The sequence below is a fragment of the Heteronotia binoei genome, chromosome 1 (assembly GCF_032191835.1).
Source record: "Heteronotia binoei isolate CCM8104 ecotype False Entrance Well chromosome 1, APGP_CSIRO_Hbin_v1, whole genome shotgun sequence".
NCBI classification, from domain to species: Eukaryota; Metazoa; Chordata; class Lepidosauria; order Squamata; family Gekkonidae; genus Heteronotia; species Heteronotia binoei.
In genome coordinates this window covers 265564201-265635097 of record NC_083223.1, presented here as the reverse complement: position 1 = coordinate 265635097, position 70897 = coordinate 265564201, and the positions used below count along the sequence as shown (strand labels likewise).

General features: G+C 49.0%; 1 protein-coding gene and 1 long non-coding RNA gene across 2 annotated transcripts; one reads left to right on the top strand and one right to left on the bottom strand.

Moving 5' to 3' along the window:
- Positions 1-9118: 9118 nt before the first annotated feature.
- Positions 9119-9603, top strand: LOC132588316 (uncharacterized). Its single transcript, XR_009556501.1, has 2 exons — positions 9119-9180; positions 9264-9603. It is a non-coding gene; the product is annotated as an uncharacterized LOC132588316 (long non-coding RNA).
- Positions 9604-14954: 5351 nt separating this feature from the next.
- On the bottom strand, positions 14955-49826 carry MUC1 (mucin 1, cell surface associated). The gene is made up of 11 exons (XM_060253016.1): positions 49599-49826; positions 45955-46063; positions 40307-40812; positions 37458-37531; positions 33492-33631; positions 30514-30881; positions 28645-28718; positions 26491-26630; positions 24601-24719; positions 22030-22176; positions 14955-15091 (listed from the first exon to the last, which is right to left on the bottom strand). Exons 1-11 carry the CDS (start codon positions 49824-49826, stop codon positions 15023-15025), a joined length of 1974 nt encoding a protein of 657 aa, XP_060108999.1. The 3' UTR covers positions 14955-15022.
- Positions 49827-70897: the final 21071 nt, after the last annotated feature.

Genomic DNA, 70897 nt, shown 5'->3' with positions numbered 1-70897 from the left:
AAGGGACGGCACACCTTTTCAATTCCTTCCTTCCATAGGAAATAATGGATAGGGGCACCTTTTGGGGGGCTCATAGAATTGGACCCCCTGGTCCAATCTATTTGAAACTTGGGGGGTATTTTGGGGAGAGGCACTAGATGCTATACTGAAAATTTGGTGCCTCTACCCCAAAAAACAGCCCCCCCAGAGCCCCAGATACCCGCAGATCCATTCTCCATGATTTTCTATGGGACTAAATCTCCATAGGGAATAATAGAGTTCCCAGCAGACATTTCCTCTCCTCCCCCCGCTTTCTGACGACCCTGAAGCGGGGGGAGGGTCTCCAAACCAGGGGATGCCCTGCCCCCACCTGGGGATTGGCAACCCTATTGTCGGGCCAGGTCATGTCAGGCTGGGCCATGTGTGCAACTAATTAAGATTAGGTAGCAGAGATATAAACTTTATAAAGGACACAACAAACACAATACCTTCAGGACCTAGGGTTGCCAAGTCCAATTCAAGAAATATCTGGGGACTTTGGGGGTAGAGCCAGGAGACTTTGGGGGTGGAGCCAGGAGACATTAGGGGTGGAGCCAAGATCAAGGCTGTGACAACCCTGAAGGGGGGGAGGGCCTCCAAACCGGGGGATCCCCTGCCCCCACCTGGGGATTGGCAACCCTACCGGCCAGCAGGGAAGGCGAGGAGGGCCTCTCCCTTCGGCTACCAGCGCAGCGCAGCTCCCCTCCCGCCAGCCTTCCGCATCACCCCCAGCCTTACCCAGTCCTTGGCTCGGAAGGCCAGTGCGCCTCCGCCGCAGCCATGCCGCCTCCTCCTCCTGCCATGGCTCGGCTGCCACCTCCTTCTCCTCCGAGGCCAGCCCAGCATGCCCCTTGCCGCCCGCGCAGCCATAGGCCCAGCAGAGGGGCTGGGCGGAGAAGTGAAGCGCGCCCCCCTTGCCCACGCAGGCCGCCTTCTGCAGGGAGTGGAGGGGCAGGGCGCAAGTCCGGCCTGCTCTCGCTCCTCAAGCGTTGCTGCTCGGGGTCCTAGAAGGACCCAGATTCAGGGCTCACCACGCTTCTCCGTATCTGCTCCTCCGAGATGAGCTCAGGCTGAGCCCATCTCAGAGGAGCAGCTACGGAGAAGAGGCGGCAGCCGCACAGCGGCGTCGCCCGCTCCTTGGCGATGTTTCCCCCCTCCCCCCGCTTCCATTTTTTTGGGGAGCGGGGGAAGAGGCTGGAAAATCTGGGGTCCCCCGCCAGGGTGGGAGGGTTGGGAAGCCTATCAAAACCGTCTCTCCCTGTATGAGCCCTGTAGGTCTTTATGATCAGCAACCCAACAGCTTTTGGTTATACCCGGCCCCAGAGACGTCCATCTGGCCTTGACAAGGGCCAGGGCCTTTTCAGCCCTGGCCCCTGCCTGGTGGAATGAACTCCCCCTAGAGATCTGGGCCCTGTGGGATCTGCTCCAATTCCGCAGGGCCTGTAAAACAGAGCTTTTTCACCGGGCTTTCAGCTAGGGTTGCCAAGTCTAATTCAGAAAATATCTGGGGATTTTGGGGGTGGAATCAGGAGACTTTGGAGCGGAGCCAGACTTTCCCATTTCCAAAATAAATGCATAAAAATACAGCAGTGCAGTTCACCTGAATATTCATCATTTCCTCACCCCCCAATAGCTGCAATTCTAGCAAATGAAAGTGTAAACACACAAAAAACAGCCAAAATGCACAGTTTCCATTTTGTGGTCTCCCTGGGCCTTTACTCACAGGAACTGCTGTTCTTCAGCCTAACACAGGAAAAAAAGAGAGAGAGAGGTGGAGTTTTCCTCTATCCCATAAACAGGCTCCTATACAAAGACTCTGAAAACAATGCAAAACAAGCACAGACACACACTATTACTGCCTCCCCTACAAACACTTCTGAAAAGTACTCTCTCAAACTGGATCCGGTTCCTCCACAATGACATCTGACAATTACAGGGGCTACGCTGCTCTCTCTCTCACACACATGCACACTCTTACTTGCTGTGAAATGAAAGCAAAACAAAACAAATGAAAGCAAAACAAACTGCTTCTGACCCTTCCCCATGAAGTACTTCCTGCTTCCTGCTCACAAGGGGCACACACACAAATAGGCTTCCCAACCCTCCCACCCTGGCGGGGGACCCCAGTTTTTCCAGCCTTTTCCCCTGGTCCCCCCAAAAAACGGAAGCGGGGGGAGGGGGAGGAAAACGGCGCCAAGGAGTGGGCGACACCGCTGCGCAGCTGCCGCCTCTTCTCCGTAGCTGCTCCTCCGAGATGGGCTCAGCCTGAGCCCATCTCGGAGGAGCAGCTAAGGAGAAGCGTGGCGAGCCCCGAATCTGGGTCCTTCTAGGACCCCAAGCAGCAACGCTGGAGGAGCGAGAGCAGGCCGGACTTGCGCCTTGCCCCTCCACTCCCTGCAGAAGGCGGCCTGCGTGGGCAAGGGGGGCGCGCTTCGCTTCTCTGCCCGGCCCCTCTGCTGGGCCTATGGCTGCGCGGGCGGCAAGGGGCATGCTGGGCCGGCCTCGGAGAAGAAGGAGGCGGCGGCGCTGAACTGAGCCGTGGCGGGAGGAGGAGGAGGCGGCATGGCTGCGGCGGAGGTGCGCTGGCCTTCTGAGCCAAGGACTGGGTAAGGCCGGGGGCAATGCGGAAGGCTGGCGGAAGGCAGGAGGGGAGCTGCGCTGGTAGCCAGAGGGAGAGGCCCTCCTCGCCTTCCCTGCTGGCCGGTAGGGTTGCCAAACCCCAGGTGGGGGCAGGGGATCCCCCGGTTTGGAGGCCCTCCCCCCCCTTCAGGGTTGTCACAGCCTTGATCTTGGCTCCACCCCTAATGTCTCCTGGCTCCACCCCCAAAGTCCCCAGATATTTCTTGAATTGGACTTGGCAACCCTACACACAAAGAAGCATTTTAAAATGGGGCCTGTTTGCAGGTTTCTTAACCTGCAAGAGATCTAGAGGTACTGGTGGCTGTGGGGGCGTGGCTTCCCCCACCAGCCAGCTGGCTGGGGTGGGGGAAAGCCTGTAAAACCGGGGGATCCCCCTGGACCTGGGGATTGGGAAGCCTACTTTCAGCTGAGGCAGTGGACGTCACTTGTTACCAGCATCTTCCCTTCATTCCATCCCAATGCTATAAGATCTGCTGGACCTGGACAATAGGCCATGTCTGTGAGGCAGAACCTGCCATTTTTAGTCTCCATTGTCACTCTGGAGTTGTAGATTTTTTATTTTTTAAATTGGTCTTTTATTGTTTTTATTGTTGATTATTTTTATGCTGTAACCCGCCCTGAGCCTGGCCTACAGGAAGGTCAGGCTAAAAATCAAATTAAATAAATAAATATTATATACAATTATATATTATATATATATATAACTTGAAACATGCTTAAAACATTAGCACTTCAAGGTGCTTTCTTTGCATTTCTCCCATGGGATCCAAGGAATTGGGGAAAGGAAGCTCTGGCTCTTTCCTTCCTTCCCTGGGGACTGGGAGGGGGAGGAGCCTCAGCCAATAGAAGGACGAGAGGCTTGGTTTAGTAGCTCTGCTGTGCAGTTGAGAGAGCCTGGCAAAGGAAGAAAAAGAAGAAGAATTGTAGATTTATACCCCGCCCTTCTCCCTGAATCAGACTCAAAGCGGCTTACAATCTCCTATATCTTCTCCCCCCACAACAGACACCCTGTGAGGTGGGTGGGGCTGAGAGGGCTCTCATAGCAGCTGCCGTTTCAAGGACAAGCTCTGCCAGAGCTATGGCTAACCCAAGGCCATTCCAACAGGTGCAAGGGGAGGAGTGGGGAATCAAACCCGGTTCTCCCAGATAAGAGTCCACACACTTAACCACTACACCAAACTGGCTCTCCTTCTCCCCCTTCCTCCCCAAGGAGGAGTCTCAGCCACTGGAGACTGGAGAAAACAGAAGATTTGCTCAGTAGCTCCTGTGCTATTGAGTAAGCCTTGCAAAGCAAGCTGTGATGCAGAAGGAAGCAAGAGAGAAGGAGAAGGAAGCAGATGACAGCCAGTTGCTCAAGGGCTTGATTCGGCCCCTGGGCCACATGTTTGACACCCCTGCCATAGAGGACGTTCATAAATTCCAGGAGTCAGTGGTGCCACTGTCAGGGTACAGGGTTCCCAGCCACTCACTCACAAAGTAGAACGTTCACTCACAAGACTCCACAGCTTAGAGGGAGCATTGGAGGGCAAAGGGGCCTGTGTTGAGAAGTTGGCAACCATAACGAGAGACTGAAGACATCGAAACTTGGAGATGGTTAGGTTTGCCTCTTCCCGGCCCCCGCTTCACCCCCTGCTCTTTCACCAGCTCTTTGGAAGGCAGAAGGGCCCATCACCTCTGTTCCCTTTTCGAAATGTCACCCATTGCTTTTCTTGGACTGTTCAAATATTCAGAATTGTTTCCTTGTCTTGGGTTTAGTGTTTATCCAACACGGCCTGAAGGACTCTGCTGGGAAGAGTGGGGGCAGCTCAGCCCCGCCTCGGCTTCAAGAAAAGAGCTCTTGAGACCACTTGCCAATATATACATAGATGTCTTTGAAGTGTTTTCCCTCAAGATCTCTTTGGCATAGATAAAGTTCCCAACCTAGTCCCGATACCCACCCGTCCACCCCGCCTGCCTCAAACAGAGAGATTTGATCTTCAAAATCAAGCAGGTGAAGAATTTGTGGCAAGCTGCCAAACCGACCTCATCTGCCATTCGCCATCATCTTTTATGGGCGAAAATACCTCAGGGGGAAATTCTCCAGTTAAAAGGACCAGGCAAGTAGATGATGGGGAAGACCTCTTCCTTAGACCCTGGAGAGCCGCTGCAAGTCTGAGGAGACGATACTGATGTTGGTGGACCAAAGGTGGGGAGGGGATGTGGCTCAGTGGTAGAGCATCTGCTTGGTATGCAGAAGGTCCCAGGTTCAAACCCTGGCATGTTTAGTTAAAAAGGACTGGGTAGTTAGGTGTCTGAGGCCCTGGAGAGCTGCTGCCAGTGTGAGTGGACAATACTGACCATGATGAAGTAATGAAGAAGAAAAATTGGATTTATATCCCACCCTCCACGCCGAATCTCAGCGTCTCAGAGCAGTTCACAATCTCTTTTATCTTCCTCCTCCACAACAGACACCCTGTGAGGTGGGTGGGGCTGATCGAGCTCTCCCAGAAGCTGACACTACTGCAGAACGTGTTAGTACTGTAGCTTACTTTTCTGCCACGTGGCTCCTTTCTCTATAGTAGAGGAGATGCAATTCTGAGGGATCCCAAGGTCCCACCTGGAGGCTGGCATCCCTAACATGGGAGATCTGAGATCAGGTCTCTGTCTGACTTTATTCTTGCAGCTTGGGGGGGGTGGGGGTGGAATCACCCAATGCTTTTTTTGGAAATTTAAACCCGGGTCCTGCTGGGCCGTGCTCAATACATTAACTGTGACTCCATCCTGAACTCATTCTGATCTGCTTCCCCACCCTGTTTGCTTTGGGATGGGGGAAGTGGTTGGGGAAGGTTGATACAGGTGTGTGTTCTTAAGAAAGGAAAAGAGGGTGGATTGGAAAGGAATTAAAAGGATGTCTCAGACATACTTGCCGGAAGAGCTTCTAGATGGCAGTACTGTGCAAGAAAAGCCAGTTTCTAAAAATATTTTTTAAAAAAGAGGAGGAAAGACATGTTAAAAGGCAGACAGTGGCAGGACCTATGCTGATAGGGCTGTATACAACACAGAGAGGACTTTTTCTCTCTCTCCCAAAATTCTAGAACTTGAGGGCATCCAGTGAAGATTCAGAATAGAGCAAAAAACATCAGAAGAACCCGGCTGGATAAGCTTTTCTTAATCTTACTGAGATGGACCACAGGTCTCATCCAGCAGGGCTCTTCTGATGTTCTTATGAGGGAAAAGCCTCAGCCTCCATGCCTTGTTCTGGGCCGTCCAGAGGAACTGGTTGAGGCCACTGTGTGAGACACGATGCAGGACCAGATGGACTTTCATTGGTCTGATCCAGCAGGGCTCTTCTGATGTTCTTATGAGGGGAAGGCCTCAGCCTCTCTGCTCTGTTGTTGGCCCTCCAGAGGAACTGGTTGAGGCCACTGTGTGAGGCAGGATGCTGGACTAGACAGACCACTGGTCTGATCCAGCAGGGCTCTTCTGATGTTCTTCTGAGGGGAAGGCCTCAGCCTCTCTGGCCTGTTGTTGGCCCTCTGCCCTGTTGTTGGAACTGATTGGGGCCACTGTGTGAGGCAGGATGCTGGACTAGACGGACCCTCACTGGTCTGACCCAGCAGAGTTGTTCTTATGATCTTAAGCCACAGAAATTCAGCAGGTGTATGTCTGTGTATTAATCATATTTAATGGTGTGTATTTTATTGTAGGAATAAGCTTTTGCTGGCGATAAAGCATGGAAGCGAAACAGGAAAAATAAGATCAATTGATCCTGCCGCTTTCAGTGGCTGCGGAAATGTTCTTTGAAAACAGCCTCAGAAAGAGAACGTATATGGTGGGAATATATAGAAGCTTGAAATATTCCACACTTTTCCCAAGGCTTGTTGTTTTTTGCCTATACAATAAACTAGAATTGCAACGTAAGAGTGGTGAAATTGACTTTATTGAAGGATGCATTGACTATAAGAAGTGTGTGTAAGCTGATTATACATGAAGCCGTTTGGCTTTTTTTCACCAATCCCCAGGTGGGGGCAGGGGATCCCCCAGTCTGGAGGCCCTTTCCTCCCCCCACATCAGGGTCATTAGAAATCAGGAGGGGGAGGAGGGAAATGTTTGCTGGGCACTCCGTTATTCCTTATGGAGACCAATTCCCATAGGGCAGGGGTGGCCAACGGTAGCTCTCCAGATGTTTTTTTGCCTACAACTCCCATCAGCCCCAGTCAGCACGGCCAATGGCTGGGGCTGATGGGAGTTGTGGGCAAAAAGCATCTGGAGAGCTACCATTGGCCACCCCTGCTATAGGGTATAAAGGAGCATTGATCTGTGGGTATCTGGGGCTTGGGGGGGCATGTTTTTTTTAGGTAGAGGTACCAAATTTGCAGCATGGCATCCTGTGCCTCTCTCCAAAATACCCTCCAAGTTTCAAAAAGATTGGACCAGGAGGTCCAATTCTATGAGCCCCCAAACAAGGTGCACCTACCCTTCATTATTTCCAGTGGAGGGAAGGCATTTAAAAGGTGTGCGGTCCCTTTAAATGTGATGGCCAGAACTCCCTTTGGAGTTCAAGTATGCTTGTCACAACCTTGCTCCTGGCTCCACCCCAATGTCTCCTGGCTCCACCCCCAAAGTCCCCAGATATTTCTGGAATTGGACTTGGCTACCCTACCTTTCGTATTTGAAAGAGCAAGAGCTCTGTCTCTCTCATCACGCATCCTGTCGCTCTTGCAGTGTCTAGAGTCACAGAAGAGATGCAAGAGCTGATATTTTAGGGGGGAAGGGTGCTGGAAAGGCCATAATTTTCTTTGTGTTTTCTGGTATGCTCTCCCTGTCCTTTTTAAATATTTGCACAGCAGGCATGAGCCCAACCAATAAAGTTTCCTCCCCAGTTTGTGGTTGAACCAGTGGGATTTCTGTCTGCCACAGTGCTGGGACATGCACGCAGTCAAGTCAGGTTTTTTTCTAGCAAAAAGTCTTCCTCGCCCGTCACCTCTGGAGTCTTACTGACATTCAAGAACAGAATGACCTGCCCAAGCCAGGTTTTTGAACAGAACGTGTTTGGAATTGAGTAAGAAGTTGTATCATTGCATAATCCGGAGCATTATGTTTTAAAGGTAACTAATTGTTTGCTTTGGGCATTGTGTATTAGATCGTTTCCCCTCCTCTCCTGAGAGAGCAATAAGGAGTTGACAGAACTGCTGATGCCCCGGGGCTGCTAATTTTTTTTGGGGGGGGGGGCTGTTATCTAAGGAGGGGGTTCCTCTTCCCACAACAGCTGTGTGACACTAGGGTTGCCAAGTCCAATTTAAGAAATATCTGGGGACTTTGGGGGTGGAGCCAGGAGACATTAGGGGTGGAGCCAAGATCAAGGCTGTGACAAGCATCATGGAACTCCAAAGGGAGTTCTGGCCATCACATTTAAAGGCACAGCACACCTTTTCAGTGCCTTCCTTCCATAGGAAATACTAAAGGATAGGGGCACCTTCTTTTGGGGCTCATAGAATTGGACCCCCTGGTCCAATCCTTTTGAAACCTGGGGTATATTTTGGGGAGAGGTGCTAGATGCTGTACTGAAAATTTGGTGCATCTACCTCAAAAAACAGCCCCCCCCAGACCCCCAGATACCCGCGTATCAATTCTCCATTATTTTCTATGGGAATAAATCTCCATAGGGAATAACAGAGTTCCCAGCAGACATTTCCCTCCCCCCCCCCGCTTTCTGATGACCCTGAAGCGGGGGGGAGGGCCTCCAAACCAAGGGATCCCCTGCCCCCACCTGGGGATTGGCAACCCTATGTGCCACTCAGAAACTCATAAACAAAAACCCAAAACTGTGTGGCCCAAAAATCGAGTAGAACAATTTGAAAAACACTTAGACACTATTCTGTAATTAGGTTCAATAAACAAAGAAGAAGAAATCATATATTTACACGCTTTGCAAGCCCCGCATGGATAATGTCCTTGGGGTTTTGAACCAGCCTGTTCTTTTTATGTCCGCTCTTACTAACTTTTCTCTCAGGTTCCTCGTTTTTCAAATTGTTCTACTCGAGCTACCGTCTATGGTGCTCTCTGCTCTTGCCCCAGGGTGTATGTGGGCTGCTTTATGAGACCTGTTAAAACTAGGGTCTTGGAACGTTTGCCGTCTGAAAAATAACGTGCAGGGTGTTCCGCTCGCTGAACGCTTTGAGAAATTTAGACACGATCCTGAGTCTATCAAATTCTTTGTGCTGCAGAAGGTGGAGACTCTTATGTGTAGTGGAGATGTACAGAGATTACTTTTACAAAAGGAGGCAGAACGGATGTTCAGATTGCGATCCTTAGAACCGAATGGGTTGAATCAACAAAACGACCTTTCTCGTTTTTTATGATATTTTATGGAAAACTTTGGCTTTGTTTGTTTGAGGAATAATATTGCTTTAAGTGTTTTGAGATGTTTATTGATCGCACCTGGACAACGCCGTCTTATGGCGGCGTTCCCCCCACTGGTTGAAGCATTTGCCTGGAATGAAATTTGTGAAGTGCAGTTGAGAGAAAGTCACGGACCATTTTGTAAGTATACCTGGATGTGTTATTGTATTTAAAGATATTTATTTTTTACACTATGATGTTAAATAATAATTTTATTTATTTAGGCTCTTGATAAAAGTGTGAACTGCCTTAGGGCGGTTCTTCGAAACACACAGCAAGTACAGTCAACAGATGCGTTGAGATTGATGTTGGATTTCTCCAGCGTGAGGTGAAGATTTGCTGCTGTTGCCCCGCCTCCCCCTTTGAACGGACTTTCACTTCACCGGTGCTCTTTTGAGCCTTTTCCCTCCTTGTAAGGCTTTGGTCACATTATTTTATCTTCTGTCACAACGGCACTAATTGAACTGAGACATTCTTGCTGGAGCTGGGCTCCATGCATCCTTCTGCACTTTTGATTGTGTTTTGTGAGAGATGTTTGAATACAATTTATTGTGATATAAGCGATTTTGGGGCCACACAGTTTTGTATTTTTGTTTATGACTTATTACTGTGTTTTGCTTTGACGTGTTCTTTGTGTATACGGTCAGAAACTCAACAGGTTCAGCTTTTCTCAGGATCAAAAGTGGAATTTGACATCGGAAGCATCATTGCAACCTGTTTCTTTCTCTCACTCTCTCTGTTCTTTTTTTTTAAGCAAGCTTCCAGTCCTCGTGGAGACATGCTTCAAAAGTACATATGTGATGGTGAATTCTCAGAGAGTGGAGAGAAACAGGTTTTGGAGGGGGCTTTTGTGTCTTATTGTTTCTTGCTTCTGAAGAAGTGAGCAGTGATTCATGAAAGCCCATCCCCTGCCACAGGTTTTGCTAGTCTTTAAGGGGCTCCCCAGGCCAAGCAGAAGTGAAATAAATTGTGCAAATTAAGTAGGCTCTTCTTGTGTAATTTTTCTTTTCCTTCAACACATCATGTTACTGGGTATGTTGTGCTCACCTCTGGTTGGTTTTCCAGACCTCTACAAGTCAAATGCCTACTGCTCTGTTGAGGGCACTGCTTTATCTAATGTAATCTGCCTTCAAAGCCAAGTGAGAAAAACAGACTATAAATAATGTAATGTATAAACAGACAGAAAGACAGACAGACAGACAGATAGATGATAGATAGATAACATAAGAACATAAGAGAAGCCATGTTGGATCAGGCCAATGGCCCATCCAGTCCAACACTCTGTGTCACACAGTGGCCAAAATTTTTTTTATATACACACACACACACTGTGGCTAATAGCCACTGATGGACCTCTGCTCCATATTTTTATCTAAACTCCTCTTGAAGGTGGCCATGCTTGTGGCCGCCACCACCTCCTGTGGCAGTGAATTCCACATGTTAATCACCCTTTGGGTGAAGAAGTACTTCCTTTTATCTGTTTTAACCTGTCTGCTCAGCAATTTCATCAAATGCCCACGAGTTCTTGTATTGTGAGAAAAGGAGAAAAGTACCTCTTTCTCTACTTTCTCCATCCCATGCATTATCTTGTAAACCTCTATCATGTCACCCCGCAGTCGACGTTCCTCCAAGCTAAAGAGTCCCAAGCGTTTCAACCTTTCTTCATAGGGAAAGTGTTCCAGCCCTTTAATCATTCTATTTGCCCTTTTCTGGATTTTCTCCAATGCTATAATAATTCTTTTTGAGGTGCGGCGACCAGAACTGCACACAGTACTCCAAATGAGACCGCACCATTGATTTATATAGGGGTATTATGATACTGGCTGATTTGTTTTCAATTCCCTTCCTAATAATTCCCAGCATGGCGTTGGCCTTTTTTATTGCAAACGCACACTGTCTTGACATTTTCAGTGAGTTATCTACCACGACCCCAAGATCTTTCTCTTAGTCAGTCTCTGCCAGTTCACACCCCAGATAGATAGATAGATAGATAGATAGATAGATAGATAGATAGATAGATAGATAGATAGATAGATAGATAGATAGATAGATAATAGGGAGAGAGATGATAGATGATGGTGATGACGATCAGAGAGAAAGAGAGAGAGAGAGAATGAAAACACTGCTGTGGATAGTCAGATACCCAGCATCATATAATGGTTAGACTAGGATCTGAGAGACCCACATTAAAATCTCTGTTCTGCCCTCTAGAGTTGCCAGCCTCCAGGTAGTGCCTAGAAATCTCCTTAGAACTGATCTCCAGACAGTTAAGATCAGTTCCCCTGGAGAAAATGGCTGATTTGGAGTTTGGATCCTATGGTATTCTACCCCCAAGCCCCCAGGAATTTCTCATTCTGTTGGCAGCTTTACAGGCAGAGATTCATTTTATGTTCTTCCAGTTTGGAGATTCAGTGAAGACAGAGGGAAGCATTCTTAATTGAATCTGTATTCGCCACATAGCTTTGAAAGGCACAAGATGCCCAGAAGCTTTCTGGGAAAAAACATGGTGCTGCCCCAGAGCCTTCTGGGTATTATTGAAAAGTGAGGTTAATTAGTGTTTAAACAGGGTCTTTCGTTCATCTTCTCCGTCTCTCTGTGTCAGGCTGCTGGGCCAGGAAAATTTGCACCCTTAGACAAAGGGGGGCAAGGTCCTGTGTTCAAGATGTCACAACCATCCTCCGTCCTCCCACAAAGCAACGTTGACTCACCTTGATACCAACACAGTTCCCTTTTATTGCGAAAGGGGATAAATACATCGCTTGTCAAGGCAATCGTTATTCTTTCTCCTTATCTTTTCCCACCCTCCAAAAACATGAGCCCAAAAACGTCCTGCTGGTCAATAAATATTAGAACCCTCCATTGTGCAAAACTTCCCCTCATCCCCAAAACATTGGAAAACCACTGGAAGACCCAATCCCAGGAAAAGAGGGAAGGGACAGGACCAATCGTGGTGGGCTGTGGGCAGGATTGCCAGGTAGGCTGAAGAAAAATGCCCATTTCCCATCAAGTAGCAGCCGACTTACGGAGACCCAGTGGGGTTTTCAAGGTGAGAGACACTGAGAGGTGGTTTGCCATTGCCCGGCTATGCATACTTCCTTGGTGGGCTCTCCTCCAAGTACCAACCAGGGCTGACCCTACTTAGCTTCTGAGTTCCGGTTCTATGTGTGGGTAAAGTGCCATCAAGTCACATACTTACCAGGGCTTTTTTTGTAGCAGGAAGCCCTTTGCATATTAGGCCACACCCCAGTGATGTAGCCAATCCTGGAGCTTACAGTAGGCCCTGCACTAAGAGCCCTGTAAGCTCTAGGAGGATTGGCTACATCAGGGGTGTGTGGCCTAATATGCAAAGGGCTTCCTGCTACAAAAAAGCCCTGTGACCCTGTAGGGTTTTCAAGGCAAGAGACTAACAGCAGTGGTTTGCCCATTGGCTTCCTCTGCATAACGACCCTTGGGATTCCTTGGTAGCCTCCCATACAAATACTAACTAGATCTGACCCTGCTTAGCTTCTGAGATCTGATATCAGGCTAGTCTGGGACATCCAGGTCAGGGCAACACCGTCAAGTCATAGCCGATATATGGCAACCCGCAGGGTTTTCAAGGAAAGAGCTGGTTTGCCCTTACCTGCTTCTACATAGCAACCCAAACCTCTCTGGTGGTCTCCCATCCTCATGCTAATCACAGCCGACCCTGCTTAGCTTCTGAGATACAATGACATCGAGCTAGCTTGGGCCATTCAGGTCAAGGCAAGAGATGTTCAGAGGTGGCTTGCCCTTGCCTGCCTCTGCATAGCAACTCTGGACTTCCTTAGTAGTCTCCCATCCACGTGCCAACCAGGGCCAACCCTGCTTAACTTCTATGATATTATGAGATCGAGCTAGCTTGGGCCATCCCGGTCAAGGGAAGAGATGTTAAGAGGTGGTTTGCCGTTGCCTGCCTCTGCATAGCAACCCTGGACTTCCTTGGTGGTCTCTCACCCAAGTAGGAACCAGGACTGACTCTACTTAGCTTCTGAGGTCTGTTGAGTTCAAGCTAGCCTGGGCCATCCCGGTCAAGGGAAGAGATGTTCAGAGGTGGCTTGCCCTTGCCTGCCTCTGCATAGCAACCCTGGACTTCCTTGGTGGTCTCCCATCCACGTGCCAACCAGGGCCGACCCTGCTTAGCTTCTGAGATCTGAGATCAGGCTAGGCTGGGCCATCCAGGTCAAGGCAAGAGAATGAGCAGAGGTGGTTTGCCCCCGCCTGCCTCTGTGTAGCAACCCTGGACTTTCCTCAGTGGTCTCTCACCCAAGTAGGAACCAGGACTGACTCTACTTAGCTTCTGAGGTCTGTTGAGTTCAAGCTATCTTGGGCCATCCTGGTCAAGGGAAGAGATGTTCAGAGGTGGCTTGCCCTTGCCTGCCTCTGCATAGCAACCCTGGACTTTCTTGGTGGTCTCCCATCCAATTGCTAACCAGGGCCGACCCTGCTTAGCTTCTGAGATCTGAGGAGATCATGCTCACCTGGGCCCTTCAGATCAGGGCAGGATCAGGCTAGCCTGGGTTCTTACGGTATGGGCAGCTGAATTTTTTTCAGGGGATGGAGGTAAAGAACATCACCTGGTCTTGGCTGAGGATCCTGCTGCTCTTAAAGGGACCGTGAGGGGGCCCGTTTCAAAGATGACGACAAGGCTGGTAGCCTGAGTTGTGGGTGCAGTCAGAGAGAGGTATGGGTGGAGCCTGGCCAAAACAGGAGTCCAGATCTCAGCTGTTCGCTGGGTGGATTAGTAAAGCGCTGCTTTAAATGACACCACGTCCCTTGGAAGTTTTGGATTCGTAGGCAACGAGTGCCGAGGCTAGTTTGCAAAGAGGGACGCATTTGCCTCTATCCCTCTCCCGCACACATTCGATTATTTTTATGCTCAGTTCCTTCATGCATCCGATTTGGACTCTTCCAGAACTTCTGCTTCGCGTGGGGGCAGGCAACGTGCGCCTTTCTTTTGCAGCAGGAGCTTCCTTGCTGCAAGCGCGGAAGCCAGGGTCGAACAGCCGTCTGCTGGCGGTGCTCGAACTCTGGGCTTGCTGCTTGCAACCGATGTTTCTGGAGGCCCCCTTGATCTCCGTAACTCTATGATCTTCACACTCGGGATGGATCTTGGCCACACTAACACTCTCCTAGAGGATCAGGCCTCTGGACAAAGAGCGCTCCTGTGCGTGGTGAGGCAATTGTGGAGAGAAAAGGATTTGAGCATTGCAGTCTTGAAGGTCGTGGTCTGATCTAAGAGTCTGGTGGCTCCCCAAAGTCTCTTATCTCCTAAATCTGGCACGTCTCCTCAAGTCACAGAATATGTTCATTTTGTATTTTATGTTTAACATTAGTAAGCATTGTTGATAGAAAATAGCGGCTGTCACCAGTATTTAGGGAAAGTCCGTGTTTGTGTTCGGGGCAGCGATGGGGGAAATTGTCCCAAACGTTTCAAAAATATTCGCACTTCCTCGTCCAGGAAGATCACACCCGACGTTATTTTTCTCTCTTCCGCTTCTTCCTGATTAAATCATCCTGCACTGCAAATTCCCTTTCCAATCTTTTAAAAGCCAGCGCGATAATTATGAGTGAATCCCACTGTTTAGAAATTGTCCAGCGTTTGGGCAATAAATCCAGTTCCCCAAAGTTACTAGTCCTCATCACTTTCGATTAGCTGGGCCGTCCTCAACATACAAATGTGAATCGTTGGTGAGGCATCGATCGTTCATGAGGAAAGAAACCAGTTCTTCCAGCTGAGAAGGTCTCCCAACTTGGGTGTTTGCTCACCTGCATGCAATTCTTTGCTCATTATAGGCGAGCGGCCTCGTTGAAACCTGGATGTAGTGGTTTTCAAGACAGGTCTTTTTTCCCTCAGAGCTCAGCAATTCCCCCACCAACAATTTCCCTGTGGATCAGCCTGGCCCAGCCAGGTTCAACCTGCCACCCCCTCCCCCCTGGAGTCTAGCTGTGGGAAGTGCACCCCCTAAAGGTTGTCGTTGGCCATTGCAGGGTTGGTGTAGGAGAAAGGGCTGGTGCCATTGGTGGGCGGTTTCTGTAGAAAAAAACAGAGGAGATATCAACAGTGAGGGCGAGGCTTGAAGAAATGCAGAAATTAAGCAGGCGCAGTGAAGTTTTTCCTGTCTTTGTGTCAAATTAGGGTTGCCAATCCCCAGGTGGGGGGCAGGGGATCCCACAGTTTGGAGGGTCATCAGAAAGTGGTGGTGAGGGGAGGGAAATGTCTTCTGGGCACTCCATTATTCCCCGTGGAGACTGATTCCCATAAGGTATAATGGAGATTTGATCTGTGGGTATCTGGGGCTCTGGGGGGCTGTTTTTTGAGGTAGGGACACCAAATTTTCAACATAGCATCTGGTGCCTTTCCTCAAAACACCCCCCCCCCAAGTTTCAAAAGGATTGGACCAGGGACTCCAATTCTATGAGCCCCAAAAGAAGGTGCCCCTATCCTTCATTATTCTAAACAGAGGGAAGGCATTTAAAAGGAGCGTGGTCCCTTTAAATGTGATGGCCAGAACTCCCTTCAGAGTTCAATTGTGCTTGCCACACCCTTGCTCCTGGCTCCACCCTCAAAGTCTCCTGGCTCCACCTCAAAGTCTCCAGATATTTCTTGAATTGGACTTGGCAATCCTATGTCAAATGCCTTTCTAGGTGATAGGGAAGGCACCGTTAACCGTTTTCAGCATTCCTTTATGGGGCGTATTGGCCCTGTCAAAGTAGTTTTATGTGCCTCTTGTTCCCAAGGAGCTGCCTGGTCATTAAAAGCAGAACTGTCTCTTCCAAACCAGCCGTTGTGTCAAATTTCTCTTTATTTTCCTCCTGGGGAGAGAAGGCAGTTGGGCATGGGCTGTAGAGGTGTCAAGCTGTCGCCAGGGGTGGGGAATCCTCTGGTCAGGGGGCTGAAAACCCCAGCACAGAGCAGGCTGTGAGGTGAGGGGGGATCCCCACTCACAAACAGCACCGTCGCTATGTGATGTGCCCTGCGCAATGACATCACCCAGAAGTGACATCATTAGGGTTGCCAGGTTAAATTCAAGCAATATCTGGGGACCGATGTTCCCTCAAAGTCTTGCGAGCAAAAATTCTACTTTGTGAGCTACCGGCATGAAAGTTGTGAGCTACTGGCAATAAGTTGTGAGCTACTGCATCAATTATTGAGCTCTGGGGCCATCCTTCCTGAGCTAAGACAAAAATGTGTGAGCTGGAGGCTACAAATCTGTGAGCTAGCTCACACTGACTCAGCTTAGAGGGAACATTGCTGGGGATTTTGGGGGTGGAGCCAGGAGAATTTGGGGGTGGAGCCAGGAGCAAGGTTGTGCTCACTGTGCTGGATTCCTTGTCTGATGAAGTGTGCTTAAGAGCACACGAAAGCTTACGTTCTAAATAAAAATTGGTTGGTCTTAAAGGTGAAACTTGACTCCTGCTTTGTTGAACTCCAAAGGGAGTTCTGGCCATCACATTTAAAGGGACGCACATCGAATGGCCTTCAGTTGAGGAAGCGGACATCGTTATTTCCATCTGCTTGGCCTCCCTTGCTTGCCATGATGCTATATCGTTTTATCTTAATTTATTATTTCATCTCTGGGCCTACAGCTGTACTGATAAATAGAATGCGCCCAGTGGGAATCACTGCCTTTGATATAGGTGTTATCTGTTTTATTGTATTTTATGATTTTATCTTGCAGGTTTTAATTGTTTTAACTCCTGTCGTGATCCGCCCTGAGCCTGTTTGCCAGAAAGGGCAGAAGACAAATTAACATAAACAAACAAAGTATACAGATAAAATACAAAAGTCATAAAACCAATCAGATAACATCTAAGAGCCCCGTGGTGCAGAGTGTTAAAGCTGCAGTACTGCAGTCCTAAGCTCTGCTCACGACCGGAGTTCGATCCCCGGCGGAAGCTGGGTTTTCAGGTAGCCGGCTCAAAGTTGACTCAGGCTTCCATCCTTCCGAGGTCGGTAAAATGAGTACCCAGTTTGCTGGGGGGAAAGTGTAGATGACTGGGGAAGGCAACGGCAAACCACCCTGTAAAAAGTCTGCTGTGAAAACGCTGTGAAAGCAAAATCACCCCAGAGTCGAAAACGACTGGTGCTTGCACAGGGGACCTTTCCTTTTTCCTTTAAGAACATAAGAACATAAGAGAAGCCATGTTGGATCAGGCCAACGGCCCATCCAGTCCAACACTCTGTGTCACACAGTGGCAAAAAATTTTATATATACACACACACTGTGGCTAATAGCCACTGATGGACCTGTGCTCCATATTTTTATCTAAACCCCTCTTGAAGGTGGATATGCTTGTGGCCACCACCACCTCCTGTGGCAGTGAATTCCACATGTTAATCACCCTTTGGGTGAAAAAGTACTTCCTTTTATCCGTTTTAACCTGTCTGCTCAGCAATTTCATCGAATGCCCACGAGTTCTTGTATTGTGAGAAAGGGAGAAAAGTACTTCTTTCTCTACTTTCTCCATCCCATGCATTATCTTGTAAACCTCTATCATGTCACCCCGCAGTCGACGTTTCTCCAAGTTAAAGAGCCCCAAGCGTTTCAACCTTTCTTCATAGGGAAAGTGCTCCAGCCCTTTAATCATTCTAGTTGCCCTTTTCTGGACTTTCTCCAATGCTATAATATCCTTTTTGAGGTGTGGCGACCAGAACTGCACACAGTACTCCAAATGAGACCGCACCATCGATTTATACAGGGGCATTATGATATGCTTTCAACAGCATAAAACCCAAAGGGCGTCAAAGTTTAAATGTGAATCCCTGATGGTGGGGGGTGGGGGTGGGGTGGAGAGTGAGAAGGCAACTGGTTGGCTAAATACTATTAAATACTAAATACCAGGGTGCTTTTGTTGTAGCAGGAACTCCTTTGCATATTAGGCTACACCACTCCCCGATGTAGCCAATCCTCCAAGTGCTTACAGGGCTCTTAGTACCAGGCCTACTGTAAGCTCCAGGAGGATTGGCTAAATCAGGGGGGGGTGTAGCCTAATATGCAAAGGAGTTCCTGCTACAAAAAAAAAGCCCTGCTAAATACTAAACAAGGAATAATATTTTAAAGAAGTAGATGGAAAGGCATGAAGGACTGGCAGGGTTTCCAAATTTCCACTTGCAACAATGAGGGCCAGAATAGGGTTGCCAAGTTCAATTGGGGGTGGAGCCAGGAGACTTTGGGGGTGGAGCCAGGAGCAAGGTTGCAAGAAGCATAACTGAACTTTGAAGGGAGTTCTGGCCATCCCATTTAAAGGGACCGCACACCTTTTAAATGCCTTTCCTCCATTGGAAAAAATGAAGGATAGGGACACATTCTTTGGGGACTCACAGAATTGAACCCCCTGGTCCAAGCCTTTTGAAACTTGGAGGGTATTTTGAAGAGAGGTACTGGATGCTATGCTGCAAATTTGGTGCCTCTATCTCAAAAAACAACCCCCCCCCAAGAGCCCCAGATACCTGTGGATCAATTCTCCATTATACCCTATGGGAATTGATCTTCATAGGGAATAAGGGAGTGCCCAACAGACATTTTCCTCCCCCCCACCCGCTTTCTGATGGCCCTGAAGCCAGGGAGGGGGACCTCCAAACTGGGAGATCCCCTGCCCCCACCTGGGGATTGGCAACCCTAGGCCAGAAACTTGTTTCTTTCTTTCCTTTTGTTTGTTTTCCTTTAAGGCAAAGATGAGAGCGAAAGGGCAGATGGATCTCAGCCTTCTGGGTTCTGCATCTGCTAACCTGACTGCGGTGGCTGCGCAGCTCCCCCCCACCCCGCCCCGTGGAGTGCCTGGATCTCGTGGGTTAAATGCCAGGAACAGCCAGCTGCTCTCTGCAGAGACCTGGGCGACTGCCAGCCACATCACAAGCTGTTCAATGTCATGTGTAAACACTGCCTGCTCATGAGGAAGGGAGCGGCCAGAGAGCCAAGGAAAAATGTGTTTGACCCCAAAACGGCAAACACCCCCCTCCCCCGTCCAGGAGGGCTTCTTTGGCAAGAAGAAAAAAGGATACCCCAGTGCAGCGTTGGTGACGCCAGTTCGAAGCCCCCTTCCTCCCTCCTTTCCCCCAGGTTTCTGGATCCCACAGGCACTGAGAAGATGTCTATTTGCTCAAGGGGCTGTGGTGTTTGCTCAGCAGTTAACATGTCCCCGAACGGAACAGATGGGGCCAGAGCCTCTTATGTGACATTTACCTGGACTCACCCTGCTGTGAGTCGAATGAGACCTTCCCCCCCACCAACACAAATATAGAACAGGCCTCAAGCTAGGTTAGGCCCCTGGTTGCCTTGGCAACCGGCCTGGTCAGCCATAACGGTAACCCTGACCCTGGGTCAGCTCAGAGGCCTGGGAGGAGGCACTTTTTGTACCTGTCACCCACTCCTTTGCCATGAAGTGTAATGGGGGAGGAGGCGGAAACCAGCATTTTAAGTCCTTGGGCACCGGCAGAGGTGACATGGCCCGAAACCGGCTGGCCTTAGTGGCAGTTTTCACTCCTAGTTAGAGATTAACTCTATAGCCGGGAAGGAGCTGATGGGGTCAAGGGCAGAAGCTATGTAGGCCTAATGAAGCTATTGGTACATGAGGTGGGGAGATATATCAGAGACTGCAGCTTTGTGCTTTCCCACACAAGGAAATGCAGCTTAGCTGACCAGCACTGAGGCTGCAGTCACACACATTAAATAACGCACCTTCAATGCACTTTCCAATGGGATTTTACTGTAATTTCAGGCCTCCGGAGGGCTCCTATCAGGCCCCCGAGCAACTGGCTGTCATCTGCTTCCTTCTTCCTCTCTCTTGCTTCCTTCTGCATAACAGCTTGCTTTGCAAGGCTTGCTCCATTGCACGGGAGCTACAGACCAAAGCCTCTATTTCCTCCATTGGCTTTGGCTTCTCCCTTAGGGAGGAACTGGGGAGAGGCAGAGCTTGTTTTGCAAGGCTCTCTTAATTACATGGCAGAGCTACTGAACCAAGCCTTTCTTCCTTCTGTTGGCTGAGGCTCCTTCCCCTGGGGAAGGAAGGAAAGAGCCAGAGCTTCCTTTGCCCAATTCTCTGGATCCCATGGGAGAAATACAAAGAAAGCATCTTTAAGAGCAATGAGTGCTAATGTTGTAACCATGGTTTAATTTTTTTTTTTTAAATATGTTTGCCTGTGTCCTTTATAAAGGGCGTTTTCGCACTCACCTTATGCCGGAGCGACGTCCCTCTTCACCGCGCAGCGTCTGCGCGGATTTCGCACTAATTGCTCCGCAGAACCTGGAAGAGCCGCAAAGTCCCGGGGCTTTTGCGTCGCAAATGTAAACCGCCAAAAACCAGTTTACATTTGCGACGCAAAAGCCGCGGGACTTTGCGGCTCTTCCGGGTTCTGCGGAGCAATTAGTGCGAAATCCGCGCAGACGCTGCACGGTAAAGAGGGACGTCGCTCCGGCGTAAGGTAAGTACGAAAATGCCCAAAGTTTATATCTCTGCTACCTAATCTTAAATAGGTACACACGTGGCCATGGCCCTGCCCAACAAGGTCTCGTTTATGTCAGATCTGTCCCTCATAACAAATGAGTTTGACAGCCCTGCACTGGACCCTTATTTAGCCCTGTCCACAAGCTGACATTCTACACTAAAATCATAGAATCATTCAGTTGATTTCTCTGATTCTGTGATTCTAGCGATGAATATATGGCTCAGTGGTAAAGCATCTGCTTGGGAAGCAGAAGCTCCCAGGTTCAATCCCTGGCATCTCCAAAAAAAAAGGGTCCAGGCAAGTAGGCGTGAAAAACCTCAGCTTGAGACCCTGGAGAGCCGCTGCCAATCTGAGTAGACAAGACTGACTTTGATGGACCGAGGGTCTGATACAGTAGAAGACAGCTTCATATGTTCAATATCAGTTTGGGGACAGACTAAACCGGGATTAAAGGTCTAGTTCGAAGGTGAACTGACAAAATCCAACTGGAAAGTGGATTGCAAGTGCATTATTTAGTGTGTGTGATCGCAGCCTTAGTCAAAGTTGCCAGCTTCCCCCTGTCTACTGGGGGGTGACTGGAAGCCCGTAGTGTTGCCAGCTCTAGGCTGGGAAACTCCCGGAGATTCGGGAGTGGAGCCCGGTGAGGACAGGGACCCAGGGATGCCAGCCTCCAGGTGGGAGCTAGGGATCCCCTGGAATTACAGTTCCTCTCCAGAGGACAGAGATCCGTTTCCCTGCAGGAAATGGATGTTTTGGAAGGTGGACTCCATGGCATTGTAGCCCTCCGAGGTCCCTGAACTCCAAGGTTCCATCCCCACAGTTCCGGGAGTTTCCCAGTCTGGAACTGGCAACCCTACCCACCCCATTACACACTACTGAAGTCCCTCCTCTCCAAACCCCGCCCTCCTCAGGCTCCACCCACAAAATCTCCAGGTATTTCCCAACCCCAGAGCTGGCAACACTGGGCTAGACAGGCTGGTGATCTGCCTTGGTTTCAAGAGCGTGGGTTTACCATCCACCCTCCCCATTTCGTAGGGCTGCCGGGCAGGGGTTTTCCCGCCCTGGAGGTTCCCAACCCGCAGGCCCACATTGGGCCGACGGGGGGAACCTCCCCCGATGGCACTGGCGCGATGGTGTCACCCGGAAGTGACGTCATTGCGCCGGCGACATCGCTCATTGGCCGCTCTAGGCGTTTCTGGGAAAACTATAGTTTTCCCGGACGCTCTAGCGATTGGGAAGGGGAAAACTCTATAGTACCTAATGTACATTGGGTACCATAGAGTTTCCCCCTCCCAAATCGCTAGAGCGTCTGGGAAAACCATAGAGTTTTCCCGGAAACGCTTAGAGCGGCTGACGAGCAACATTGCTGGCACAATGACGTCACTGCTGCACGTCATCATGTTGCACGTGGAAAAAGTCCCCCGCCAGGGGCAGCTGAGGACTTGGGAACCCTACGTGAAAGGTTTTCATTCCACCCTGTTCTGCAACGAGCGGTGCCAGGCTACAAAGGAAGATACACTTACTTCACTGTAAAGATTGGACTTGGGGACTGGTGCAGCGTATCTCCCGTGCGTGTGGTATGTCGGATACTCGCTCATGGGATGGTAGGACTCCTGGCTGTGGAGCAGATCAAGGCGGCCACGGTGGTTTCGTCGACAACGGTAGATAATCTGGGAGGGATTGAAGAAGAGCGAAAGGAACGTCAAAGTTGTTCGGGGCCTGGAGAGCAGGCGGGAGAGGCAAGGAGGAAAATTCTTAAAAGGGTAGGGTCTGCTGCTACCTGCTGGGCCACATCTGGCCAACTCCTCCCCATCCCAGTTGCCAATACTGAGGACAAAAGGTGGGCTGGCCAAGTAAATGACTTCAGAGGAATGGAAATGAAAGGTTGAGCTACAGGCCCAGTATCCTGCTCTTGATTCTTACAAGGACCCTGCAGGAAATCTGGTTGCCAGCTAGGACTCTAGATCGTACAGTTGCCAACCTCCAGGTAGGGCCCAGAGATCTCCTGGAATTACAACTGATCTCCAGACTACAGAGATCAGTTTGCCTAGAGGAATGGCTGCTAGAGGGTGAATTCTATGGCATTATACTGCGCTGAGGTATCTCCCTTTCTCAAACCCTCTCCTCCAAAAGGTCCACTCTCTATCTAGGGTTGCCCAGTCCTCCCGGCAGCTAGTGGGGGTGGGGAGGGAGGAGTTACCATCAGGGCTTTTTTTTGGTAACAGGAACTCCTTTGCATATTAGGCCTCACACCCCCTGATGTAGCCAATCCTCCTGGAGCTTACAGTAGGCTCTGTGCTAAGAGCCCTGTAAGCTCTTGGAGGATTGGCTACAGGGGTGGAATTCTAGAAGGAGCTCCTTTGCATATTAGGCCCCACACCCCCTGATGTAGTCAATCTTCCAAGAGCTTTCAGGGCTCTTTGTACAGGGCCTACTGTAAGCTCCAGGAAGATTGGTTACATCAGGGGTGTGTGGCCTAACATACAAAGGAGCTCCTGCTACAAAAAAAAGCCCTGCTTACCAGGTGGGGGGTCCCTCGCCAGTCATGTTTTGTTCAAATACCAGGCTGACATCATTTCCTGAGCACACAAGGGATGTCCTGACGTCACTTCCGGGGACATAGTGAGTGACGTCAGCATATGGGGATGCTGCTGGCATCTCCTTCCAGTTTTCCTGATATTTTCCACAGACAGCCAGCTGACAGGCAGCAGCAGGGAGCACCTGCTGTGCGGGGTGGGGTGGGGGAAGCAGGAGATCTCCCACCCCCAATGGAAACCTGGCAACCCTCCCCGTATGGCCAGGTTGTTCAGAACTAAGAGCTGGTAACCCTGTGAGTGCAGAGTGAGGCTTTGAGCAGGAACACACAGGAACACAATTCTGGTTGGCTTGAAGCTTGGGGTGTGGCCTGATAGGTAAATGAAGTCCTGCTGGGCTTTTTCTACAAAAAGGCCCCGTGTGGGTGATGTCAGGGGGTGTGGCCTAATATGCAAATGAATTCCTGCCGAACTTTTTATGGTGAATAGCGAGCATTCAAAGATGTTCGTGAAAAGGCCCAAAGGCCTTGCCCATGCAGACCTCAGTTCATGTTGTGCATGTGTGTCGGGGGGAAGTACTAGGGGGCCATCGGCACTCACGGCAACACCAGGGCTCCTGCAGGAGAGCGTGACCACGTGGAAAAGATCCAACCCCCCTTTTCCCATGAATGTCATTGGATGATCTTGGGGTCACATGGTCTTAGTAGGGTTGTTAATCCCTAGTTGAGGACAGAGGATCCCCCGGTTTGGAGGCCCTACCCCCGCTCTGGAAAACTCTGTCTGGGGCAAGTGATGTTCTGTATTCTTGGGGCTTGGGGGGGTGGGCAACAGTGTGAGGGCTTCTAGTGTCCTGGTCCCACTGGCGGACCTCCCGATGGCACCTGGTTTTTTGGCCACTGTGTGACACAGAGTGTTGGACTGGATGGGCCATAGGGCTGCCAAGCCCCCGGTCCAGGTGGGGGTTCTCCCACCCAGAAGGTTCCCAACCTGCCAGCCCACACTGGGCCGGTGGGGGGAATCTCCTGATGTCCCCAGCGTGATGACATCATCCGCAAATGATGTCATCATGCTGGCAACATTGTGCGCCAACCACTCTAGGCATTTCCGAGGAAACACTATGGTTTTCCCAGACGCTCTGGCAATTTGGAAGGGAAGACTCTATGGTACAATAGGTACCATAGAATTTTCCCCTCCCAAAATGCTAAAGCATCTGGGAAAACCACGGAGTTTTCCTGGAAATGCCTAGAGTGGCAGGCGCGCGACGTCGCTGGCGTGATGACATCACTTGCAGGTGACGTCATTGTGCCGCGCGTGCTTTGCGCGCACGAAACAAGTCCCCCGCCAGAGGCTGGGGGCGGGGGGGACTGGGCAACCCTAATGGGCCATTGGCGTGATCTAACATGGCTTCTCTCATATTCTTATGTTCTTATCTCATAGTCTAGCCTCCCTCTTAGGGTTGTGGTGATGAAACAATAGGACAGAGGCAGCCATGCCTACGACTGGGACAAAGGAGGAGATGCAAACGTATTGGAAAGAGAGGAAGAAGGCAGAGGTACTCACCAGCAGGAGGAAGGCAATGATGGCTAGCAGCAGAAGGATGGCAACCAAGACGAGGAGTGCGATGCCATAGCCTGGTACGGGTGCGGGGGGATCAGGTATTGGCATTGGGGCAGAGCTTCCTGCAATGGGAAGAGGTTAAATCAGGGGCCAAAATGAGCAGGAGTCGGGGCCAATGGGATGGATTCCCAGAGGTCGTGTTCCTGGGTCTCACGAGAGCCATCTAGCATCAGAGGGCTCCTCATTCAAACTGCCAGGGCGAGCAATGAGCATATTTCCCCCATCTATCATAGGGTTGCCAGCCTCCAGGTGGGCAACAGGAAAAAGTCAAACAGTCAGGAGACAAGGAATGGGCAACAGCTTCGAGTATAGGAGGCCTCTTGTCAATTTCCTATCTTCAAAAGTCCAATCAAAAACACTTTCACAAAATATGATCTTGTATTCCAAGTCTTTTACTAGTAGCAAAAATCCTCAAGTAGGTCCGGATTTGCACAATGTATGCAGAGGTTACTCCAACACAATCAGCTTACAGGCATAACCGGTCTATACTCCTGTTTTGCAATAATGCTTTATCCAAGATACAGTTTGAACCTGTTTTCTTCTTCTCAGGGATATCTTCTTTGCAGTCCTTTTACTGGCTTCATCTATTCCTGGGATTACCAGTCTCCAAATTCAGAATTACTTGAGAATTTTTGCTACTCATGATCTATATAGGTGGGAGACTCTGTCTGGGGCAGTGATGCTCTATATTCTTGGTGCTTGGGGGGCAACAGTGGGAGGGCTTCTAGTGTCCTGGCTGCACTGGTGGACCTCTTAATAGCACCTGTTGTTGGTTGTTTTGGCCACTGTGTGACACAGAGTGTTGGGCTGGATGGGCCATTGGCCTGATCCAACATGGCTTCTCTTATGTTCTTATGGCCACTGTGTGACACAGAGTGTTGGGCTGGATGGGCCATTGGCCTGATCCAACATGGCTTCTCTTATGTTCTTATGGCCACTGTGTGACAGAGTGTTGGACTGGATGGGCTGCTGGCCTGATCCAACATGGCTTCTCTTATGTTCTTATGTGATTCAGATCTAGCCGTTCCCCTAAACTGGGTTTGATGTGTTATGCCACATTCTGGGCTGTTCTGTAGTGTACATGCACACTCCAAAGATGCAGGGGAGTTAGCCGTCTTAGACTGTTGCTGCAAAATAGTAAAGAGTCCTCTTAAGACTAAGAAATTTTATTGTAGCATAAGCTTTCGAGAAGCACAGCACTCTTCGTCAGATGCATCTGACGAAGAGAGCTGTGTTTCTCGAAAGCTTATGCTACAATAAAATTTGTTAGTCTTTTTTCATATTTCTAGTTTGTTTCATATACATACAGAGAAAAAAAACCCCTTTTCCTATTCAACATAAATACATAAAACAGAGAACAAAGGTAGCTTTAAAGACTTTTAAATTTTACAATCGTATTTACCTTTACTTTGAAGCCCATTTTGCCTCATTTACATAGACGTTTTCTACTCCCATTTTCTTGTATCCAATTATACAGTCTATCCCATTTGTCTACTGCTATTTTTCTTGATTTTCCATTCAAAAGAGCCGTTAAAATATCTAATTCCGCTATATTTGGAATGTTCTCTAGTAATTCTTCCATACTTGGTACATTCCCCCCCCACCAATTTTTTGCATGTAAAATTCCTGCAGCTATTACCACATGTACCATTCGATACCTATTGTCTTGATCCACTAATTGCTGTGTTATATTTAACAAAAATACCTCAGTTTTAAATGGTAAGACCATTTTCAAGACCCCTTGTAACATTTCATGTACTTTAACCCAATAAATCTGTTAGTCTTAAAGGTGCTACTGGGCTTCTTACTCCTAAAAGGGTTATAACCGCTCACCTCGGGCCGAAGTCACCGATAATTCATCCCGTAGGCTTGGGTCTGCTTTTTCAAAAGTCTCCAATGCTGCCACGGCCAGCTCTTCAGAAGACTGTTCTGTCTCGAAAAACAACACGGACCATACCCTAATAGAGCCCTTCCTGTAAAGGAGGGAGAGAAAAAAAGAATACAAGCACTGTAGAAGTTGGACACGCGCCCACCTAGGGTTGCCAGCAATACTCCCTCTAAGCTGTGGAGTCTTGCGAGCAAAAACCCTGCTCTGTGAGCTACTGGCATTAAAGTTGTGAGCTACTGCAGAAATTTGTTTGCTCTGGGGCCATCCCTCCTGTGTTAAGACAAAAATGTGTGAGCTGGAGGCTAAGAAACCTGTGAGCTAGCTCACACTAACTCAGCTTAGAGGGACAAAGCAGGAGTCGATTCCCACCTTTAAGACCAACAAAGTTTTATTCAGAACGTAAGCTTTCGTGTGCTAAAAGCACACTTTTACTGTACCTGATCCCCTCGTCTGAAGAAGTGTGCTTTTAGCACACGAAAGCTTACGTTCTGAATAGAACTTTGTTGGTCTTGAAGGTGCCACTTGATTCCTGCTTTGTTGAACTGCTTCAGACCAACACGGCTGCCCACTTAGATTTATTAGCTTAAAGGGGACACTGGTTGCCAGCATTTAAGTGGAGTCTGGAGATCTCCTGGAATTAAGCCTGAGCTCCAGGCGACAGTAAGGTTGCCAATCCCCAGGTGGGGGCAGGGGATCGCTTCAGGGTCATCAGAAAGTGGGGGGGGGAGAGGGAAATATCTGCTGGGCACTCCATTATTCCCTATAGAGACCAATTCCCATAGGGTATAATGGAGAATTGATCTGTGGGTATCTGGGGCACTGGGGGAGGCTGGTTTTTGAGGTAGAGGCACCACATTTTTAGCATAGCATCAGATACCTCTCTGCAAAACACCTTCCAAGTTTCAAAAAGATTGGACCAGGGGATCCAATTCTATGAGCCCCATAACAAGGTGCCCCTATCCTTCATTATTTCCAATGGAGGGAAGGCATTTAAAAGGTGAGCGGTCCCTTTCAATGTGATGGCCAGAACTCCCTTTGGAGTTCAATTCTGCTTGCCACAACCTTGCTCCTGGCTCCACCCCAATGTCTGCTGGCTCCACCCCCAAAGGAAACCCTAGGTGACAGACACCAGTTTCCTGGGAGAAAATGGCTGCTTTGGAGGATGGACTCCATGGTCTTATACCCCGCTCAGGTCCTGTCCCTCCCCAGACCCCTCCCTCCCCAGGCAAAGTAGAAATGACTTCGGTATCAGAATCCCTGACTTCACCTCATCCATCATCCCTTTACTCCTGCGAGCTCAGTCGCTTTTGTCGCCCACACCATCAAGGGTTGCCAGTCTCCAGGTCATGGCTGGAAATCTCCCGGAATTACAACAGGTCTCCCGGTTAAAGAGATCAGTTGCCCTAGAGAAACGGCTGCTTTGGAAGGTGAACTCTATGGCATCGGACTTCATTGTAGGGTTGCCAATCCCCAGGTGGGGGCGGGGGTCCCCCAGTTTGGAGGCCCTCCCCCTCCCTGCTTCAGGGTCATCATAAAGCGGGAGAAGGGAAGGGAAATATCTGCTGGGAACTCTATTATTCCCTATGGAGACTGATTCCCATAGAAAATAATGGAGAATTGATCCGCTGGTATCTGGGGCTCTGGGGGGCTGTTTTTTGAGGCAGAGGCACTATATTTTCAGTATAGTATCCAGTGCCTCTCCCCATAATACCCCCCAAGTTTCATAAAGATTGGACCAAGGGATCCAGTTCTACGAGCCGCAAAAGAAGGTGCCCCTATCCATTATTTCCTATGAAAGGAAAGCCTTTAAAAGGTGTGTGGTCCCTTTCAATGTGATGGCCAGAACTCCCTTTGGAGTTCAATTCTGCTTGTCGCACCCTTGCTCCTGGCTCCGCCCCCAAAGTCTCCTGGCTCCACCTCCAAAGTCCCCAGATATTTCTTGAACTGGACTTGGCAACCCTACTTCACTGAGTTCCTTCCCTTCCGCAAAAATCCGTCCTCTCCAGGGTCCACCCGTAAACATCTCTGGGAATTTCATAACTCAGAGCTGGAAACCACACAACCTATCAGAGGGGTGTATAGATGGCCCCAAAACCTACCGAAATCCAACTATTTCGTATCCTCGGTACTCATTTTTGCGTGTGCATTTAGGACAGCCGTAGATGTTCTGGTACTGTAGCGAGAAAGGGCAAGGGATGTGCGTTAGATTCTAATAGACCAGATTCACTGAAACCTTAAACATTGGATGGGGGATGAAGCCATATTTTGAGGTCTACTCCTTACATCCCTGGCTCCTAGTTAAGGCTGCCAAGACCCTGGTCCAGGTGGGGAATCTCCTGCCCAGGAAGTTCTCAGCCTGCCGATCCACATTGGGCTGGTGGGGGGAACCTCCCCCTGCACCGCAGGCACGATGACATCACCCGGAAGTGACATCATCAAAATGGCGTGCCCCTCCCCGGTGCGGGGCCACTCTAGGCATTTCCAGGAAAACTCCATGGTTTTCCCGGACGCTCTAGCCATTTGTGAGGTAAAACTCTATGGTACAATAGGTACCATAGAGTTTTAACCTCCCAAATGGCTAGAGCGTCCGGGGAAATCATAGAGTTTTCCCAGAAAAGCCTAGAGCGGCCCCGCATGGGCGCCATCATTTTGATGATGGCACTTCCGGATGACGTCATTTCGTCGTGCGCGCACGCATTGTGCACGTGAATGTCCCTCGCCAGGGGATGAAGAGGACTCGGCAACCCTACTCCTAGTTGATTTCCTGGCCTCCATCCCAACGGGAGACCGGGGGCTGGTTCCCACAGTTGCATTATGTGGGTGACAAGCAGATGACGTTTCTCCTCACATGCTGATGGAGTGATTGGAGGCTGGGGGAGAGGGGGAAATAGAACTTTTAAAAATGCTCCTTGTTACATAAGGCAATGCGATATATGCGTAGGAACTCTGATGCCCAGGCTGGCATGGGGGCTAGCGAACTTAGATGGCAGGAGGCTCTGCCAAGCAGTGCTTGCTCCATCTCTGGGAACTGGCTGACATCACTGTGCCCCAACTGCGCCCTGAAGAGAATGAGTGACAGATGTCACACTCTGCAAACGCTCAGAGACATTGGTTCGCATGCTCCAGGGATGTGTCCGGGCCTAGAAAATAAGTCAGGCTGAGGCCCTGGTCAGAAGGAGATTGATCAGTGCCTTATTAGTGACTGACCACTCCCCACTCCGTACAGACTTTTGGAAGAGCCAGTTTGGTGTAGTGGTTAAGTGTGTGAACTCTTATTTGGGAGAACCGGGTTCGATTCCCCACTCCTCCACTTGCAGCTGCTGGAATGGCCTTGGGTCAGCCATAGCTCTCGCAAGAGTTGTCCTTGAAAGGGCAGCTGCTGTAAAGAGCTCTCTCAGCCCCACCCACCTCACAGGTGTCTGTTGTGGGGGGAGAAGATAAAGAAACATAAGAGAAACCATGTTGGATCAGACCAATGGCCCATCCAGTCCAAAACTCTGTGTCACACAGTGGCCAAAAAACCCAGGAGCCATCAGGAGGTCCACCAGTGGGGCCAGGACACTAGAAGCCCTCCCACTGTTGCCCCTCCAAGCACCAAGAATAGAGAGCACCACTGCCCCAGACAGAGAGTTCCAACAATATGCTGTGGCTAACAGCCACTGATGGACCTCTGCTCCAGATGTTTAGCCAATCCTCTCTTGAAGCTGTCTGTGCTGGCAGCCGTCACCATTCCTGTGACAGTGAATTCCATGTGTTAATCACCCTTTGGGTGAAGAAGGACTTCCTCATAAGAACATAACAGAAGCCATGTTGGATCAGACCAATGGTCGAAAAGAAGATTGTAAGCCGCTCTGAGATTCTGTTTCAGAGAGAAGGACGGGGTATAAATCCAATATCACCACCACCACCACCAGTCTTCTGCTATGCTAACCATTCTCGACATGCCCTCCCTCCCCCGGAGCACTTACCATCTTCCCAATACTATCATTTATCTGCTTGTAGTACGAAGAGGTGGGATACAACAAGGTGTCGTCGAATTCTCGGTTTGTGATGAGATACGAGAGAAAAAAAGACACCATGGCGCTGGTGGGCTTCTGGGTGGTCACTTGAAATGTTGGTGTGGTGGGGGTTGTCTTGTGGGAAGTGGTCGACTCAGTGCTGGTGGTGGAGCTTTTCGGGGGAGTTGTGCTGGTGCTGGGTGACTTGGTGCTGCCATCAGAGCTCACCGGAGTGGTGGTCTCAGTGCTGGCGGTGGGGCTCTCCTGTGTGGTTGTCTCAGTGCCGGGTGACTCGGTGTTGGCAGTGGGTGGCTCAAGGGTGGGGGGAGTGCTCGACCCTGGAGAGGTGAGAAAGAATCTGGTCAGCAACATAATCTGGGGATGCCTGAGAGGACACTGGCTGCCAAGAGAGGCTCCTGCTCACAGTTCATTTGTAAGCTGTAGGCAGGGCTTTTTTTTGGTAGAAAAAGCCCAGCAGGAACTTATTTACATATCTGGCCACACCCCCTTATATCACCATTGTTCCGCATAGGGCTTTTTTGGTAGAAAAAGCCCAGCAGGAGTTCATTTGCATACTAGGTCGCACCCCCTGACATCACCATTGTTCCGCACAGGAGACATCGGGGGTGGAGCCAGGAGCAAGGGTGTGACAAGCATAACTCCAAAAGGAGTTCTGGCCATCACATTGAAAGGGACAGCACACCTTTTACATGCCTTCCCTGCATTGGGAATAATGAAGGGTAGGGGCACCTTCTTTGGGGGCTCATAGAATTGGACCCCCTTGTCCAATCCTTTTGAAACTTGGAGGGTATTTTGAGGAGAGGCACTGGATGCTATGCTGCAAATTTGGTGCCTCTACCTGAAAAAACAGCCCCCCCCCCGAGCCCCAGATACCCAGGGATCAATTCTCCATTATACCCTATGGGAGTTGGTCTCCATAGGGAATAATGGAGTGCACAGTAGACCTTCCCTCCCCCGCCTCCCCCGCTTTCTGATGACCATGAAGCAGGGGGAGGGTCTCCAAACTGGGGGATCCCCTGCCCTCACCTGGGGATTACACAACAAAAAATACAAACTAGTGACTACTTTACTAAGAACTATATAGAAACCAGTCTAAATGTCCAAAACATGTACATTCAAGTCCCAAAGTAGTGTGTTGACAAGCCAATCGATTAAGTACCTGTTTCTTTCCAGTCTTCATCAGACCTGGGACCAATATTGATTCAATTATATAGATTCTTTACGTGATTTTTTAAAAAAGGAAACGCAGAGCGTCTCCAACAGCAATTTCACATCGGCTACAGCTCAGTATCAGGCTTCTTGCGCGAGTTGATACCTATATGTAGCATCCACCCCGGGGTCCTGTCGAATAGACATCTACCAAGAGGTTCCTGTTTAAACATAGATTCCCAGGGATGGGAGGCCCTGATTTGGAACAGGTCTGTTCCACATAGGAAGGAGGATGTTCTCCTGCCGTCCTTTTGCTGATCTGAAAAGGCCCAGGGAACCACGGTTTGCCCCCCCCACCCCCGGAAAGTGTACATGTAACTCATTAGCACACAATAAGCTTCCCCATCAGCTCTCCCGTGCTGATGCAGAACAAGAGAGCTTTGACTTTTGAAAGGTCAGACCCTGAAAATCTTGTTGGTGTCTAAAATGCTACAGGAGAGCCAGTTTGGTGTAGTGGTTAAGTGTGCGGACTCTTAGCTGGGAGAACCGGGTTTGATTCCCCACTCCTCCTCTTGCACCTGCTGGAATGGCCATGGGTCAGCCATAGCTCTTGCAGAGCTGTCCTTGAAAAGGCAGCTTCTGGGAGAGCTCTCTCAGTCCCACCCACCTCACAGGGTGTCTGTTGTGGCGGAAGAAGATAAAAGGATATTGCAAACTGCTCTGAGACTCTGATTCAGAGAGAAGGGCAGGGTATAAATTTACGGCCTTCTTCTTTTTCTTCTTCTTCATCTACTTGTTTCCCCAAACCGGATTTGATGCGTAACGCCCAGGGCTTTTTTTGCCCTCCCCTCAGTGTAGCCAATCCTCCAAGAGCTTACAGGGCTCTTAGCACAGGGCCTGCTGTAAGCTCCAGGAGGATTGGCTACATCAGGGCGTGTAGCCTAATATGCAAAGGAGTTCCTGCTACAAAAAAGCCATAGTAATGCCATTTCCTGGGCTCTTTGCAGCACATATACACAGTCCTAAGATAGATAAGATGGGTTAGTCTGTCTGAAGCAACAGAAAAGAAAAAGAGTCCTGCAACACCCTAAAGCAGGGGTCCTCAAACTTTTTAAATAGGGGGCCAGTTCACTGTCCGTCAGACTGTTGGAGGGCCGGACTGCCGTTACTGTACAAGGCCGCGGGCCGTCAGTTCTCCGTCTTCTGCATCTCTCTCCCTTCCCCACACCACACACCCCGGCCTGGGAACTCACCTCAGCTCGGTATCACCTCACACTCTGTCTCCGCCGCCTCAGCCCAGTGCCGGAAGTGTGCGTTGCTAACGCGAGTTTAGGTCGAATGTCACTTCCGGTCTGATTTTGCCATAACCCGGCGGGCCGCATAAATGTCCTCAGCAGGCCGCATCTGGCCCGCGGGCCGTAGTTTGAGGACCCCTGCCCTAAAGGCTAACAAAATTCATGATGACTGAAGCGAAGCGGTATCTGAAGAAGTGAGCAATGACTCACGAAGGTTTGCTCCTACCACAAATTCCGTTTGTCTTTAAGGGGCTACTGAGCTCTTTCTCTTTTCTAGTCCCGGGGGGTGGAATTCCAGCAAGAGCTTCTTTGCATATTAGGCCACACACCCCTGATGTAGCCAATCCTCCCAAGAGTTTACAAGGCTCTTTTTTGAAAGCTCTTGGCCGATTGGCTACCTCAGGGGTGTGTGGCCTAATATGCAAAGGAGCTCCTGCTAGAATTCCACCCCTGTCTAGTCCTAAGATAGTTATCGCTGCTCACCTTGGATCGAACCCACTGTGAAATTCTCCCTTTGGGCTTCAGTTGCGTTTTCAAAAGTGTCCCGCGCTGACATTGCAAGCACTTTAGGGGGTTCTTCTGTCTCGAAATACAGCACTGAATCTACTGAAACCGAGCCGTTCCTGTAAAGAAGGCAGAGAAGAAAAGGATTAAAGCGTTGAAGGAGCTGGACATGCCCACCTAGAGTCGCCAGCCTTTAAGTGGGGCCTAGAGATCTCCTGGAATTAGACCTGAGCTCCAGGAAACAGACATCAGATCACCGGGGGAGAAAATGGCTGTGTTGGAAGGTGGAGGCCATGGCCTTCTGAGGTCCTGTCCCTCCCTTAACCCCTCCCTCTCCAGGCAAAGTAGAAATGGCGTGGGTGTCCAAAGCTTTGACTTCATCTTATCCATCATCCCTTTACTCCTGACAGCTCAGTGACTACCATCCCACGGCCAGCAAGGGTTGCCAGTCTTCAGGTAGTGACGGGAGAAAACCCTAAGGTTCCGTGATAACCAGCTTCCAAAGAAGCATAAAGACACTTATACAAATATACAAAACACACTTCTATATTATTACAAACACTCTCAGACAAGCCATGTTATAACATACCCTAGGCTTTTTGAAAATTGTAACTTGTGTGCAAAGCGTTGGAATCTTTGCCGTGCTCTGATAGAGTTATTGAAAGCTGGTCCAACATGGTTGGTGGCTTTGCCCTGGGATCAGTGCCTTCTGGAACACAATAGTAAAACTAGGCTTCCCGATCCCCAGGTCCCAGCGGGGGATCCCCCATTTTTACAGGCTTTCCCCCGCCCCCAGTCAGCTGGCCCGTGGGGGAAGCCCTGCCCCCACAGTCATCATGTGGTTTTAGAGCTCCTGCAGGGTTAGAAACCTGCAAACAGGTCTGTATGCTTTTAAGGCTGAGTAGGAAGCAGGAAACAGGAAGGGCTTCATGGGAAAGGGTCAGTAAATGTTTTGTAGGAGAAAGGCCCCTCCCTTTCTTTTGCTTTCAGTTTTCAGAGCAAGTAAAGTTCTGCAGGAACAAGACCCAGTAAGTATTTGAGTGTGAGAGAGAGGGAGGGGGCAGGGGATTCCCTGGTTTGGAGGCCCTCCAAACCAGGAGGGGGGAGGGAAATGTCTACTGGGCACTCTGTTATTCCCTATGGAGAACGATTCCCATAGGGAATAATGGGGAATTGTTCCGAGGCTATTGGGGGCTCTGGGGGGGCTATTTTTTGAGGTAGAGGCACCAGAGTTTTAGTATAGCATCTAGTGCCTCTCCCCAAAATACCCCCCAAGTTTCAAAACGATTGGACCAGGGGGTCCAATTCTATGAGCCCCAAAAGATGGTGCCCCTATCCTTCATTATGTCCCATGGAAGAAAGGCATTTTAAAAGGTGTGCTGTCCCTTTAAATGTGATGGCCATAACTCCCTTGGAGTTCAATTATGCTTGTCACACCCTTGTTCCTGGCTCCACCCCCAAAGTCTCCTGGCTCCGCCCCCAAAGTCCCCAGATATTTCTTGAATTGGACTTGGCAACCCTCAGTAAAGCTAATAAATAATATATTAAATTGTGAAATACCTTGTACCCTAGAGGCAATTTTCTTGAATTACTGGCCAAAGCTGAAGCTTACAGCACAAAAAAAGGACTTAGCAGCCCTATTATTAATGGTGGCCAAAATTATAATAGCCAAACAATGGAACACAATGTCATATCCCACGATACAGCAATGACTTCAGGGCAGGAAAAGGTTAAGGAAATTGTGGCGATGGACAAAATAGCAACACAGAGCTATGTAACAGAAACCCCTACTAAAGAGAATAATTTTGTAGAAAAATGGTTCCCCTTTCTTGAATATATTAACACCAGTACGGAATTTAAATCTTCTATCCCTAAAAAATATCTCCATTTTTCGTTTTACTGGCATTGCCTCCTATGACATTGATTTGTGTTTCATTTCTGTGTATGGTAAACAATGATCATGTTAAGATACGATGGTAGTGCTTTGTGAGTTAGTTTATATTTACATTTATTTAATTATAAAAATGTTCATTACCACTGCGACAAAATAATTGTGAAGAAGATAGCTGTTGTAATTGTGTCGTATATTTTTGAAAAATTAATAAAAAATTATGTATTAAAAAAAAGAAAGAAAGAAAGCTGGTCCAAGCTTCTAGTGAAACGAGGGAATATAAAGTACTACCTCATCGCTGTGTTATGCTGTGCACATAACATATTTGGAATTAGGACTATTCAGAAACACTACGGGGTGTGTTTCAGGAGCAATTGGACCAAGGTTTTCTTTGAATGTGGAATGACTGACTGTTGACTACGTGGGACTGCTTATTATGAACTTTCTAGATTGTGTCATTTCTTTGTTTTCACTTTAGGCGTTCTGTATATCTACGTATGTTTATAAGATGGTTTGTCTGTAGGGTTGCCAATCCCCAGGTGGGGGCAGGGGATCCCCCGGTTTGGAGGCCCTCCCCCCGCTTCAGGGTCGTCAGAAAGCGGGGAGAGGGGAGGGAAATGTCTGCTGGGAACTCTATTATTCCCTATGGAGATTTATTCCCATAGAAAATCGTGGAGAATTGATCTGCGGGTATCTGGGGCTCTGGGGGGGGGCTGTTTTTTAGGGGTAGAGACACCAGATTTTCAGTATAGCATCTAGTGCCTCTGCCCAAAATACACCCCAAGTTTCAAAAAGATTGGACCAGGGGGTCCAATTCTATGAGCCCCAAAAGAAGGTGCCCCTATCCTCCATTATTTCCTATGGAAGGCAGGCATTGAAAAGGTGTGCCGTCCCTTTAAATGTGATGGCCAGAACTCCCTGTGATGGAGTTCAATTATGCTTGTCACAGCCTTGATCTTGGCTCCACCCCTAATGTCTCCTGGCTCCACCCCCAAAGTCTCCTGGCTCCATCCCCAAAGTCCCCAGATATTTCTTGAATTGGACTTGGCAACCCTATTTGTCTGAGAGTGTTTGGAATGATACAGAAGTGTGTTTTGTATATCTGTATAAGTGTCTTTCTGCTTCTTTGGAAGCTGGTTGTCACGGAACCGTAGGGTTTTCTCCCGTCACTCTCTGCTGCGTTTCTCTGTTTGTTGCACAGGTAGTGGCTAGAAATCTCCCAAAATAACTACAGGTCTCCCGGTTTAAAGAGATGAGTTGCCCTGGAGACATGAAGAAGAAGAAGACTGCAGATTTATACCCCACTAGCCCAGTAGGTAGGGGCTGCAGAATGTGAGGGCCATGGGGCGGGTGAGCGCAGGAAGTTGGAGAGGCTGGGCGCCACCCCTCTCCATCCTGTGCAATTTAAATCATGCGGGAGGGGCATGCAGGGTGGCCAGTGGCAGGGAGGCCTTCTGCACAATTTAGAGCCCACCAACTGACTGATTGGTGGTTGGTTTAAATGGTGCAGGACAGGCAATCTCTCTCCCAGGCGGGAGAGAGGGGCAAGCCCTTGGATGGGGGGTGAGCCCCCCCCAAAAAAAACCCTGTTAGGGGGCCAGGCCCCATAGGCCCCTGCTTATCTACAGGCCTGTACCCCATCCTTCTCTCTGAATCAGAGTCTCAAAGCAGCTTATAATCACCTTTACCTTCTTCCACCACAACAGACAACCCATGAGGTAGGTGCGACTGAGAGAGCTCTCCCAGCAGCTGCCCTTTCAAGGACAACTCCTACGAGAGCTCTGGCTGACCCAAGGCCATTCCAACAGCTGCAAGCGGAAGCGTGGGGAATCAAACCCAGTTCTCCCAGAGAACAGTCTGCGCGCTGAACCACTACACCAAACTGGCTGCTTTGGAAGGTGTACTCTATGGCATTGGACTTCACTGAACTCCTTCCCTTTGCTAAACTCCATCCTCCACAGGCTGCACCCTCAGAACCTCCAGGGATTTCATAACCCAGAGTTGAGAACCCTACGACTTATCAGAGGTTTGTATAGACAGCCAGCACTCCCTACCGAAATGCAATTATTTTGTATCCTCGGTACTCATTGTTGCGTGCGCACGTAAGACAGCCGTAGATGTTCTGGTACTGTAGAGAGAAAGGGCAAGGGATGTGCATTAGATTCTAATAGACCAGATTCACTGAAACCCTGAACATGGGATGGGGGATGAAGCCATGTTTTGAGGCCTACTCTTTACCCCCCACCCCTGGCTCCTAGTTGGTTTCCTGCCAGGCCTCCGTCCCAACAGGAGACCGGGGGCAGGTTCCCACAGTTAATTTTCAGACTAGCTCAATCTCATCAGGTCCCGGAAGGTAAGCAGGGTAGGAAGCTGAGCGTGGTTGGCTAGTATGTGGATGGGAGACCTGGACTTTTTTTTGAGCAGGGGCGCAGTTCTGATTTGCTTGGTGCCAGGGGGTGTGGCCTAATATGCAAATGAGTTCCTGCTTGGCTTTTTCTACAAAACAAGCCCTGGAGACCGCAAAGGAATACCAGGGCTGTGATAACAGAGGAAACAATGGCAAACCATCTGGAAACGTCTCTTGCCTTGAAAACACTATGGAGTCAGCTGTGGGCACCTTCCACCACCCACGGAAGGGGAGGAGACTTCCAGATTCCTCCCTCCCATTGCAGGCCCCCATCTCAACTGGCCCCTCCTGCTGCTCCTGGAAGGACTCTCATCCCATAGCAGCAGTGTTTTGGAGATTGTTTTGGGGTTCAGCAGGAAAGGAGGAGGTGAAGGACTCCTGTTCTGCTGCTGGAACTGTGTCCCATTGACAGAGGTTCCCTGGGGGACCCAAGCCTCGATGAGCATGTAAAACTTCTACAGATTACTAAATGTTTTCACATTACTTGTGTTGCCAAGGTACCTTCTTATAGCCCTAATCCAGGGCTTGTTTTTTGTAGCAGGAACTTCTTTTCCTATTAGGCCACACCCCCTTGATGTAGCCAATCCTGGAGCTTACAGGAGGCCCTGCACAAAGAGCCCAGTAAGCTCTTGGAGGATTGGCTGCATCAGGGGTGCGTGGCCTAATATGCAAAGGAGGTCCTGCTACAAAAAATGGTCTTATCAGCATGTTTGTGTGGGCCATGCTTAGAACAGGGGTCTCCAACATGGTTGCCTGCTGACAACTTTTCTGGAGCCCAGCAGACAGTGGCTTTTAGAAACCAGGCTTTTGTCCAGCAACACTCCTAATCAGCCATTGGAGATTTGATTGGCTGTGCAGGTTTTTAAACACCATTGCTATGGGATAAGCTGTCACCACAGGGCAAGGACCTTCACTGTGTGGCTAGAGTTAAGCTATGGCAGCCATTTTGTTATTCGCTCCACCTGCCACTGGCAGCCGTTGCGTGACAGCCATTTTGTAGCTGAGCCAACCACACTGTGCCAGAATTCCAAAGGTGCCCACAAGCTCAAAAAGATAAGTGGCAGAGGATCCGACCAGAACTGGAGAGATCTAAGTTCATATCCTAACCTTGCCAGGAAACTGTGTGAGAGAAAACTTCTCTTGATTCACAGGGGTGACACAGACTCATGCTTTTTTAATCTACTTTCAATGCATTTTCCAACTGGATTTCAATGTGTCAACTGGCATAATCTAGTTGGAAAGTAAATTGAAAGTGCATGTGTGATTGCAGCCTAAGCCTTAGCATAACACACTTCAGAGAGTTGTTGGGTGGATAAATTGGGGTGGGGGGGGGAGGATACTGGACAGTAAATAATCCCTTTCCAGATTTTGGGAAGGGATAGGTAGAAGGAGTGAAAGGTTCAATTCTGTGATCCAGCCTTTGAAATGGGTGGAGGCAGAGAGAGAGTGAGACATGAGACAAGGGTGTAAATTTCCGCAGGCATACACCAAAGAAATATGACCAAACAGTATTGCGGGGTTGAACGGCCTTGGAGCAGGTGTATTCCCTCGTTTACTTCAGCTGGGATCGCCCAAGGCTCCTTCCCTCCATCTGGGTCTCTTGCCCTATTCCCAGCCACAAGTAGCATCTATAAATTTCATCTCTGGTAAAGGCTAGGCTGCTGTTTGGGGTGTTAAACTGTCCTGAGCTTAAAGGCTGGGAACAAGGTTGCTAGCTTCCTTTTCTTCAAGCAGGGTTCCTTTGCACTGAATATGTGCATGACAAGCAGATGCTGTTTTCCATCAGGCTAGGAGGAAATAGAAGTTTTTGAAATGCTACTTGTTATACGAGGGAACAGGATACATGTGTAGGAACTCTGTGGGTGGGGTGGGGGCTGGCAGACTTAGATGGCATCAGGCTCTGCCAAGCCATTTCTCCATCCCTGAGGACTTGTGCCCCAGCTCTGCCCTCAAGAGAATGAGTGACAGATGCTGCACTCTGCAGATGCTCAGAGACATCGGTTTGCATGCTCCAGGGATGTGTCCAAGCCTAGAAAATAAGACCTAGGACTGAGGTCCTGGGCAGATGTAGACTGAGCAGTGCTTTATTAGTCACTGCCATAGGAGGTGGTGGCAGCTACAAGCATAGACAGCTTCAAGAGGGGATTGGATAAATATATGGAGCTGAGGTCCATCAGTGGCTATTAGCCACGAGGTCTAGATGGCTTTGTCTGGGGCAGTGATGCTCTGTATTCTTGGTGCTTTGTGGGGGGGCACAGTGGGAGGGCTTCTAGTGTCCTGGCCCCACTGATGGACCTCCTGAGGGCGCCTGGGTTTTTTTGGCCACAGTGTGACACAGAGTGTTGGACTGGATGGGCCATTGGCCTGACCCGATGTGGCTTCTCTTATGCGCTTATGACTGACCAGTCCCCACTCTGTGCAGACTTTTGGAAGGGATGTATTTCTTCTGCCACGCAAACCATTCTCGGCATGCCCTCCCTCCCCTGCAGCACTTACCATCATCCCAATACTATCATTTATCGCCTGGTAGTACGTAGAGGCGGGATCCAACAAGCTTTCGTTGAATTCCCTGTTGGTGATGTGGTACGAGAGGTAGAAAGGCACTGGCATCTGTGTGGTGCTGGTAGTCATCTGGGAGGTCACACTGGATGTTGTCGTCTGGCTACGCGTTGTTGTTCTCTGGGTGCCCTCTGTGTTGCTGGTGGTGGAGCCGACCAGTGTGGTTGTCTTGGAGCTGGCAGTGGTTTTTTCAGGGGTGGCTGTGGAGCCTCTTGGGGTGGTTGAGACAGTGATGGGTGGTTCAGGGATAGCTGTGGACCCTCCTGGGGTGGTTGAGATGGTGGTGGGTGGCTCAGTGCTAGTGGTAGAGCCTCCTGGGGTGGTTGAGACAGTGATGGTTGGTTCAGGGGTGCCTGTGGAGCCTCCTGTGGTGGTGGTGATGATGGTGGGTGACTCAGTGTTGACAGTGGATGACTCAGGGGTGGGATCGAGAGTGCTAGACCCTGGAGAGGTGAGAAAGAATCTGGTTAGCTACATAATCCAGGGATGCCTGATAGGACACTGGCTGACTCGAGAGGCTCCTTCTCACAATTCATTTGTTAGCTGTGGGGCTGCAGCGTACCTGGAATTAGATTTCAATTTCTGTTTTGGTTCTGAGCTGCAGAATGTATGAAAGAGTTATAAATATGACGGAGAAACGATCAATTGAGAAAGACGTTATATTTTAGAAGAAGAGGGCTTGTTTAGTTTAATTTAACTTAATTTTTCAATTTATAGGGAACACTTTCCCTATGAAGAAAGGTTAAAACACTTGGGGCTCTTTAGCTTGGAGAAACGTCAACTGCGGGGTGACATGATAGAGGTTTGCAAGATTATGCATGGGATAGAGAAGGCAGAGAAAGAAGGACTTTTCTCCTTTTCTCACAATACAAGAACTCGTGACCATTCAATGAAATTTCTCAGCAGTCGGGTTAGAATGGAGAAAAGGAAGTACTTCTTCACCCAAAGGGTGATTAACGTGGAATTCACTGCCACAGAAGGTGGCAGTGGCTACAAGCATAGAGGGGGTTAGATAAAAATATGGAGCAGAGGTCCACCAGTGGCTTTTAGCCACAGCGTATTGTTGGAACTCTTTGTCTGGGGCAGTGATGCTCTGTATTCTTGGTGTTTGCGGGGGGAAGGGGGGCACAGTGAAAGGACTTCTAGCTCCACTTGTAGACCTCCTGATGGCACTTAGGGGTTTTTTTTTGTTTGTGGCCACTGTGTGACACAGAGTGTTAGACTGAATGGGCCACTGGCCTGACCCAACATGGCTTCTCTTCTGTTCTTATGGCCACTGTGTGACACAGAGTGTTGGACTGAATGGGCCACTGGCCTGATCCAACATGGCTTCTCTTATGTTCTTATATCCTTACCCCGCCCTATCCCACAAGTGGGCTCAGGGCGGCTTACAACATTAAAGCAAAACCTGTCCTACTCGGATTATTGCCCCGCAGTGAAAATATGCAAGGAAATAATAATATTCATTGAGACATGCATACAAGTAGAGTAAAGGCATATTTGTTTAAAGTTTAAACAGCACAGATCTTAATTTCCAACTTTGCTGAGAATTCTATCGGCTTTGGGAAGAAACGAAGTATTGACAGAATCTTTTAAAAAGTCTATCCTTGATTTTATACTAAATTCAGATGTTTGTATTTTTAAACGTTAAGCAGCCCCGTGGCGCAGAGTGGTAAAGCTGCAGTATTGCAGTCTGAACTCTGTGCACACGACCTGAGTTCGATCCCGGCGGAAGCTGGGTTCAGGTAGGCGGCTTCAGGTTGACTCAGCCTTCCATCCTTCCGAGGTCGGTAAAAGGAGTACCCAGCTTGCTTGGAGGGAAGCGTAGATGACTGGGGAAGGCAATGGCAAACCACCCCATAAAAAGTCTGCCGTGAAAACATGGTGATGTGATGTCACCCCAGAGTCAGAAATGACTGGTGCTTGCACAGGGGACTACCTTTACTTTTTAAAAAATTTTAAATGGCATTTTCTTTTATAACGTAATTGTATTACCCCCTACTTCCTATTATCTGGATTCTTATCAACAAATGCCTAATAAAGGTTTCAGTATCAGTATCCGTAACATTAAAATGAATCATTTCAAAACATCGTAACCACAGATATGCTGATCAGATTCAAGAGCAATAATCAGTACAACAAACCACGCAACATCGTCCAGGCTGGAACATAAGAACATAAGAGAAGCCATGTTGGATCAGGCCAATGGCCCATCCAGTCCAACACTCTGTGTCACGCAGTGGCCATAAGAACATAAGAGAAGCCATGCTGGGTCAGGCCAATGGCCCCTCCAGTCCAACACTCTGTGTCACACAGTGGCCATAAGAACATAAGAGAAGCCATGTTGGATCAGGCCAATGGCCCATCCAGTCCAACACTCTGTGTCACACAGTGGCCATAAGAACATAAGAGAAGCCATGTTGGATCAGGCCAATGGCCCATCCAGTCCAACACTCTGTGTCACATAAGAACATAAGAGAAGCCATGTTGGATCAGGCCAGTGGCCCATCCAGTCCAACACTCTGTGTCACACAGTGGCCATAAGAACATAAGAGAAGACATGTTGGATCAGGCCAGTGGCGCCTCCAGTCCAACACTCTGTGTCACACAGTGGCCATAAGAACATAAGAGAAGCCATGTTGGATCAGGCCAATGGCCCATCCAGTCCAACACTCTGTGTCACACAGTGGCCATAAGAACATAAGAGAAGCCATGTTGGATCAGGCCAATGGCCCATCCAGTCCAACACTCTGTGTCACATAAGAACATAAGAGAAGCCATGTTGGATCAGGCCAGTGGCCCATCCAGTCCAACACTCTGTGTCACACAGTGGCCATAAGAACATAAGAGAAGACATGTTGGATCAGGCCAGTGGCGCCTCCAGTCCAACACTCTGTGTCACACAGTGGCCATAAGAACATAAGAGAAGCCATGTTGGATCAGGCCAATGGCCCATCCAGTCCAACACTCTGTGTCACACAGTGGCCATAAGAACATAAGAGAAGCCATGTTGGATCAGGCCAATGGCCCATCCAGTCCAACACTCTGTGTCACATAAGAACATAAGAGAAGCCATGTTGGATCAGGCCAGTGGCCCATCCAGTCCAACACTCTGTGTCATACAGTGGCCATAAGAACATAAGAGAAGACATGTTGGATCAGGCCAATGGTCCCATCCAGTCCAACACTCTGTGTCACACAGTGGCCATAAGAACATAAGAGAAGCCATGTTGGATCAGGCCAATGGCCCATCCAGTCCAACACTCTCTGTCACACAGTGGCCATAAGAACATAAGAGAAGCCATGTTGGATCAGGCCAGTGGCCCAGCCAGTCCAACACTCTGTGTCACACAGTGGCCATAAGAACAGAAGAGAAGCCATGTTGGATCAGGCCAATGGCCCATCCAGTCCAACACTCTGTCTCACACAGTGGACATAAGAACATAAGAGAAGCCATGTTGGATCAGGCCAATGGCCCATCCAGTCCAACACTCTGTGTCACACAGTGGCAAAAAATTTTATACATACACACACACTGTGGCTAATAGCCACTGATGGACCTCTGCTCCATATTTTTATCTAAACCCCTCTTGAAGCTGGCTATGCTTGTGGCCGCCACCACCTCCTGTGGCAGTGAATTCCACATGTTAATCACCCTTTGGGTGAAGAAGTACTTCCTTTTATCCGTTTTAACCTGGCTGCTCAGCAGTTTCATCGAATGCCCACGAGTTTTCAACACAGCTTGAGCACCTTGACGGTAGGGTGCTGGGTGCTGGGGGAGCAGTGACTTCATAGGACGCCCGCTGGATCAAGTAAAAGCCTGGCGGAAGAGCTCTGTTTTACAGGCCCTGCGGAACTTGGATAGGTCCCGCAGGGCCTGCATTTCCAATGGGAGCTAATTCCAGCAGGTAGGGGCCCAGACCAAAAAGGCCCTGGCCTTCGTCGAAGCCAGATGGACATTCTTAGGCCCAGGGATCACAAGATCATTCAGCTTGCATCCGAGTGCTGGGTTTTCACTCAGTCACCACGTGCCTAGCCTAGTACCACCCCCTCCTTCCCTCCCTCTGGCACACCGAAATCTTCAAAGTTGTCACTCCAGTTTGGAGGAGGAGCTTGTTAGGGTATACCCTTAAGACTGGGAAAACTCTTATGAGACAGAGGTAACTCTACTTTCTGAATGGGCCAAGAGAAACTCCTCGTTTCTGAAGGAATGAGGGCTAGCAAAGAGCAGAGCTTCCTAACTCTTTTGCCGTATTTTTTTCCCAGAATATCAGATGCAGGAAAGGTGATCCGCTTCCGGGGTAGAGTAAGACATCCCTAGACAGATTCTCCAGTTTGTTTATTTGCGCCTATGCAGAGGAAACTCTGTTCTTTCCACTTGTTCTCGATACTGAGAGATCCTCTGGATTATTCTCCCTCCCAAGCCTGCCTCTCAAGCAGCTGAGAGAAAAGGTGCGGGCCAGATCTTTCCCCCTTTGCCACCCACTCACGCTGGCTGCATTCTGGAGGAGAAGGAGCATTGGCTGGCCTGGGGGGAAGGCGGCATGGAAAAGCCTGATCTGGTCAGAACTCGGAAGCTAAGCAGGGTCAGTTCTTGGAAGGGAGACCACCCAGGAAGACTCTGCAGAAGAAGGCTGTGGCTAACCACCTCTGCTTCTCCCTCTCCTTGAAAACCCCTTGCTGGGGTCACCCTAGAGCGGTTGCAACTTGAGCTGCCCATTCATATACTTTAAATCTCTGAGCCAGAGTCTGCTGAAGGGAATTTGGCTCCAGGCTCGCCTTTGTAGTGCCAAATACACACAGCAGATCCAGAAAAGGGCGCCTTTCCTTCTGGCTTAAATCAAGACTTGGGATTCCATTCTCGTGATAATTTCCAAGAGCTCAACCGGACTTACTCTTTAGAAGAAGAAGAATTGCAGATTTATACCCCGCCCCTTCTCTCTGAATCAGAGACTGAGCGGCTTATAATCTCCTTTATCTTCCTCCCCCCCCCCCACAACAGACATCCTGTGAGGTGGGTGGGGCTGAGAGGACTCTCACAGCTGCTGCCCTTTCAAGGACAACCTCTGTGATAGCTATGGCTAACCCAAGGCCATTCCAGTAGGTGCAAGTGGAGGAGTGGGGAATCAAACCTGGTTCTCCCAGATAAGAGTCCACATACTTAACCACTACACCAAACTGGCTCTCCACACCAAACTGGCACACCAACATACATTCATTGTTTTTTCCTATGAACCAGTTATCGTGTTGTAACCCTTCACAGACTCAGGGGGTAACCCTGTTGGTCTGCAGTAGAAGAACTCAATTGGAATCATGCGCCACCTTAGGGACCAACAAGGTTCGAGGGGATGAGCTTTCAAGAGTCAAATGTCTCTTTTTCAGGTGGGGACTTCCATTTTTACTTGTATCTGATGAAGGGAGCCTGGACTCTTGACAGCTTCTACTATGGAAATCCTTTCGGCCTCTAAGGCGCTACTGGATTTGAATCTTGCTCATGTCCAGTTAAGGGATTTCAGAAGGTGCCACAAAATACTCCTCTACCTACATGTAGCATCCACCCTGGGTCCTGTCGAATAGACACCTACCAGGAAGGTCCCTGTTTAAACCTAGATTCCCAGGGATGAGAGGCCCCGACTTGGAATAGGACTGTTCCACATAGGAAAGAGAGGGTTCCCCTCCCATCCTTTTGCTGATCTGAAAAGGCCCAGGGAACAATTGTTTTACCCCCTGGGAAAATGTAGATGTAGCTCATTAGCACACAATAAGTTTTCCCCCCATCAGCTGTCCTGTGGCTGTTTAATAAGAACATAAGAGAAGCCATGTTGGATCAGGCCAGTGGCCCATCCAGTCCAGCACTCTGTTTCACACAGTGACCAAAAAACCCCCAAGTGCCATCAGGAGGTCCACCAGTGGGGCCAGGACACTAGAAGCCCTCCCACTGTTGCCCCTCCCCAAGCACCAAGAATACAGAGCATCACTTGCCCCAGACAGAGAGTTCCAACAATATGCTGTGGCTAATAGCCACTGATGGACCTTTGCTCCATATGCTCATCCGATCCCCTCTTTTGGTGTAGTGGTTAAGTTCATGGACTCTTATCTGGGAGAACTGGGTTTGATTCCCCACTCCCCCACTTTCAGCTGCCGGAATGGCCTTGGGTCAGCCATAGCTTTGGCAGGAGTTGTTCTTGAAAGGGCAGCTGCTGTAAGAGCCCAATCAACCCCACCCACCTCACAGGGTGTCTGTTGTGGGGGGAGAAGTTAGAGGAGATTGTAAGCCGCTCTGAGTCTCTGATTCAGAGAGAAGGGTGGGGTATAAATCTGCAGTCTTCTACTTCTTCTTCTTGAAGCTGTCTATGCTTGTAGCCGCCATCACCTCTTGTAGCAGTGAATTCCATGTGTTAATCACCCTTTGGGTGAAGAAGTACTTCCTTATATCTGTTCTAACCCGATGGCTCAGCAATTTCATTGAGTGTCCACAAGTTCTTGCATTGTGAGAAAGGGAGAAAAGTACTTCTTTATCTTCTCTATCCCATGAATAATCCCGTACACCTCTATCATGTCACCCCTCAGTCAACATTTCTCCAAGCTAAAGAGCCCCAAGCACTTTAACCTTTCTTCATAGGGAAAGTGTTCCAGCCCTTTAATCATCCTAGTTTCCCTTTTCTGCACTTTATTTCAGATGCGGAACAAGGGAGCTTTGACTTTTGAAAAGTCAGACCCTGAAAATCTTGTTGGTTTCTAAGATGCTACAGGATTCAGATCCACCTGTTTCCCCGAATTGGGTTTGATGTGTAATGTCCAGGGCTTTTTTTTTTTTTGTATCTGGAATTCCTTTGCATATTAGGCCACCCCCACCCGCCCTGATATAGCCAATTCTCCAAGAGCTTACACTAGGCCCTGTAATAACAGCCCTGTAAGCTCTTGAAAGATTGGCTACATCAAAGGTGTGTGGCCTAATATGCAAAGGAGTTCCTGCTACAAAAAAAGCCCTGGTAAAGCCACATCCTGGGCTCTTTGCAGCATATGTACACAATTCTAAGACAGATGAAGATGGATAGCTGCATCTATCTGAAGCAGTAGAGTCGGGGTCCTGCAGCACCGTAAAGACTAAAAAAAATCATGACTGAAGAAGGATCTGAAGAAGTGAGCAATGACTCATGAAAGCTTTTATTCTACCCCAAATTTTGTTTGTCTTTAAGGTGCTCCTGAGCTCATGCTCTTTTTCTAGTCCTAAGATAGTTATAGCTGCTCACCTTGGATCGAACCCACTGTGAAATTCTCCCTTTGGGTTTCGTTTGCGTTTTCAAAAATCTCCTGCGCTGACTTTGCGAGCTCTTCAGGGGGTTCTCCTGTCTTGAAAAACAACACTGACCTTACTGCAATGGAGCCATTCCTGTAAAGAAGGCAGAGAAGAAAAGGATTGAAGTGTTGAAGGAGCTGGACATGCCCACCTAGAGTCGCCAGCTTTTAAGTGGGGCCTGGAGATCTCCTGGAATTAGACCTGAGCTCCAGACAACAGACATCAGTTCCCCTGGAGAAAATGGCTGTGTTGGAGGGCAAAGTAGAAATGACGTGGGTGACCAAATCTTTCACTTCATCTTATCCATCACCCCTTTACTCCTGACAGCTCAATGACTACCACCCCCTGGACATCAGGGGTTGCCAGTCTTCAGGTAGTGGCTGGAAATCTCCCAGAATTACAACAGGTCTTCAGGATAAAGAGATGAGTTGCCCTGAAGACATGAAGAAGAAGACCACAGATTTATACTCGCCCCCGCTCTGCTCTCTGAAGGGAGTCTCAAAGCAGTTTACAATCTCCTTTATCTTCTTCCCCACAACAGACACCCTGTGAGGTAGGTGGGGCTGAGAGAGCTTTTTACAGGAGCTGCCCTTTCAAGGACAATTCCTGCCAGAGCTATGGCTGACCCAAGGCCGTTCCAGCAGCTGCAAGTGGAGGAGTGGGGAATCAAACCCAGTTCTCTCAGATAAGAGTCTGCGCATCTAACCACTACACCAAAGTGACTGCTTTGGAAGGTGAACTCTATGGCATTGAGCTTCTTCCCTTCCCTAAACTCCATTTTCCACAGGCTCCACCCTCAAAATCACCAGGAATGTCATAACCCAGAGCTGACAACTCTACGACTTATCAGAGGTATGTAAAGATAGCCAGCACTCCCTACCTAAATTCAGTTATTTCGTATCCTTGGTACTCATTTCTGCGTGCGCATGTAAGACAGCCGTATATGCTCCAGTACTGCAGAGAGAAAGGGCAAGGAATGTGCGTTAGATTCTAATAAAGAATGACAGATGTTGCACTCTGTAAATGCTCAGAGACATTGGTTCACATGCTCCAGAGATTGAAAATAAGTCCTCAGGCTGAGGTCCTGGGCAGAAGGATATTGAGCAGTGTCTAGAGATGTGAAGGGCCGGAAAAAAACCTGAAAAATTCAGGAAAAACCCATTTTTTCTCTGTTTTTTTCCTGAAGCCTTTTTTTGTTTTTTTCCCAAAAAATTGAAAAAAAGAAAAGAAAAGAAATTGATTATGGAACATTTTATTTTAACATGATGAATAAAATATTTTAAGACCAGGTGTTCAAATATTTTCCAAATCATTTCTAAAAAATATATATGGTATCAGTTTATTCTAATTTCGGTGCCCATTCATTGAAACTTAGTCTTACACTCCCTTCTATACACTTCCCCCCTCAATTCTTTTTATGAGAATGGGTTTTTTTTTTTAAAAAAAATATTTGATACTGTGGAGAGGAAATATGAATAATTGTTACTTCTGGATTTTTTTTAAAAAAAATTGTGGAGGTTTTTTTGTTCGTTCCACATAAACTAGTAAACAATTCAGGGGATTGTTACTCTGTTTGTTACAATTACAAATAAATATTATTTAAAAAATAAATTCTGTTTGTAATAATTGTTTGGATACACTATATTTTTAATATGCCAGTTGTGATAATTTCATGCCAGGTAAAATTGTTCATAGTCATATTTTATGTTCCTAAAGTAACAGAATGACTTTCAATATGGAAAAGAAAAAAGAGCTGCTAATGTAGCACTTTTTTCAATTTTTCCGAAAATTGCTGGTTTTTCCTGAAAAAACTTCAGAATTTCCAGAAATTTTACATCTCTAGCAGTGCCTTATTAGTGTCTGATCCGTTTCCACCCCATGCTGACCTTAACCGTTGTTGACATGCCCTTCCTCCCCTGCAATACTTACCATCTGCCCAATACTTTCGTTTATCTCCTTGAAATAAGAAGAGGTGGGATCCAACAAGCTTTCATTGAATTCCCGGTTGGTGATGTGATACGAGAGATAGAAAGGCACAGGTATGGGCGTGGTGCTGGTGGTCATCTTGGAGGTCACACTGGACGGTGCCTGCATTGTCGTCTGGCTACTCGTTGTTGTCTGAGTGCCCTCTGTGGTGCTGGTGGTAGAGCTGACCATTGTGGTTGTCTCGGTACCGGCAGTGATTTTTTCAGAGATGGTCGTGGAGTCTCCTAGGATGGTTGAGAGGGTGGTGGGTGGCTCAGTGCTAGCAGTAGAGCCTTCCAGGATGATTGTGACAGTGGTGGGCAGCTCAGTGCTAGCGGTAGAGCCTCCTGGGATGGTTGAGATGGTGGTGGGTGGCTCAGTGCTAGAAGTAGAGCCTCCTGGGATGGTTGAGACAGTGGTAGGTGGCTCAGTGCTAGTGGTAGAGCCTCCTGGGATGGTTGAGATGGTGGTGGGTGGCTCAGAGCTAGCATTAGAGCCTTCCGGGATGATTGTGACAGTGGTGGATGGCTCAGTGCTAGTGGTAGTGCCTCCTGGGGTGGTTGGAATGGTGGTGGGTGGCTCAGTGCTAGAAGTAGAGCCTCCTGGGATGGTTGAGACAGTGGTAGGTGGCTCAGTGCTAGTGGTAGAGCCTCCTGGGATGGTTGAGATGGTGGTGGGTGGCTCAGAGCTAGCATTAGAGCCTTCCGGGATGATTGTGACAGTGGTGGATGGCTCAGTGCTAGTGGTAGTGCCTCCTGGGATGGTTGGAATGGTGGTGGGTGGCTCAGTGCTAGAAGTAGAGCCTCCTGGGGTAGTTGAGATGGTGGTGGGTGGCTCAGTGCTAGAGGTAGAGCCTCCTGGGGTGGTTGAGACGGTGGTGGGTGGCTCAGTGCTAGAAGTAGAGCCTCCTGGGATGGTTGAGACAGTGGTAGGTGGCTCAGTGCTAGTGGTAGACCCTCCTGGGATGGTTGAGATGGTGGTGGGTGGCTCAGTGCTAGAAGTAGAGCCTCCTGGGATGGTTGAGACAGTGGTAGGTGGCTCAGTGCTAGTGGTAGAGCCTCCTGGGATGGTTGAGATGGTGGTGGGTGGCTCAGAGCTAGCATTAGAGCCTTCCGGGATGATTGTGACAGTGGTGGATGGCTCAGTGCTAGTGGTAGTGCCTCCTGAGGTGGTTGAGATGGTGGTAGGTGGCTCAGTGCTAGTGGTAGAGCCTCCTGGGGTGGTTGAGACAGTGATGGGTAGTTTAGAGGTGGCTGTGGATACTTCTGGGGTGGTGGTGGTGATGGTGGGTGACTTGGTGTTGACAGTGGCTGACTCAGGGTTGGAACCGAGAGTGCTAGACCCTGGAGAGGTGAGAAAGAATCTGGTTAGCTACATAATCCAGGGATGCCTGATAAGACACTGGCTGACTCGAGAGGCTCCTGCTCACAATTAATTTGTTAGCTGTGGGGCTGCAGTGTACCTGGAATTAGATTTCAATTTCTCTTTTGGTTCTGAGCTGCAGAATGTATGAAAGAATTATAAATATGACAGAGAAACGATCAATTGAGAAGGACGTTATATTTTAGAAGAAGAGGACTTGTTTAGTTTAATTTAACTTAATTTTTCAATTTATAGGAAACACTTTCCCTATGAAGAAAGGTTAAAACACTTGGGGCTCTTTAGCTTGGAGAAACGTCGACTGCGGGGTGACATGATAGATAATGCATGGGATGGAGAAAGCAGAGAAAGAAGTACTTTTCTCCCTTTCTCACAATACAAGAACTCGTGGGCATTCCATGAAATTGCTGAGCAGTCGGGTTAGAACGGATAAAAGGAAGTCCTTCTTCACCCAAAGGGTGATTAACATGTGGAATTCACTGCATATTTGTCCACACACCCCTGAAGTAGCCAATCCTCCAAGATCTTACAAGGCTCTTTTTTGTAAGCTCTTGGAGGACTGGCTGCATCAGGGTTGTGTGGCCTAATATGCAAAGGAGCTCCTGCTAGAATTCCATGCCTGCCTGTTCCTTCCTCTCCAGTTTCACTCTTCCAATCCCATCCCATCTTATCCCTTTCAGTTTATTTTCCCCTCTCCCAGTAGTGGTACTAACCATGGCTGGGAATTCTCAGCAAAGTTGGAAAGGAAGATCTGGGCAAATATGTCTTTATTCCACTCGTATGCATGTCCCAACAAACATTATTATTTCCTTGTCTATTTTCACAGATGGGCAGTAATCAAACTGAGTAGGATTTGTTTATCGGCTTAGGGAAGAAACAAAGTATTGACAGGATCTTTTTTAGTCTATCCTTGATTTTATGCTAAATTTAGATGTTTATAGTTTGAAATGGGATTTTCTTTTTATGATATTATTGTATTGCCTTCTACTTGCCCAGATTGCGCGGAGGTATGGGCTCGGTTGTCATCAGTATGCTGATGATACCCAGCTCTATCTATTGATAGAAGGCCGGACTGGCGATGTCCCTATAAATCTGGACCGGGCGCTACAAGCCGTGGCTGGCTGGCTCAAGCTGAGTGGGCTGAAGCTGAATCCAACGAAGACTGAGGTCCTTTGCGTGGGCCGGGACGGACCAGGAGGGGAGATCACTCTGCCGGCTTTTGACGGTGCGCCACTGATACCAGTGCGCAGGGTCAAGAGCCTGGGGGTGCTACTGGAATCCTCGCTATCAATGGAGGCCCAGATAGCCACCACCGCAAGATCCGCCTTCTTCCACCTTAAGAGGGCGAGGCAGTTGGCTCCCTTCTTGGAACGCGACGACCTAGCAACTGTGATCCACGCAGCGGTCACCTCAAGATTAGACTACTGCAATGCCCTCTACATGGGGCTGCCCTTGTGTCGAACACAGAGACTTCAGGTAGTGCAGAATGCGGCGGCCAGGCTGCTAGCGGGACTACCTAGATGGGAACACGTGCAGCCTGTGCTGCGGGATCTGCATTGGCTGCCGGTCGTCTACCGTGTTCGCTATAAGGTGCTGGTTATCACCTTTAAAGCCCTATATGGCCGAGGACCTGCCTACCTACGGGACCGCCTCTCCCCATATATTCCCCAGAGAGCACTAAGATCTAGCTCCCAAAACCTCCTACAAATCCCTGGGCCAAGAGAGGCCAGACTGAAGATAACCCGGGAGCAAGCCTTTTCACTAATGGCCCCTCGTTGGTGGAACCAACTTTCAGAGATGGTGCGAGCCCTGCGGGACTTGAACCAGTTCCGCAGGGCTTGCAAAACCTCTCTTTTTCAGCTCGCATTTAAAACAGGACCAGACCAAACTGATTAATTATTGTAACTTTAGCCACCTCATGTTGAAATTGGAACTGATGTATGATAATGTGTAAACTGTGACCGATAGAAGTATAGCACCTATTTCTATCTATTTTCATATTTTATATTTTATAATCTTCTATTCTTCTATTTTTATATTTTTAAACTTTAATTAACTTATGTAATTGTACCATTTAAATTATTGTTTATCTATTTTAACCAAATCATGCTTGCCATGTCTGTGAGCCGCCCTGAGCCCGCCTTCGGCGGGGGGAGGGCGGGATATAAGAATAAAATTTGCTTTGCTTGCTTTGCTTTACTTCCTGTTATCTGGATTCTTATGAACAAATGCCTAAGAAAAGTTTCAGTATCAGTATCAGCAGCGCTTTTTTTGTAGAAAAAGCCTAGCAGGAACTCATTTGCATATTAGGCCACATCCTCTGGCATCACCATTCTTTCCCACAGAGGTTTTTTGTGTAGAAAAAGGCCAGCAGGAACTCATTTGCATATTAGGCCACATCCTCTGGCGTCACCATTGTTTCCCACAGGGTTTGTTGGTAGGAAAAAGGCCAGCAGGAACTCATTTGCATATTAGGCCACACCCCTGATGACATAATAGCTGGAACTGCATTCCTGCTCAAAAAAAGGCCTATCAGTACTCTCCTTCCAAAGCCTGCCACTCAAGCAGCTAAGAGAGAAAAGGTGGGAAGAAGGAGGAGGAGAAGAAGAAGATAGATGATGATGATATTGGATTTATATCCCGCCCTATACTCTGAATCTCAGAGTCTCAGAGCGGTCACAATTTCCTTTACCTTCCCCCCACACACACACACACACCAGACACCCTGTGAAATGGGTGGGGCTGAGAGAGCTCTCTCAGAAACTGCCCTTTCAAGGACAACCTCTGCCAGAGCTATGGCTTACCCAAGGCCATTCCAGCAGCTGCGAGTGGAGGAGTGGGGAATCAAACCCGGTTCTCCCAGATAAGAGTCAGCGCACTTGACCGCTACGCCAAACTGGCTCTTTCCCCCTTTGAATTGGATCTTTCCCACTTTGTTACCCACTCACTCCGGCTACATTCAGGAGAAGAACCAGCGGCTGGCCTGGAGGAAAGGCGGCATGGAAAAGCCCAATCTCATCAGAACTCAGAAGCTAAGCTAGGGTCAGTTCTTGGAAGGGAGACCACCCAGGAAGACTCTGCAGAGGAAGGCCGTGGCCAACCACCTCTGCTTCTGGCTTGCCTTGAAAGCCCCTCGCTGGGGTTGCTGGAAGTCAGCTGCAACCACTGTCCCCTCTATGCTGCAGAGCCTTGTGAGCAAAAATTCTACTTTGTGAGCAATTGGAATGAAAGCTGTGAGCGACTGGCATTAACGTTGTGAGCTCCTGCATAAATTAGTGTGTTCTGAGGTCATCCTTCCTCAGCTAAGACAAAAATGTGTGAGCTGGAGGCTAAAAATCTGTGAGCTAGCTCACGTTAACTCAGCTTAGAGGGAACACTGGCTGCAACTGGAGTGCATTTTACTCACTCACTAGAGGTGCCCGTTCATATACTTAAAATCTCTGGGCCAGAATCTGCTGAAGAGGATTTGGGTCCAAGCTTCTTAGAACCGATATATACAGCAGATCCCGAAAAGGGTTCGTCCCTTTCGGCTTAAACCGAGACTCAGGATTCCTTCCTCACGCTAATTTCCCCTCTACTGGCTTGAAAGGAAGCTTGGTATGACCTGGCTTTTCCAATCTCCTTATGTGCTGGCTACATTCTTCTGTATCTGCTGCGATATATGCTTTTGAGCATATTTATTTTTATTTTTATATTAGAACAAAGGTTGAGCCCAGAGGCACCTTTACGACCAACCAAGTTTTTTTTTCAAAGTATAAACTTCATGTGCACAAATCTTTGCTGGTCTTAAAAGTGCCGCTGGACTCGAACTTTGTCCTACAGCTTCAGACCAACACATGGAATTCACTGCCACAGGAGGTGGTGGCAGCTACAAGCATAGACGGCTTCAAGAGGGGATTGGATAAACGTCTGGAGCAGAGGTCCATCAGCCACAGGGTATTGATGGAATTCTCTGTCTGGAGCAGTGATGCTCTATTCTTGGTGCTTGGGGGGCGGGCAACAGTGGGAGGGCTTCTAGTGTCCTGGTCCCACTGATGGACCTCCTGATGGCACCTGGTTTTTTGGCCACTGTGTGACACAGAGTGTTGGACTGGATGAGCCATTGGCCTGATCCAACATGGCTTCTCTTAGTTTCTTACGGCCACTGTGTGACACACAGTGTTGGACTGGATGGGCCATTGGCCTGATCCAACATGGCTTCTCTTATGTTCTTATGGCCACTGTGTGACACAGAGTATTGGACTGGAGGGGCCATTGGCCTGATCCAACATGGCTTCTCTTATGTTCTTATGGCCACTGTGTGACACAGAGTATTGGACTGGAGGGGCCACTGGCCTGATCCAACATGGCTTCTCTTATGTTCTTATGGCCACTGTGTGACACAGAGTGTTGGACTGGATGAGCCATTGGCCTGATCCAACATGGCTTCTCTTAGTTTCTTACGGCCACTGTGTGACACACAGTGTTGGACTGGATGGGCCATTGGCCTGATCCAACATGGCTTCTCTTATGTTCTTATGGCCACTGTGTGACACAGAGTATTGGACTGGAGGGGCCACTGGCCTGATCCAACATGGCTTCTCTTATGTTCTTATGGCCACTGTGTGACACAGAGTGTTGGACTGGATGGGCCATTGGCCTGATCCAACATGGCTTCTCTTATGTTCTTATGGCCACTGTGTGACACAGAGTATTGGACTGGATGGGCCATTGGCCTGATCCAACATGGCTTCTTTTATGTTCTTATGGCCCCTGTGTGACACAGAGTGTTGGACTGGATGGGCCACTGGCCTGATCCAACATGGCTTCTCTTATGTTCTTATGGCCACTGTGTGACACAAAGTGTTGGACTGGATGGGCCATTGGCCTGATCCAACATGGCTTCTCTTATGTTTTTATCACCACTGTGTGACACAGAATGTTGGACTGGATGGGCCATTGGCCTGATCCAACATGGCTTCTCTTATGTTCTTATGGCCACTGTGTGACACAGAGTGTTGGACTGGATGGGCCATTGGCCTGATCCAACATGGCTTCTCTTATGTTCTTATGGCCACTGTGGGACACAGAGTGTTGGACTGGATGGGCCACTGGCCTGATCCAACATGGCTTCTGTTCTTATGTTTTCTCTTATGTTCTCACACTCAATTGGAACTATTTTTACATTAGAACAAAGTCAGTGGCACCTTTAAGACCAGCATGTGCAGGCACACTCCTTCAGACACAGTGAAGAAGTGTGCATGCACACAAAAGCTCACACCTCGAATAAAACTTTGTTGGTCTTAAAAGTGCCACTGGACTCTGTTGAACATATGAAGCTGCCTTATACTGAATCAGACCCCCCTCGGTCCATCAAAGTCAGTATTGTCTTCTCAGACTGGCAGCGGCTCTCCAGGGTCTCAAGCTGAGGTTTTTCACACCTATTTGCCTGGACCCTTTTTTGGAGATGCCAGGGATTGAACCTGGGACCTTCTGCTTCCCAAGCAGATGCTCTGCCACTGAGCCACCGTCCCTCCCCTATTCTGCTGCTTCAGACCAACGCGGCTGCCCACCTGGATCTATTTTTACGTTGTTCACTTGGAAACGGCTGGGAAGGAAAACATTCTCACTTTTCTCTCTGTTAGGGGTGGGGGTGGCACAAAGTCTAGTTTGCCTAGAGCACCAAATAAACTCGAACCTTCCCTCCTTTCCTGGATTTCATGGACCTGCATGTACGCATGGAGCACTTGGAACCTGTGACCTCTCGCCTTCATTATGTCTAACAACCGCATCCGTTCCAGTCCCATACACAGCGACTCCCACTTGATTGATTTACAACAGGCAGCTTTCTCTCTCTCTCTCTCTGCCACAACTCCTCCTCTTTCTCCCCCTCCCCTTTCTGTGGTTGCAGCTCTAAACATCTCCCAAAGGAATTTCCAGCAGTAAGCATCTGACAATGTGCACTCGCTAGATCTTGTATACTACGATAAGATGTTTTATCCATTTTGTGATAGTTGATATGCCAATAAAGGTCTACGTAGGCATACATCTGACAACGTGAGCTCTGACTCGTTAAAACCTATGCTGGAGTAAACTTGGTTGGCCTTAAAGGTGCCGCTTGGTTTCTGTTTTATTTTGTAGCACTGTTGGTGTTACATGAAAGGTGCCAAATCTGGGCTGGGAAATTCCTGGAGATTTGGGGGTAGAGCCTTGTGGGGGGGGGGGGTCAGCATCGGGAGAAGGAAAAGACCTCAGCAGGGTACGGTGCCATAGAGTAGCCCCGCCCCCCCAAGCAGCCATTTTCTCCAGGGGAACTGATCTCTGCAGGGCTTTTTTTGTAGAAAAAGCCCAGCAGGAACTCATTTGCATTTTAGGTCACACACACCCGACATCACTATTGGTTCACACAGGGCTTTTTAAAAGAAGAAGCCCAGCAGGAACTTATTTGCATATTAGTCCACACCCCCTGACACCAAGCCAGCCGGAACTGCATTCCTGCTCAAAGAAAGCCCTGGATCTCTGTAATCTGGAGATCAGCTGTAACACTGGGAGAGTTTCAGGCCCCACCTGGAGCTGGCACACCCGTCAGATTGTTCAGTTAACTGGTCACCTGTTAGAGTCCAGTGGCACCTTTAAGACCAACAAAATTTTATTTAAGGTATGAGCTTTTGTGTGCAGGCACACTTCCTCAGATACACTGAAACTGAAGTGAATAGTTCACACACACACATATATATAGACTAGGGGTAGCCAAACTGGCTCGGGAGCCACATGTGGCTCTTTCACACCTATCGTGTGGCTCTTGAAGCCTCTACCACACCATCAGCCAGCTTGGAAAAGGCATTTGTCTCTTTAAGCCACTTCTCCAAGCCAAGTCAGCTGGCATCTTAGACAATGCATTTAAAGTTGCTTTCTTTACACCTCTCCTTCCTTCCTTCCTTCCTTCCTTCCTTCCTTCCTTCCTTCCTTCCTTCCTTCCTTCCTTCCTATCTTCCTTCCTTCCTTCCTTCCTTCCTTCCTTCCTTCCTTCCTTCCTTCCCTCCTTCCCTCCTTCCTTCCTTCCTTCCTTCCTTCCTTCCTTCCTTCCTTCCTTCCTTCCTTCCTTCCTTCCCTCCTTCCTTCCTTCCCTCCTTCCTTCCTTCCTTCCTTCCTTCCTTCCTTCCTTCCTTCCTTCCCTCCCTCCCTCCCTCCCTCCTTCCTTCCTTCCTTCCTTCCTTCCTTCCTTCCTTCCTTCCTTCCCTCCCTCCCTCCCTCCTTCCTTCCTTCCTTCCTTCCTTCCCTCCCTCCTTCCTTCCTTCCCTCCCTCCCTCCTTCCTTCCTTCCTTCCTTCCTTCCTTCCTTCCTTCCTTCCTTCCTTCCTTCCTTCCTTCCTTCCTGTTTTGCGGCTCTTGAACATCTGACATTCATGTCTTGCGGCTCTCAAACATTCCACATTTATTCTATGTAGCTCTTACATTAATGAAGTTTGACCATTCCTGATATAGACAGATGCCTCTACATATATCACCTGTTAGTTGATGGAAGTCAAATATAGTCAAATATGCAACAGATCAGAGAACGCAGGCAACCTCCCATTTTCTATGGGCAGGGGAATCAGTCAGTGGCTTGTCTTATCATATTAATAAAAATCAAATTTTGGGTTGATTTTTTAAAAATGTTTTTAATGCTTGAGTTTCTAGCTTTGTTTCTGTACCTGGATCAATTATTACGCTGATTTTACTTGAAATCACCATAATTGACATTTTAGGCTTGTTTTACTGAGTTTTACTAGACTGGTTTCACTTTTGGCTGCCTTTTAAAGCAGTGCTCTCTCTCCCTTAGTTTTTTCTGCCCTCATGATAATGTGGCTATTGCTTTTTTAAAAATTATAGATGGCTTTTAGGCTGATCTCACTGCATAGAAATTTTTCAAATAGGTTCAAAATACATAAAGCATAGGGTGTTTTTGTCATCACTGCTGCTGTTCTTACGTGCTTTCTCTTCAGTGCATTTCCCAGCACTCTTGTTCCAGGGAGCTCACAGCCCAGGGTACTGTTCATGGGTCTCCTTTCTTCATTTTATTCTCACAACAACCCTGCGAGGTAGGCTTTCATGACAAGAGTGAGGGTTTGAATCTGACTCTTCCAGATAGGGTTGCCAAATCCTCTTTGTCCCGGAGTGGGGCCACTCTAGGCATTTTCGGGAAAACTCTATGGTTTCCCCGGACACTCTAGTCATTTGGGAAGGAAAACTCTATGGTACAATAGGTACCATAGAGTTTTTTCCCTCCCAAATGGCTAGTGTCCAGGAAAACCATAGAGTTTTTCCAGAAAACTCTGGGGAAAACGCCACTCCGGGGCGTTTCTGGGAAAACTATGGTTTTCCTGGACACTAGCCATTTGGGAGGGAAAAAAACTCTATGGTACCTATTGTACCATAGAGTTTTCCCTCCCAAATGACTAGAGCATCTGGGGAAACCATAGAGTTTTCCCGGAAATGCCTAGAGTGGCCGCATGCGGCATTGCCGACAAGATGATGTCACTTCCGGGTGACGTCATTGCACCGGCGATGTAGAGGGAGGTTCCCCCCGCCGGCCCAATGTGGGGTGGTGGGTTGGGAACCTCCTGGGCTGGGGAACTTCTGCCTGGACCGGGGGCTTGGCAGCCCTACTTCCAGACTCTAATCTAACAGTATATCTCTTAAAAATTCTGGTCCAACTTGTGAACGGCTAAATAAGCAAATCCTTTGTTGACCAGTCAAATCCTGGCTACTGACTCCAGGTTTCATACTAGCTATTCTGGATGAAGAAAACAGAAGTTACCAGAATATGCTGGTTCTAGATCAAATCAAGCCTAAACTCTTCCTCCAAGCTCAAATGACTCAACTGAGGCGCTTATACTCTGGTCTCATTATGAGAAGACAAGAGTCCCTGGAAAAGACAATTACGCTGAGAAAAGATGGAGGCAGCTGGAAGAGAGAGGACGGCAATGCGAGAGAGAGGGGGACAGTGAGAGAGAATGGCAGTGACAGTGAGAGAGCTGCAGAGCAGCAGAGAAAGGGGGCAACAAAGGGGAGAGAGAGAGCGCGACAGCAAGAGAGAGCCAGGTCCCATGGGCCCACCACCAAATTTTTTAGGTCCTGGGCATCTCTACCCAAAATTTTCTGGCTATGGGGCTGAGGAGTCCCCAACTTTTTTGAGCTTGTGGGCAGCTTTGGAATTCTGACACAGCAGGGCAGGTGCAGTGACAAAATGGCAGCCACAAAATGGCTGCCGCAGAAGGCGGAGCCAGCTACAAAACCATTGCTGCGGCTTAACTTGAACATATGAATATATGAAGCTGCCTTCTACTGAATCAGACCCTCAGTCCATCAAAGTCAGTATTGTCTACTCAGACTGGCAGCGGCTCTCCGGGGTCTCAAGCTGAGGTTTTTCACACCTATTTGCCTGGACCCTTTTTAGTTGGAGATGCCGGGGATTGAACCTGGGACCTTCTGCTTACCAAGCAGATGCTCTACCATTGCGCCACCATCCCTCCCCTAACCACCGTCAGTCACACCGTGAATATTCTTGTGCTGTGGTGGCAGCTGCTGCCAAAGCAGTGCTTGAAAACATCTGCACTGCCATTCAGATCTCCAGTAGCCAATCAGAAGACCTAGGCGAAAGCCTTAACCAGCCCCACCCACTACCTACAAAACAAGTTGTTGGGCACCAGAAAAGGTGTTGGCGGGTGCTGAGACGCCCACACAGGGTTGCCAGAACTTCCATGGCTGCTGGCGGGGGAACCAAAGTGACGTCATAAAGCTGGGCACATCAGGGGCTGACAGAGGTCTTCAGGGGCGGGGCTCCCCCTCCAGCCAATCCTGTGCCAGCAGGTTGGAGGATGCAAAATCAGGGGACCCCTGCCCCCTCCAGTGGGAATATGGGAACCCTATTCCCTCAGACGACCACGTCAGAGATCCTCACAAGGATGCTGGTAAACCAAGCCTTCTTCTAACCTCCGGAAGGTTCTCATTTCCAGTGAGGTTACCATTTCCAATGATCTGAAACATGACTGAGAGAAGCACGTTCTCACATGACTGCCAGTGCTGGGCTGTTTAGAAAGGCCCCGAGAGACCAGCAGCTGTTCCTTTGTGTTATGTCTTGCATTACAATCGTGATGTTACAACACGGCGAACGCTACAGCGGCGACCAGTGGAAGCCCACTGGTGCCCGGATGTAGCTCGCTAACACGCTGCGCCAATCAAGATCTGTGGCGGGAAGTTTAACTGGCCAGGATTGGACCTGGCCAGACGGAGGGTTGTTCCGGGGGGATGTATATAATCGGGACCCGGCCCGCGTTTCTCTCTCTCGTGATGTACTCGCCAATAAAGTATGTTGCCTTCAACACGTCTCGTCCCTCAGTACATTACACTTTGTCAACAAGACCAGGCTGGTCAGCCCAGGAAAATATCAAAAGCTAACAGATGACTTAGCAGCCCAGAGCCCAAGTCAACTCAGTTTTGCAAAAACAGTTACTTCAAGGGCACGACGATGGCGTAGCATGGAGGAAAGAAGATAGCCATTGCCTAGAGGGGCCTGTGTCTGCTTTTGCCATGAGGAATCTGGGATGGTTAAAGCAGAGCTGCCTCCGAAAGGTGGCGCAAGATGGCACCCGAGCAGTGGCCTGTAGAGGGCACCACCCCAGAGCCATTTAACAACCTATGTTTAATGTGTGTGCTCAGCACCATCTTGGGAGTGTTTGCCCACAATGTGAGAGATTCAAATTGTCAGAGTCAGGGTGCCGGAATGGCCCTGTTCATCCAAAATTGTCTGCCCTTCAGTGATGCCATCGTCAGTCAAAGCAAGTCCTTCTGGTCTTGCGAGTGGGCCAGGGCTTTTTTGTAGCAGGAACTCCTTTGCATATTAGGCCACACCCCTCGGATGTAGCCAATCCTCCAAGAGCTTACAGGGTTCTTACAGGGTCTACTGTAAGCTCTTGGAGGACTGGCTACATCAGGGGTGTGTGGCCTAATATGCAAAGGAGTACCTGCTGCCAAAACAAACAAACAAACCCCTGGACTGGGTCATCTTATGATGTCTTCCGATTGGCCCCTAACACTTGTAGGGATGCCAATCGATTCTGCTTTCCAAACCCACCAATTCCTCCAGGGGAAGTGGTCTGGAGATCAATTGTAATTCCTGAAGAAGAAGATGATATTGGATTTATATCCTGCCCTCCACTCCGAAGAGTCTCAGAGCAGCTCACAGTCTCCTTTACCTTCCTCCCCCACAAAAGACACCTGTGAGGTGGGTGGGGCTGGAGAGGGCTCTCACAGCAGCTGCCCTTTCAAGGACCACCTCTGCCAGAGCTATGGCTGACCCAAGGCCATTCCAGCAGCTGCAAGTGGAAGAGTGGGGAATCAAACCCGGTTCTCCCAGATAAAAGTCTGCACACTTAACCACTACACCAAACTGGCTCTCCTGGAGAATACCAGGAGGTTGGCAACCCTACAAAACCTCACCAAAGCTCTAAGACCAGTGCACCCAGATAGTCGAGGCAAGCTCAGTCTTGTCAAATCTTGGGAAGCTATGCACGGCCGACCTTGGTGAGTACTTTGATGGGAGAACTCCAAAAGAATACCAGGGCTGGGACACAGGGGCAGGCAGTAGCAAGCCACCTCTCTGAAAAATGCTCAGGCCCCTGTAGGGGTTACCAGTGATGATCACCATGACTTCCAGAAACACAAGCACATATATACACATACACGCTCACACATACATGGAAATGCTAAAAAAAAAAATTAAAAATAAAATCAGTGCACCCCATACGTTCTCCAACAGCTTGTTCCAGAAGGCGAGAGCTGCTAGAAAAATAGGAACAAGGAACGGGCTTCTAGTAGATTCCACTCAGGCCTTTAGCAGAGGAACAACCAGAAGGTGGCAACCAGAAGACCCCCAGCGTGGGCACACAGGAACATGATGCAGAGAGACTGACTGAGTGCAGACGCACCCTGGCAGCATTTTTAGTTCGTCCTAAAAGAATGAGGTTTGCTATGCTTGGATTAGACCACCTAGTTCTCCAGCCAACTGCGTCTACTTAGTAGGGTTGCCAACTCCAGGTTTGGAAATACTTGGAGGTTTTGGGGGTGGAGCCTGGGGAGGGTGGGGTTTAGGGAGGGGATGCCACTCAATAGCTGTAATGCTCAGGGGTTTTTTAGTAGAAAAAGCCCAGCAGGAACTCATTTGTATATTAGGCCACACCCCCTGAGGCCAAGGCAGCCGGAACTGCGTTCCAGTGCGTTCCTGCTCAAAAAAAAGGGAAAGAAAGAAAGAAAAAAAAAAGCCCTGGTGACGCCATAAAGTTCACTTTCTAAAGCAGCCATTTCCCTCCAGGAGAAGTGGAATGAATATTTTAAATCAGACAGACAGACAGACAGACAGATAGATAGATAGATAGATTCCTCTTTGGATAGTTAAGCTTTTTACTACAACCATTTTAACTACTGTAATATTTGAGATTACTGTTCCAAACTATTATCACTTTGTCCTATTATTACTACACCTAATGTTATAAATCATTGTACCTTGATTGTTTCTCCTTGGCATATAGGCTGATTTGTACTGCTCCTTTTTTTTTTTTTATTGTCATGCCAAAAATGGTTATTGGAATCGGAATGATTGAGAGATAGATAGATGGATGTCCCTGTAATCTGAAAATCAATTGCAATTTCAGAAGATCTCTAACCCTCACCTGGAATTTGGCAACCCTACTCTACAAATACTCTCTCTCTCTCTCGGCTTGGCTTCGCGAACGAAGATTTAAGAAGAGTGCAATAGTCCACGTCTGCTGCAGGTACAGGCAATGCATTAAAGCAGGCCCTCCCCAACACTTGGTATCGGAAGGTAACCTGCCTCTGAATGTGGAGGTTTCATTAAGCTAGCACGGCTGAGAGCTATTTTTGGCAACGGCCCAAAAGGAAAGCCTCGTGCCGTTTCGCCTCCAGCCCCATAGCGCTGCCCCAGTGCCGTGAGTCCCCAGGGCAGGGGCATCTTGCACGGCCTTGGGCGGTGCCCGCTCTTATCAAGATGGGTGGTAGCATCACCGATACCACCCCACTGAGTGGCACGTCAAACGGGCTGAAGCCTTGGGGCAGGAAATGCCACCCATTAGTCACCCGGAACATAGGGGAGAGTCTGGTCTAGCATTCCCATTCAAGTACCCCACCCCTCCTCTCCAGGGAGAAAGAAAGTAGTCCTCCCTTGTACAACTTTCCTTTCATCTCTCTGCTGATTTGTTATCACTTTGTCTCGGATCCTGGAATCCAGATGAAAGGGAGAAATCGAATGGGGGGGGGGTGCCAAGTGGGCAGCATAATTGTAAACGAAACTGAGACAGACGGTTAAGTCAAAAGACAAATAAGCTGGTGGGGAAAGGGGGATGAGGCAGAGGATAGAGTTCCCTCCCCCAGCCAACAGGTAGAGAGACCACATGTGACGCAGATCGGACTCCTGCCTTTGAAGCAACCCCTTGCAAAATCCACCCTAACGGGGAAAATGCAACAGGCTGGTGAATAAGAAGCCCAGTGAAGACAAAGGACTAGAATCCCCTCTGCCTCTGCCCTTTGGAGACAGGCCTCCCCATCTGGAAAGCAGGCAAACTGGAAATTATTATTATTATTTATTGATGAATCACCCCCCATCCTGGCCAGTGCAAGGCTCTGGGTGATGCACAAAATTAAAATAAAATACATATATCCGGGGCTTTTTTGGTAGAAAAAGCCCAGCAGGAACTCATTTGCATATTAAGCCACACCCCTGACATCACCGTTGTTTCACATAGGGCTTTTTCTTTTAAAAAAGCCCAGCAGGAACTCATTTACATATTAGGCCACACCTCTGACACCAAGCCAGCCGGAACTGCGTTCCTGCTCCCAAAAAAAGCCCTGCGTATATTAATATAAATAAAATCAGTTACGTTAAAAAGAAATTCCAAACCCCGACGGCCTCTCGTTTAAGGCGCTTGTATTCAATTTTAATTTCCAGTCGTTCAGGTCTGCGAGAAAACAGCTGTGCCAGAAAAGGAAGCTTGACCCACTCCCTCCCCACATTGTTCTGATTTCCACAAAGCTATTCTCGCTCTCCCCCCCCCCCACCAAAAAGCACCCCCTCCCATCCCCTTCTCCCACCTCACCTACGACAGCCTGAAAGACCCAGACCAGGGTCGCCACCTGTAAGATCTTCTGCCCCATGCCAAGGACTTGTGAGTGGCAGAGCTAGATACTCCGTCTTCGGCCTTTGTAAACTTTCCAGGTACGCGCACAGCTCCAGGGATCGAGGACTGGCAGCAATCCCGGCGAGGTCTGGCTTTTAACTGAAACACCTGAGTTACAGGTAAGAGGGGAGGGAGGGAGGCCACACCCCACAGGGCTGGCCAGGAGGAGATCGTCAGGAAATATACAGCCTGAAGGGTACGGTTTGCTGGAGAGAGGCCTTTGTCCTTTGACCCAGCCCTCTTCCCACGCCAGGGCTTTGCTTTCGATTTGGGGTGCCCCAGAAAGGCTCAAAGACAAGAGAACACACAAGGGAGTCCACTTGGAATTTGGGAAGGGGGGGTGGAATGTTGGTATCAGGCTCAGGGGAAAAAAGATGCTTTTATTTTATTTGCCATCAAGTCATAAGAATAGAAGAAGAACCCTGCTGGATCAGATGAAGAGTTCGTTTAGTCCAGCATCCTGCCTCACACAGTTTCTCTCAACAGCCAACAACAAGGCGTAGAGACCAAAGCTTTCCCTTGATGTTGCCTCTTGGCTCTGGGGTTCAGAAATTTAGTGCTAGCTCACAGATTTTTAGCCTCCAGCTCTCACATTTTCATCTTAGCTCAGGAAAAATGGCCCCAGAGGACAATAATGTATGCAGTAGCTCACAACTTTAATACCAGTAGCTCACAAAGTAGAATTTTTGCTCACAAGACTCTGCAGCTTAGAGGGAACATTGCTTGCGAGTGAAAGAAGGATGCACAGCTAGGTGGGTGGCATGCAGGTATGGAAAGGAAGGCATGGGGGGGGGGGAATCTGAGGATGGGCAGATGTGGGCTCCAAGCACTGTCTGCCCAGTACCCCCCAAAACATGGAACTGGCCCTGTGTAAGTTGAATATAAGAACATCAGAAGAGCACTGCTTGGATCAGAACAACGAGGGTCCATCTAGCTCAGCATCCTATTTCACACAGTGGCCTCAACCAGTTCCTCTGAAGGGCCAACAACAGAGCAGAGAGGCCGAGGCCTTCCCCTCATAAGAACATCAGAAGAGCCCTGCTGGATCAGACCAGTGAGGGTCCATCTAGACCAGCCTCCTGTCTCACACAGTGGCCTCAACCAGTTTCTCTGGAGGGCCAACAACAGGGCAGAGAAGCCGAGGCCTTCCCCTCATAAGAACATCAGAAGAGCCCTGCTCCAGCCTCCTGTCTCACACAGTGGCCTCAACCAGTTCCTCTGGAGGGCCAACAACAGGGCAGAGAGGCTGAGGCCTTCCCCTCATAAGAACATCAGAAGAGCCCTGCTGGATCAGACCAGTGAGGGTCCATCTAGACCAGCCTCCTGTCTCACACAGCGGCCTCAACCAGTTCCTCTGGAGGGCCAACAACAGGGCATAGAGGCCGAGGCCTTTCCCTCATAAGAACATCTTAAGAGCCTTCCTGGACCACACCAGCCGTCCATCTAGTTCAGCATCCTGTCTCACACACTGGACAATCAGTTCCTCTGGAGGCCCTATGACCACGTATAGAAGTTGAGACCTTCGTGAGAACATATGAGCCCTGTTGGATCTGACCAGTGAGAGTCCATCTAGTCCAGCATCCTGCCTCACAAAGTGGCCAATCAGTTCCTCTGAAGGTCCAACAACACAGCAGAGAGGCTGAGGCCTTCCCCTGATAAGAAGAGCCCTGCTGGATCAGACCAGTGGTCCTTCCAGTCCAGCATCCTGTCTCAGACAGCAGCTAACCAGTTCCAACAACAGGTCACAGAGGCCGAAGCCTTCCCCTGCCATCCGTCTCTGGGATTCAGAGGATTAGTGCTTCTGAATGTGGAGGTTCCCTCAGTCCCCATGGCTAGCAGCTAATACAATGGCCCTCTTTGGATCAGTCCAAGATCTACCAAGTCCACCATTCCTTTCAAGAATCTCAGCAACCCACAGACTCACTGAAAACTGGCTGCAGATCCATAGGGCCTTCTGCCCCATGGTCATCTTATATCCATTCCATACTTTGGCTGAACATTCCTGTCAGCCATACCCTAGGAAGGAGAGCTCCATCAACTCGTGGCTTTCTGAGTCAGAAGAAGAAAATGTGATAGCCTCTTTGACTCTCCCCTGGGTGGAAGCGGAGCGACCATTGCTGGTGACTCAGAGGAGGAAGAAATCCAGAACTCCCAACTGTCCCTATTCATCAGGGGAGAGTCCCTCTTTCTGATCCCAGTTTCTGGTAAATTGCAGAGCCTGTTCCTATCATTTGGAAGGATGCCACATTCGATCCAACAACCAATAATTTACTGGCATATGAAATGGCTAAAATGGAATACAAACTACAGATTGTTTTGGGATTACAGTTGGATTAAATAGATCATCAAATTGACTCTTTGCAGGCCTCGGATTCAGCAGGAGCTCACAGGAGCACAGCTCCTGAACCTTTCTGAGGGTTCCCCCTCTTCCTCCCCACCTACCTTGTCCATGAATAGTAGGTGCAGCTGCATAACAATCCCTGGATTAGGAGAGCGGGCAGCCAACCAGCCAGCCATCAGGGCCTTTGCCACACCCCCAACAGCCCTCATTAACCCCTAGAGAAGCCCGCGCCACCCTTTTCCCACTCCTTATGTGATTTTGGGGGACGGGTGGCTTGCTGGCCTTTTGACTGGGGGGGCAGTCCAGGAGAGCCCCAGGCAAGCAAGGCCTGCTTGGGCTGGCTGGATCTCTAGCCAGCCCAAGCAGGCTTCACTCGTCTGGGGCCTTCCTTTCTTGCATCGGGTTGGTTTTGGCTGGGGGGCAGCGGCATATGCTAATGAGCTATGCTAATGAGCTCCACCATCTATTTGTCTACAAAACAACCCCTGACTCTTTGTATGCACATTAAATCACTGTTGTCGTTTTCCAGGGTTCATTTCCTTCCCCAAGGTCCCTCTCCAAGTAACATGTCTGACCCATCTTTTCTCTAGCACAATGGTCCCAAACGGAGTGCCCATGGGTGCCATGGTACCCGCTGATGCTTTTCCTGGCATCCACCAAGCGTTTTTAGAAAGTGGGTGGGGCCAGGTTGGGCACTCGCCCAGAATGGCCTTCTGATTGGTCACTGAGGATTGGATCAGCTGGTCAGATTAAAACACGGCCTTTTTTTGTAGCAGGAACAAATTTGCATCTTAGGCCAAACGCCTCCTGATGTAGCCAATCCTCCAAGAGTTTACAGGGCTCTTCGTACAGGACCTACTGTAAGCTCCAGGAGGATTGGCTGCATCACGGGTGTGTGGCCTAATATGCAAAGGAGTTCCTGCTACAAAAAAAGCCCTGGGTTAAAACAACATTTCGGTGGTGTTTGCCACAAGGTTGGTTTCATTCTCTCTCACTCCGTTTTCCCAGTCTTATTTTTAGAATGACCCTCCCTTTCACCTGCGCTTGGGCATCGTCTGTGCCAGTTTGGTGTAGCGGTTAAGTGTGCAGACTCTTATCTTGGAGAACCAGGTTTGATTCCCCACTCCTCCACTTGCACCTGCTGGAACGGCCTTGGGTTAGCCATAGCTATGGCAGAGCTATCCTTGAAAAGGCAGCTCCTGGGAGAGCTCTCTCAGCCCCACCCACCTCAAAGGGTGTCTGTTGTGGGGGAAGAAGGTAAAGGAGATTGTGAGCCGCTCTGAGACTCTTGAGTGGAGGGCGGAATATAAATCCAATGTCTTCTTCTTTTTCTTCTGTGTGTGCGGCTCCCCCCCACCCCAGCAGCCATTTTGTGGTTGCGCCCACCACAGAATCCCAAAGGTTCCCAGGGGCTCCAAAAGGCTGGGGAGCCCAACTGTAACGCATGTCCGTTTAACACCGCCCGTGCATGAACTCTAAGGCAGCCGCGCAGCGCCTGTTCCCATGCTGACGTGGCCTGTTCGGGACTGTCGCAAACAGGCTGTTGGACAATTGGGTGTGTGTCCCGGGACAGTTTTATCTTCTTGTCTCTTTAAAAAAAGCAAGAGGTCAGGAACAGGTTGTTGCAATATAAATAAGTCTAAAAGCAGACGGAGGGGGAGGGAAGCTCTTGTTATGAGACTTGGAATGTTACAAGGACAAAACATTGAAGGGAGGTGGAACTCCGACCCAATCAGTTCCCGTCTCAGTTAACCAAGTCCTTTGCTGACTTCCATGCGAAGCAGTGAGTGTAAGCAATATTGTGCATCTCTGTATTTATTTAAGTGTGCTAAAATATCTGGATATTATTTGTCCACCTGTGAACCTGCTTCTGCTCAGAGGCACATGAAGACACCCCCCTTCTTGCCGCTGCAGCAGCGCTGAATGGTGTGAAAGTGGGCAGCGATATTGTTCACACAGCCTGATCCTGCACTTCTTGTAGCTGCCACAGCCCCTAGGGTTGCCAAGCTCCAGGTGATGCCTGGAGCTCTCCTGAAATTACAACTCATCCCCAGACAACAGAGATTGGTTCTCTTGGAGAAAATGGCTGCTTTGAATGGTGGACTTTATGGCATTACTACCCACTGAGGTCCCTGCCCTCCTCAAACCTTTCCTTCCTCAGAATCCAAAAGCCAAATTTCCAGGAATATCCCAAGCCAGAGTTGGTAACTCAACCTTGCCCTCTTCCCTCCATCACATACGCACAGAAGCTGCCAGAGCTACAATAATGAAGAAGAAGACCGTAGATTTATACCCCACCCTTCTCTCTGAATCAGTCTCAGAGAGGCTTACAATCTCCTATATCTTCTCCCCCCACAACAGACACACTGTGAGGTGGGTGGGGCTGAAAGAGCCAGTTTGGTGTAGTGGTTAAGTGTGCAGACTCTTAACTGGGAGAACCGGGTTTGATTCCCCACTCCTCCACTTGCACCTGCTAGCATGGCCTTGGGTCAGCCATAGCTCTGGCAGAGGTTATCCTTAAAAGGGCAGCTGCGGTGAGAGCCCTCTCCATCCCCACCCACTTCACAGGGTGTCTGTTGTGGGGGAGGAAGGTAAAGGAGATTGTGAGCCTCTCTGAGACTCTTCGGAGTGGAGGGCGGGATATAAATCCAATATCGTCATCTTCTTTTCTCACAAAAGCTGCCCTTTCAAGGACAACACCTACAACAGCTATGGCTGACCCAAGGCCATTCCAGCAGCTGCAAGTGGAGGAGATGAAGAAGAAGATATTGGATTTATATCCCGGCCTATACTCTGAATCTCAGAGCGGTCACAATCTCCGTTACCTCCCCCCACCCCCCGACAACAAACACCTTGTGAGGTAGGTGGGGTTGAGAGAGCTCTTACAGCAGCTGCCCTTTCAAGGACAACCTCTGCAAGAGCTATGGCTAACCCAAGGCCATTTCAGCAGCTGCAAGTAGAGACTGTGAGGAGAGGTACTGGTGGGCACCAAAGTCTCCATGGGGACCAGGCTGGGGGACCCTGGAGCAGAACATCCACATGGACACTCCACCTGCAATCACCCCTTAGTTTCCCCTTTGGTCTGGCTCAAAGGGGGAAGCCCTGGGACCCCTGCGTGGTGCTCAGAACGAGGGCCTTCCCCCATTAGCTGCAAGATCTCCTGAAAAGAATAACCTGGCAGTCTTTTTGAAATGCAAGTTAAAAAAATACACTCACCAATGGGCAACCAGTCCCCCCGATCTGCAGAAAAAGCTCAAGAAAAAAGCCATGGTTGTTCTTGCAACCCTGAGAGATGGAAATAGAAGAAGATGCTAAGAGGGGAAATATAGTTAA

Excerpts from the sequence above, each read along its gene's own strand:
- MUC1 (XM_060253016.1), bottom strand. The coding sequence starts at position 49,826 with ATGGTCAGCTCTACCACCAGCACCACAGAGGGCACTCAGACAACAACG. Across the intron at positions 40,813-45,954 it reads TTTAAACAGGGACCTTCCTG|GGTCTAGCACTCTCGATCCC; the intron begins GTAGGTGTCTAT and ends TCACCTCTCCAG. Across the intron at positions 28,719-30,513 it reads ATGATAGTATTGGGAAGATG|TACCAGAACATCTACGGCTG; the intron begins GTAAGTGCTCCG and ends TTCTCGCTACAG.